The sequence below is a fragment of the Cupressus sempervirens genome, chromosome 7, assembly GCF_028749045.1.
Source record: "Cupressus sempervirens isolate cs-2001-9-10 chromosome 7, ASM2874904v1, whole genome shotgun sequence".
Classification (NCBI taxonomy): Eukaryota; Viridiplantae; Streptophyta; class Pinopsida; order Cupressales; family Cupressaceae; genus Cupressus; species Cupressus sempervirens.
Genome location: NC_143124.1, coordinates 127147816 through 127219904, shown reverse-complemented (window position 1 = coordinate 127219904; position 72089 = coordinate 127147816).

Sequence of the window (72089 nt, the reverse complement as noted above, 5' to 3'; positions counted from 1 at the left end):
ATTGATACCCATTGAAGATAACTGACTAGTAATTGTATTAAACTCATTTAAATGATCTACAATAGATCCACCTTCTGCCATTTTCATATTAAATAAACACTTAATGAGAAATACCTTTTTTGAAGTGGAGGGCTTTTCATATAGTGTCGCTAGGGTTTTCATCAACTCTTCTATCATCTTTGCTTTTATAATATTAAATGCCACTGATGGTTCCAGGCATAACCAAATACTTCCAAGTTCCTTTCTATCCAAAAGATCCTTGATTCTTGGCTTTACCTTTCAACAGCTTCCATAAATCCTTCTAATAAAGATAATCTTCCATTTGCATCTTCCATAACTGAAACTTCTACCCATTAAACTTGTCAACCCTTAGCTTACCCTCATCTACCATCACTCCCACTTAACCATGAGACTCCCACTTAACCATGATTCTTTCTTGGAGAGGATAACTAAAAGATAACCTCGCTCTAATACCACTTGTTAGGATAAAACCATGGACATAAATAAAAACTACATGCAAATATAACTAATAACAAAAAATAATAGATCACATAGAAATGAACACAAGGCACTAAGATTTAATGTGGTTCACCCAATCCCTGGGCTACGTCCACCAAACAACAAGTCTGATCTTATTACAATCTAGTGATTACAACCTGATTACAATTCGTAATCCCTTACAGCTCAATACTGCCACAAGAAGAAATTTTGCATCACACTCTATAACAATCCCTAACCCTAAGCACTTTTATACAAGTATTAAATGGCTTTAGGGTTATAACATGTCGGCCCAAATCTACGAATCCTGAGAAAATAGGACCCAAAATTATTTTTTTGGGCCAATGCCCAAACCCCACTAATTGTGGAGTATGTACAGTACTTTCTTGATTAGTCACCACAATCTAACAAGTCTAAGGCTCAAATTTCTCATGATGGTGATCTTTTTAGCATTGTTTGTCAAAACATAAAGAATGATTTGATGAGTCTTGATACTTATATCAAGGAACTCTGAAGATGTCAACAAGATGGGAAGGTATTATACATTAGATATAGTTTATCTCACATATTGACTGAAGTTTTGGACAATAAGATGGAAGTGAAGCTGAGTGAGCTAGAACCCCTAACAAGCTAGCTATAGCAAACCTCTAGAAAAGTTGATGATGTTGAAGGACAAGCTTCCATCATTCACATTGACATCAAGAAAATGTAACTTGAGAAAGAGTAAATTTTGAGAAGATTATTGTATTTCAGAGAATCTATAGCTATGAAGCTATTAGCCATTGAGAGACAATTCGAGGAATGTGTCAAAGAAAAGGACACATATTCCAATTTCATATACTTTAACCTTAATGCAGTTTAGATTGCATCATATGCCTTATGTGTAATTCTCACTATAGCTAAAGTAATCAAGGAGAGATGGGAAAAAGATATGGACAATCTAAAGGAAAATTTTGATGATCGTATAAAGATGATATAATCTTGAGGCAATGAGACAAAAAAAATTTTTGATAGCTTTTGGAAATTTTGATCTTTTTCATTGATGTATAAGGGGGAGAAGTTGTATAAGGAAATTTTAAGTAAGTTCTTCATTTTGTAGTCATGTCAAAAGGGACAACATTTTTAAGATGAAGCATTTGTAATAGATAGTAAGTGTAGTAACGTTCTAAGTTGTGGTAAAGAAGATTTTGATACTTAGCCAATTTTCCTACTTTTTTTCCATCAATACCAAAGGGGGAGATTGTTGACAAATTTCTATATGTATATATGTAAACGTTGTCATTAATGGAAACACAAGATGTACATTCCTATAGCAAACTTCTAAAATTAAGATACTTAGCATTTTAGTATTGATAAAATTTTCTAAGTATGGAAATGGTTTACATCAGAGTGTTTTTTTATGTATAACCTATTTATATGATGTTCTTCTTGAAAGAGAAGACATATGAGAAGTGTATAACCTTCGACATCAATATAAAAAGTAGGAAAGAACGATATTTAACATGTAGAGAACATCAAAATGAAATGTAAAAGAATTTTTTTATATAAAATAATTACTTGACCAATTAGTGGCAACATCCTAGATGCTTATTCCAAGTTGGAAAAGTTTATTTGGATGTTACTTAACCTAGAAGAAATTTGTGAAAAGGCATATTATTTATGCAGAGACATCTTGTGAGATTATTGTTAAGTAACATGTAAAATTGATGAATATGAAGTTTTGTATCATATGTAGAAGAAAATTTTGATAACCTCATTTTGTGATCTTAGATTGAGCTAAAGTTAGAGATCAGTTGAAAGAAGGTACACCATTAATACTACTATAATTAAAGTAACTTTAATTAATTGTTTTGGAAGTGAGCTCTTCTTTTAAATTAAAGTGCATGTTTGGGTAGTGAGCTCTTCTTGCACTCATTTTACCACAACTCCTAATAGTGTTGGTATTGGATACAATTGTTCAATTGTGTGTTGTCTTTGATGTCACACAAATGTCACATCAGTCATTAGACAGAGACTATCGAGCTCAGTTGGTCAGCAAGGCAAAGGACAAAGTCTATCGAGCTTAGTTGGTCAGCAAGGCAAAGGACAAAATCTACCAATATCAGTTTTTCAGCAAGGTAAACGACAGAGTAAATCGATCTTAGAAGGTTAGTAAAGAAAATTTGTAGTGTTTACCGAGTAGATAGTTGTTATAGAGCTTTCAAGAAATTTAGTTGTTATCGAGATCACTCGATCATCAAAGAGAAATATGGAAGAAATAGTTCTTATTGAGCTCTCACGAAAAATGAAGGAATTTAGTTCCTACCAAGTAAACTTAGTAGCCAAAGGATTTTGTAGATGTTGCAATGTTAATCTAGTCAAGATGGTTAACTCAAGAAATTTCTAGAAGTAATATTTACCAAGCAGGGTTAGCTAGTGAAGGATTTTGTTGATTTAAGATATAATGCTTATTTATCTAAAGTAATATTTGTAGCCAACTGATTCATGGTTTATTGGTAAATGTAAAATGTGAATGAGCCAACTTGATAATTTGAATAGTATAAATAAGAGATCAAGTTTTGAATTCTAAGTGTAGTAGTGTAATTGATGTGATATGAGGACTGATTATTGTGGATGCAAATTTGAAGGATGATCAAAGATCATTAAGGAGTAGGAAAGCCATATTTGATCAAGAAGGATCTAATGATGCAAAACAGAGACCTATAATCAACAAATCTAGTTGCATCTTATTTAGGTCAATTCATTGTTGTTTTCTAAAAATTGTAGCCATGATTTCAAATCTCTTAACAGAGTTAGTTTAATAGCCATTTTGTAAATCCTCTAACAAGGTGATAGTTCAGGTGAATTGTTCTAAAGACCTCTAGAAAGGCCACTCCTAATAGGGTAATTAAATCCTCTAATAGGGTCATGCCTAATAGTGTGTATTGTAACCTTTAATAGGGTTGGCTCCTAATAGGGCTCACTTCAGAAGAGTAAAAAATTGGTATCTAGTTACTTGGTGGTTTTAACCATATTGGGTTTCCATGTTAAATTGGGTGTCTCTTGTGTTTATTTTATTTAACCTTTGCATGCATATTAATAATTATGAATGCTAGATGATCAGTAACTAGTTAATCTACTAAGTTAAAACAATCTTATAGTCTTTACCAAGTATTAGTAGTAAATAGGTATTTAAGACATCTACAGGATCTATGGATTTATTTTTGTGGTAACTAATTCACACCCCCCCCCCCCCCCCCCCTATCAGTTACTCCATCTATAATTCCAACAGTTGGTATCAAAGCTTTTGGTGCTTGCAGGAGAAGATTTCAAGAATCTAAGACAAAGGTTAGGATATCTTATAAGAGAGAAATTCCAAAACTCAACAAGCACAACTTCTCAGCATGGAAAGGGCTGATGAGACTTCATTTGGCTTCTATTGCTAATATAGAGCTAAAGTACCTTGATGAAAAATATGCAGAACCTTCTAGTACATTATCTATCAATGATATTACTGAAAAGAAGACTCACAAAAACATGATGATAGATATAGCATCTACTCTAAGTTATGAAGAATTTGATGACATCAAGGATTGCAAAACCACCTTCAAAATGTGGGACAAGTTGAAAGAAAACTATGGAGAAGATGATAGTGTGAGAAGAGCCAAAGCAGAAAGTTTGAAAGGAAAATTTGATCAAATAAGGATGAGAGATGATGAAAACATTGCAAAGTATGTTGAAAGAGTTAAAGCATGTGTTAGTGTAATCAAAGCATCTGGAGGAGATATCAATGTAGAGACAGTTATAAGTAAAGTTCTTAGAACTCTACTTCCCATTTATCCAATCAGAGTCTCTGTAATTCAAGAAAAAAGATGTGATGCAAATCATAAAATAAATTTAGAGGCCAAAGTTGGAAGCTTGATTGCATTTGAGCTAGACAACTATGATAATTATGTTCTAGCTACCAGGAACATTGAATTAGCATTTGAAGCCAAACTTTCACTCAAAGAAAAAGGCAAAAAGTTAAAGGATCCTCAATCAAATAGTGATGAAGAATGAGAACAAAGTTTAGATAGTGATCTTGAAGTGGTTGAAGCTCTACTAGCAAAAAAATATTCAAGAGGCAAAGGAAAATACAAAGGTGACAAATGCAAAAAAAGGATGGGAAAAAGGGTCACAAATGCAATGGCAAAAAAACTTCAAATCATTCAAGGATAAAGGTAAGAAAACATGTTTCATGGAAAAAGATTCTAATGATTTAGATGATGAAGAAGAAGATGAAATTGTTTACATTGTTGTAAAGGATGAATCTAATAATGATGAAGAAATGGCACTCATTTCTCATGTGAGCAAAAGTGACACATGGATTATAGATAGTGGTTGTTCCCATCACATGACTGGTGATAAAACTAATTTTGAACACTTTGAAGATTATGATGGTGGTAGTGTAAGATTTGGTAACAATGGACCTTGTTGTATAAGAGGAAAAGGAAGAATCTCACTAACCAAGGAACTTGTATGTGATAATGCATATTGGGTAGAAGGACTAAAGCATAATCTACTGAGTGTGGAACAACTACTCAATAATGGATTCAAAGTGAAATTTATGGATGGAAAGGTAAGCTGATTGGATCAGGCACTCAAACAAAAGGTAACTTGTTTTATCTTGAACTTGGTGAATGTTCATGTTTTATTGGTCAATTTGAAGAGAGTTGGTTATGGCATAGGAGGTTATGTCATGTAAACTTTGAAAAATTGATAAAAGTAAGTAAGATGCATTCCCAACATAAATAAACATGAGGTTGGTCTATGCAAGAATTGTCAAATTGGTAAAAAAGGGAAGACTAGCTTTAAAAGCAAGAACTATCAGTCTAAAGAAATTCTAAAAATTGTGCATACTGATATGTGTGGACCTATTGGCATTGAAAGTTATACTGGTGAGAAATTTTTCATTCTTTTTTTTGATGATTATTCAAGAATAATGACTATCATGTACCTAAGAGAGAAATTAGAAGCATTTAAAAAGTTCAAATTGTATTTGGCCAGAGTAGCAAAGGAAACAAGCAAAAGACTAAAATGCTTAAGGTTTTAAAGAGGTGGTGAATTCATTTCACATGAGTTCAATAACTTTTGCATTGAAAGGGGAATCAAAAGATAAGTTTCAGTACTTGGAACTCCTAAACAAAATGGAATAGCAGAAAGAAGGAACAAATCTATCATGGATTGTACAAGAACCTTAATGATTGAGAAAAGCATTGCTATCAAATACTAGAAGGAAGCTATTAGCACTGTAGTCCATACCTTGAACCGAGTACAACTGAAAAAGGATTCATTCAAGACTCCCTATGAGTTATGGTATGGCTACAAACCCAATGTAAGTTACCTTAAAGTATTTGGAAGCAAATGTTACATTTTGAAAGAATCTAGAAAAGGGAAATTTGATGTAAAAGGTGATGAAAGAATATTTTTGGGATACTCTTGCAAAAGAGAAGCATATAGATGTTTGAATTTATCTACTCACAAAGTTATAGAAAGTGCACATGTGAAATTTGATGAGTTTGCAGAAAGAATTGAAGAAGAAAGAAAAAGGGAACCTAAAGATTACAAAAGATTAGTTTACATTGAATCTGATACAATGCCAAATACACTTGTCAATCAAGAATCTTCAACTCCAAAGTCTTCATTAACCAAGTCACAGGAAGTTCAAATCGAGCTAACACCTACTGAGCTACAAGAACCCAAGTTGCAAATAGAAGCTACTGAGTCAGCATCTACCAAGCTTGAGCAACCAAAATCAGAACCAGAAGTTGAAGCACAAAAGGTTAACAATGCAATTCATTCAAAAGGCAAGGAGCTTGTGTTAGCCAAGTATGTTAGGAAACATCATGCACTAGATTAGATCATTGGAGATAAATCAGAAGCAACAATGACAAGAAGTAAGTTGAAAAGCACTTGATTACTTGCTAAATTTGAACCTAGAAATGTCAAAGATGCATTAGAAAATGAAAGTTGGATTGAAGCTATGAATGAGGAGATAGAAAAAATAAAGAAGAACAAAACATTGACTCTTGTACCTAGACCTAAAGAAAAGAATATACTTGGAACTAAGTGGGTATTTAGAAACAAGTTAAATGAAGATGGTAAGGTGTCAAGGAACAAAGCTAGACTGGTATGCAAAGGATACTCTCAAGAAGAAGGTGTAGACTATGGAGAGACTTTTGCTTCTATTGCAAGACTAAAAAGTGTCAGAACCTTACTTGCATATGCTACATATAAAGGATTCAAAGTTTATCAGATGAATGTCAAGTCAACATTTCTCAATGGCATATGGATGAAGAGGTTTACATTGAACAGTTTGAAGGTTTTGTTGATCCAAACAGGAAGGACATGGTTTGTAAACTGTACAAAGCATTATATGGTCTGAAATTTGCCCCTAGAGCATGGTATGAAAGATTGCATAACTATCTTATTCAGATTGGTTTTCAAAGAACTAATGATAATAGTGGTTTGTACATAAAGGAAGCACTAGATAATAAGATTATTTTAGCTAAGATATTTGTAGATGATACTTTGTTCATAGCAAATGATGATCTTTGCAAAGAATTTTTAGAACAAATGAACAAGGAATTTGAAATATCAATGTTTGGTGAAATCAAATTCTTTCAATCTTATTAGATTTCCACAATCCATTGGAGTATAATTTGTGCTTCTGGATTTGATTGTGTCAAATTTTTTTAGCATCAAAAATTTGACACAATCAAATCTAGAAGCACAAATTATAATCAAATTCTTTGTTGGTCTTCAAATTCAACAGAGTAAAAATGGCATCTACATCACTCAATTTAAATACATCAAGGAGATACTAAAAAATTTTGGTATGGAAGACTGCAAACCTGTTGGGACTCCTATGTGTATTGGATTGAAACTTACCAAAGATAATGAATCAAAGGAAGTGGATCAAACACTATATAGATCTATGATTGGCAAGTTGTAGTACGTAGTGCATACAAGACCTGACATTGCCCTTGCAGTAGGAATTGTAGCAAGATTCTTAGCAAAACCAAAAGAAAATCACATGATGGAAATCAAAAGGATCATGAGATACTTAAAAGGAACTGAAAATTATGGATTATGGTACAAACTTGGAGAAAATATGGATTTAAAAGTGTTTACTGATGCATATTGGGCAGGGAATGTTGATGACAGAAAGAGCACAAGTGGAGGATCTTTCTTTCCATTAAAGAGGTTGGTTTCATGGACAAGTAAAAGGTAGAACTATACATCCCAGTCCACAACAAAGGCTAAATATGTTGTAGTAGTAGTAAACTGCTCAAACATTGTGTGGTTCAAATAATTATTGGAAGGTATGAAGAAAGAAATCAAATAACTTGTTGTTATGTTTTGTGACAACACAAGTGCAATAAACATATCCAAGAATCCAATGATGCATTCAGAGAAAAATCATATTGCTATAAAGTATCACTTTGTTAGAGAGTTGGTACAAGAAAAGGAAATCAGATTGGAATATGTCCATACAAAGGAACAAATTGCTAAAATATTCACAAAGCCTTTACCTAAGGATGCATTCTTGTATCTAAGAGGTAAAATAGGGGTCATTCCCCTATCTAAAGCTCACTAAACTATAGTTTTAGTGATGCATCAACAAAAACATAATTGAAGATCTATCAGTTGATGCAGCAAAGTAATGAAGACATTGCATATGAATCAGTATATTAGGTACAACGCTATTTAGTTGATTTATGTTTTCTCTGACATGTGTTGTCAAAGAGGGAGAGTATACTATCATATCTTTCTAAAATTTGTAAAATAATAAGAGTTTGTGAAAGAGGAGAGATTATTATGAAAGAGGGATTTTTTTGTGTTTGAAGAAGAAAGTGAAGTATTTTTTCAGTAAAGACTTGTTTTCAAATTTCATTCTGCTATGACATGTTGTGTTGCCATCAATGCCAAAGAGGGAGATTGTTGGATACATTTTTTCAATTGTGTGTTGTCTTTGATGTCACACAAATGTCATATCAGTCATCATATAGAGTCTACCAAGCTGAGTTGGTTAGCAAGGAAAAGGACAAAGTCTACTGAGCTTAGTTGGTTAGCAATGCAAAGGATAGAGTCTATAGAGCTTAGTTGGTCAGCAAGGTAAAGGATAGAGACGACCGAGCTTAGAAGGTTAGTAAAGAAAATTTGCAATGTCTACTGAGTAGATAGTTGTTACTAAGCTTTCAATAAATTTAGTTGTTCCTGAGCTCACTCCATCATCAAAGGGAAATATGGAAGAAATAGTACTTACCAAGCTCTCATAGATAGTGAAGGAATTTAGTTCTTACTAAGTAAACTTGGTAGCCAAATGATTTTGTAGATGTTGCAATGTTAACTGAGTCAAGACGGTTAACTTAGGAAATTTCTAGAAGTAATATTTACCAAGAAGGGTCGACCAGTGAAGGATTTCATTGATTTAAGAAATAACATTTATTTGTCTAAAGTAATATTTGTAGCTGACTGATGTATGGTTTATTGGTAAATGTAACATGTGAATGAGCTGAATTGATAATTTGAATGGTATAAATAAGAGGTCAAGTTGCGATTCTAAGTGTGGTAGTGTAATTGATGTGATATGAGGACTGATTATTGTGGATGTGAATTTAAAGGATGATCAGAAATCATTAAGGAGAAGTAAAGCCACATTTGATCAAGAAGGATCTAATGATATAGAACAAAGACCCGTAATCAACAAATCTAGTTGCATCTTGTTCAGGTCAATTCATTATTTCTTTCTAACAATTGTAGCAGTGATTTCAAATCTCTTAACAGAGTTGGTTTAACAACCATTTTGTAAATCCTGTAACAAGGTGGCAGTTCAGTTGAATTGTTCTAAAGACCTCTAGCAAGGCCACTCCTAATAAGGTCACACCTAATAGTGTGTATTGTAACCTTTAACAGGGTTGGCTCCTAACAGGGCTCACTTCAGAAAAGTGAAAAATTGGTAGCTAGTTACTTAGTTGTTTTTCCCATATTAGGTTTCCACATTAAATCTGGTGTCTCTTATGTTTATTTTATTTAACCTTTGCATGCATATTAATAATTATGAATGCTAGATGATTAGTAACTAGTTAATCTAATGAGTTATAGCAATCTTATACTACTTATCGAGTATCACTAGTAAATAGGTATTTAAGACATCTAAGGGATTTGCAAATTTTCTTTTGTGTAAACCGATTCACCCCCCCCCCCCCCCCCCCTCTCAGTTACTCCATCTATAATTCCAATAGTTGGAATCTCCTAAAAGGAATTCGAAGTGTCATAATATGGACTCATATGTACTGAATGATTTTATAGACTCCTAATAAGTTCCATCCTTTAATAAGGAACATTTATATTAGTACATCATCTTGTGGGTATCATCCGCACCGGGGTTTTCCGTTGGCTAGGGTTTTCCTAGTTAACAAAATATAGTGTTAAGAGTTATCTTTACGCATGGTTACTTGTATTTTTTATCATTACTTGTTTGCTTTCTTATGCATGGTTCACAGTAATTAATAATATCTTATTAGTGACAAAACCTTTTAGAATACTGATTCACCCACGACCTCGCCCCCACCCCCCCCCCCCCCTCCCCCGGCACCTTCTTAGTATTCCCTATTTCTAACACATATTTGGTAGATAACTTGTTACTTGTTATCATAGGTGTGGCAACAAGTTTACAAATTTCCAAACCAAACCTTTTCAACAAATATTTTAGTTACTTATGTTATGAATTGAATATACCATCATTGTTCTGCACAATCAACAAGCCTAGGAAAAACTTCATTTCTCCTATCATGGTCATCTTAAATTCATTCTTCATCTCCTTAGAAAATTTATCATTAGCTTCATCATTGCATCCAAAAATGATGTCATCAACAAATATTACAATGATCAACAAACCATCTTCAATTTATTTTTTGTCATACATTTAGCAAATCCAAGATTTTACAAGTAATTGTGCAACCTTTCATACTAGGTTCTTGGTGCTTGCTTTAGACCATAAAGATATTTCTTCAATCTACATACCATGTCTTTTTCTTCTCATAAAGTAAAACCTTCAAGTTGGTTAATATCAACCTCTTATTCTAATTCTCCATTCAAAAAGGAAGATTTAACATCCATCTGATAAACTTTGAATTTCTTGTTTGCTGCATAGGCTGAGAATATCCTTACTATTTTCATTCTTTCTACAAGTGTATATGCTTCCTCATAATCAATTCTTTCTTATTGTGAACAACCTTTATAAACAAGTCTAGCCTTGTTTCTCACAACTTCTCCTTTCTCATTCATCTTATTCCTAAAAACCCATTTTGTTCCTATTACATTCTTGTCTATTGGCCTAGGAACTAACTCTCATGTATCATTATGTACTATCTGATCCAATGATTATCTTTGACTTCTTCATCTACACACTTGGGTTAAACTTGAGATATTAGGCATATCTCCCCCTTTACTCTATTTCTTGTCATAACACCTTTGTCCTTACTTCCAATTATTTGCTTAGGAGGGTGATTCTTTTTCATATTTCTATTAGTAGTAGGAGTTGACATCTCAACTCTTATCTCTTCTCTAGGTTCATAACTTAGTCCTCCTCTATGCTCAAAAGTTAGCACATTATTTTCCAAGTCATTGTTAGTCTTAAACAAAACTTTAGCATTATGTCTAACAATTCTAGGTTTACTCTCTTCATAGTCTAAATTATAATGTATCATATTTTCTTTAGTTCCAAGCTTATCATCAATCCCTATATTTGTACATTCAAAAATTGTCTTACTTCTATAGTTGAAATATTTATAAGCGTCACTTTTCAATGACTAACCAAGAAACATATCTTCATCACTTCTTGGATCAAACTTACTAATGTCATCATCTCTCTTAATATAACATTTTCTCCGAAATATCTTAAAATATTTGACTAATGGTGAATGCCCAAACCATAGATCATAAGGAGTCTTGCCCATCCCTTTTCTATTTTATACTCTATTCAGAGTATATATTGCTACATTAACTACTTCTCTCTACAATGTCTTAGAAATATCATTCTCAAATAACATTTCTCTAGTTTCTTCTATTATAGGCTTATATCTTCTCTCAACAATCCCATTTTTCTTAGGTGTTGTAGGTGCAAATAGCTATCTTTTGATTCCATTTTCTTCACAAAATATGTTAAATTCTCTAGAGGTGAATTCTCCTCCTCTATCAGATCTCAAACACTTAACACTAGATTCATTCTCAACTCTATTATTAAATATCTTAAACTTCTCAAAATCTTTAGATTTCTCTTTAAGAAATGCTACCTACATCATTCTAGTTAAATCATCAAAAAAAATCATAAAATACCTCTCACCATAAAATCCTATTGCTCTAGAAGGATCACTTAGATCTATATAAGTGATCTTTAGCGTGTCTATGGTAGTGAATTTATTGCTAGGGAATCATAATCCCTTTTTCTTAGCCAAAATATATTGCTTACATGCAACATTAGTAGGCTTGAAAATCTAAGGCAAGTCTCTAACTATCACAATGTTATAAAATTTCATGTAACAAAATTTTCTATACAAAAACCAACTATTATCCTAGCTACCAAACATATCATCACAGTAGGATTCAACTAAAATACATTGCCCCTAGATCTAGTGCCAGTTCCAATCATCTTAACATCTATGCCTTTGATAGTGTAGGTCTTCTTAGTGAACTGGGATAGATAACCCTTGTCCAACATCAACAACAAGTTGTGCTTCGATCCATCAACAAAAAAAACATCTCAGTGTTAGTTTAACCATCAAGAGTAATGGATCTGATTCATGTTATATGACAAGTTGTATCATTATTAACTCTAACAATACCTCCATCATGATTCTTGAATTTACAAACTTATCTGTATCACCCGTCGTGTGATGTGAACATCCACTGTCAATTATTTAATTAGACTTCTTTTCCATTTGGGTAACCAGAGCTCTTTCTTCTCTAATTTCTCTATCATATTATCTTCCTTGATAGCTACAAATCCTAATTCATCATCACTTTCACTTTGACCTTTTTCATCAAATTCTTAATCTTCATCTGCATACAAAAATTTTCTATATCTATCTCTTCTAGGGTTAAACTTGTTTTTATACTTTTTCTCTCTTTTAGGACATTTAGATGCATAATGATTAAATTCATTACAAGTCCAAAATTTAAAGATTTTCTTACCATTTTTTTTACTAGAAGGGCTACTCCTTCCCCAATCTTCTTGTCTTTATCAGCTCTAGTGCTTCTAGAAAAATCTCCATGAAAGACTAGTTTGACTCTTGCAAGTACAAGGCATCACTTACTGAATCATCTATGCTATTGGCTTGAATGATGGTGTCAAACTTTGTAAAATCTTCTATATGAACTCATCATCTTCTTTGGTTCCATCATGAGACCAAATACTAGCAACCATCTCTAATGTTTAGCCAATATAACTTATTACATATTCATCTTCCATAATTCTAGCATCTTGAAATATACATACCCAATTCTATAATCTCATTCTTTTGGCATGGTCACCACCTTCAAAAGTAGATTCTAAAGCTTTCCAATTTTCATGAGATTTTACAGGTGATTTTACCTAACTATACTCATTCTTTGGAAGTGTTGTCAATATGGCTTCTCTTGTTCTCATATTGCAAATGAATAGATCTCTTTCTTCTTCACTATATCCTTGAAGATTTTCTTCATCAACAATTATCTTCTAAATTTTTGTCAAGATCCAATTTCTTGGACCCATGCACAATAGATAAGTCTTCATCTTCTTCTTCCAACTATCATAGTTAGCCCCATAAAATCTTGGACTATCCTTCCTGAACATATTTGCATTTGATCTCTCAAAGTTTTTTAAAATCTTTTTTTCTTAAAGGACATGAAGCTCTAATACTGATTGTTAGAATATATGGTCCACTAATATAGCTTGGGGGGAGGGGTGTGTAGGGGAGGGCAAGGGGTGAATCAATTATCCAACTAATATAATAATTAAATAATCTTAAACAACCTTAACCATATACGCAATGTAAATTGAAACCACAAGAAGATACTCATACACAATAACACTAGATATGTTAAATAGGAAAACCCTAGTGAGGATGGTACCCACAAGATTGTGTACAAATATAAATATTCATTGTTAGAGGATAAACTCTATTAGGAATATTTTACAACATTTAGTACATATGATTCCTTGTTAGGAGTTATGCCAACCTAGTTATCAGTTGTAGAAGACATCTGGACCCACTACCCAAATAGCTTCAAGGACAAGACCAATGAACCCACTATCCATGTGATATTTGCATCATTCAGTGTAGAATAATACTACTAAAATGTACTTATTTTCTCTATCTCTATCCTATCAACTGGACTTTTGCTTCTTCAAATCTTGTAACTGGATCTTGAATCTCGCATTCAATAAGTATTGTATTCCTTTTCGTACTTTGTACTTAAACAACAATCACAATATATGAAAATTTTTTACAGTCAAAGAAAGCATCTTTCCTTGATACCATATCTTCATAATAATTCCTTGAGTCAACCTTAAGGCTTACCCAATTAATTTTAAAAAGATAATTAATTAAAATATAATTACAGTAGCATTATTAGCTCATAGTCTATATAAACCTTTATATGTGTGATACTAAAGCTTGGCCACATGCTAACATCATCAATTGAGTGTCCTGTATCACTTCATTACATCTAGGATGTAATATACACAACAATCACTAGGAACTACTTTTCCTAAACTCTGCCTCTAAACCACTCTTTGTAAATCAAGTACTACTTCCATATACCATCCACCTTGACTCTACAAACTTAACCACGTCATCAAAATACTGTGATGTACATGTCTATAATTGTGCATGACTAGAAAATCAAACCATTATCTGTACCATCAAAATCTATGTCTGATACTCTCCTAATCTTTACATAAATCATGTTATATTGACATGAATGACAAACACAGTCATGAATGCCACATATCAATACTTTCTAATGCTTAGGATAGTCCTCCAATTTAGTATCATCATCATTCATGCTAACAAGATATTTTAATTAGAGATTGTGAATAATAGATAAAAGAACTAGTCTAAATGTTGATGAGAAATTTAGAATATAGGAAAGGATGCTTGATTACAATTTAGATGATGTAAAAATACTAGTCAAATTTCTAATAATCAAAATATGGAATAGGATCTATTATAGAAAATAGATCATAAGTATTAGTATTACATTGGTTTTGACAACTGAGTGTCAACATAGATAACCAAAAATCTCAAAATGATGCTGAGTATAATATGGAAACCAAGCTACAGTGTATGTTGAGCCAAAGAATTCAATAGTTGTTGAGTGAACTTCAAGTGTCAAGTGAAGTTCAAAGTGTCGAGTCACTATAGATGTCGAGTCACTTTAGGTTCTGAGTAGAGTATAGATGCCAAGTGAAATAGAAATGCTATAGGAGCTGAGAGATAAAATTTCTATATTTTTTGAGCATCAACAACTAGTAAGTTCCGAGTAACATAGAATCAACATATGAGTTTTTATCTTCACAAACTTAGATGCAAACCATTTTTGAAGTTAATATAGGATGAATCTCAAAGGATCTTGAAGAAAGATCAAATCTTTTACATTACCTATGTGATCAACATGTAGCAAATAAGAAAATTGGAGAAGGCATCAACCAATAAGAAAAGTGCAAGAATTGAGCAGGAAATGAAGAGTAAATATTGATCATAGATTCATACCTAACCCCAAGTCTTTGAAATATTTGAAAGGAGTATGAAATCCATTATGCATACACATGAGAGAAGTGTATGGGTGAATTACAGTGAAGTTTAAAAGGGTGAAAAGACTTAGTGAAGAGTAGAGAAGCATTGTAGAATCTAATAGATGAAGAATAGAGTATCAGAACTTTGAAGAGTGACATATCAGATCAAGCAAGGATCAAAGCAGTTAGAGAAAAACAAGGATCTAAAATTAGCAATTAAGGATTGCAAGTCATCAGGTCAAGACTTTCTAATACTCTCTAGCAATTATATTAGGTATGAAAATTCTATGGACTTAGGTTAGCTTAGTAACCATTTGTACATCATTTAACAAGGTGGCATTCCAAGTGAATGTACTAAAGTCCTTTAATCAGGCCTACTTTTAGCAAGGTAGTTAAATCCTTTAACTAGATGACTTTTAACAGGGTGTAAAGTCTTTAACAGGATAGGCCTTTTATAGGGTAGACAATTGGAAGTAGTCAAACTTTGTAACCTTGAATAGTTACATATTGCCATAGTGATACTTTGTGGGTGTCATCCCCACCCCAATTTTACCTTCTCATTTTGGAGGGTTTCTGCGTTACCAAATTTGTGTGTTATCTATCTTCATGCATGTCTTTACTTTCATGTTTATTAGATGAACTAGATGCATGTGAATGATTTCACTTAAAAGGTTCTGAAAAGGCTAAAGTTAGTTACTTTTGATTCACACCCCCCCCCCCCTCAGAAGTAAGTCTTTCCACTTGTAAATTCAAAAAATTGGTATCAGAGCCGAGTTCTCACAAGAAGGAGCCTTATAGCTTGGAGAAAGGATCTAGAAATGAAAATCTACAAACCTGGGAAGATCATAGAGAATTAGGGAATTCATATACAACTTTCTTTACATCCTTTGGAAGAAGCTAGAGTAAAATTGAGAAAATACTTAAAGAGAAGAAGAGAGATTTCCATAGCTGAGAATGATACACAATACAAGAAGATTGACACCTCAAATCTATTTTCAAATGGAGTTTCCAAAGGGTTTGATGCAAAAATAGAAAACCTAATGGAGAAGAATAGAGCTCAAGTAGAAGAAATCTGAACACTCAAGCTTAAAAAAGAATCAAAAGCCATGATGCTTTGTGAAGTAATTGAATAGAAAAAAAAGAGCCATTGAAGATAAGGCTATGCTAGAAGAAGACAAGAAAAACCTTGTGAACAAATAGGAAGAAAAGTCAATTGAGCTTGCAAGAATTTCAAACATATAGCTAGACACCCTGAGTCAAATGATGAATGCACGTCATGAACTAAATATCAAGGATATTTAGATCTCTACATTGAAGATGCAAAATGGAATACTATAAAATGACATGAAAAGAGAAAAGGAGATTGTAGATAGCTTCAACAAACCTAATAAGTCCATCAAGTACTTCGAGCAACTACTAAAATCACCACAGGCTAGGAATGATACTTCAAGACTTGGCTACATCAGCACTGAGCAAGGAAATTCATCCAAGGCTATAGAAGAAAGGAGTAACAAAGGTAAAAAAACTTAACCTACTTGTCATTTTTGTGGTAAAAAAGGACATACCTCTAATGTATGCAGGAGAAAGAATGCCCATCAACATGACAAACCTAAGAATGTGAGTCACTATCATAAATGCAAAAAGTAAGGACATCAAGCACACAACTACAGGACTAGGACCATCAAGATACTAAAATTTGAAGGTCACTAATATAATTGCAATAAGTATGGGCATAGAGCTTTTGAGTGTAGATCAAAACCTATGTGGACACCTAATCAGCCAACAAGGGGAAATAACCATGGTCATCACTACAATTGGGACTATAACACTAGGTATAGCTGTTATTACTATCAGGAATATGGACACATTCCTAAGAATTGTATAAGGACAAATTTTAGAGGAAACTACAGTATATGGTTGAGCCAAACCACATGTTTCAATTGCTTGAAGATTGGTCATATTAGCAAGAATTGCCCAACAAAGTCAAAGGCACTAAACTCAAAGAATGACAAAGGTAAAGAGAAGGTGGATATTGAACACATCAAAGGAGAAATGAATAAGACATGGAAGAAGAAAGATGAGTATAGCACATCAAATGAAGGGATCACTTCACCTAATAGGTCAAGTGGTCACACTGCATCAAACTAAGTAAAAAGGAGGCATGAGAGACTAATTTACAAAGTTTTATCGTACATTAATTCCTAAACATGCAAGTACTAAAAAGAAGAAATCAACATGATTAGAGATGCAAAGTTAAAATTTCAAGAATTTGCAAGTGTTTCTGAGTTGCCCACCGACACTAAGTAAAATACCAGTACATGCCAAGTTAATTATCAAAACTAGTAGAAGCTAAATGATTAGTTAGAGCTGACTTGGTAGAGGAAGCCGAGTGAAAAAAGAAATCTTAGTTGAAGCTGAGTAAGGAATACTTCTATAGAAGTCAAGTGGTGAAAAAGTAGTGGAAGCCAAGTAATGTAGAATCCTTTAGAGGCCAATTGGACAGTTATAAATGCATTAAGCATTAAATACAAGGAATATAGGGTATATTATCATGTTTTCAATAATTTTTTCTTCATCATGAACATAGAGAAAAGACAAGAAAGAGTGTAGAGTGAGCTCAAGGTAGAGAATCTAGTGATTAAAAAAAATTCAACAGCATTTCAGCATAATTTCATCAATCTTGAGGTATGTACATTTGTGTTGAGCTACGCAATTTCATATTTTCTTCATGTTAAAACCCTAGAATTGCAAAAATGGCTTCTAGCTCTAGGAAAACTTAGGAGAAGGAACCTTTTGAAGTTTATCTTATGTCCAGTGAAATCAAACAACCTGATATCTATCCAATCCTAGAGGTAGGATATAAAAATGACCGAGCTAGAGCCCTATCTATCATACCCCCTAAGGTAGTTATGGTTCAAGATGTTAGAAGATGCTATAATTGCAAGATTGGAGCCATAGGTGATATAGAAATGAGGGAATCCTATGAGAAATTGTGTGATAATGGAGTGTTGAAGGAAGAATACTAGATTATGGAGAAGAAGGGTTTAATTCATGCCCTAGAATTCCAAACAATATTCAAGACTAAATGGATTAGACTAGTGATTAGCTGAATATATGATCGAAGCTTATGGCTGGAGAATGGACCTATGAAGATCTCAAAGAGGATTGTACATAGAGTGACAAGGTACCCAACCCTAGATTGGTCAAAGGCTCTTAGGAGTGATTCTAAGGAGGTAATTAAGAAGAATACTAGTGCTAAGTGGAACACGAGAGGGATGACAATTGATACAATTAAAGACCCTCTTATTGATTTTTCTATTAAAGCCATTGTACATAAATTCTACCAATCTAGTAGACTCAATAGTGTGCCTTGCATTGTAGTGGATGTTGGTTATAAATTGGTAAAGAAAGATCATACCTATGATCTTGTAGAACTACAATTGCAAAAATTAATGAGAATCTAGCAGCTATCAGAAGAACCAAGGGAGCCCAATGCAAATTTGGTGCTATTTTGATTTGTATATTCTTTTATGTTCAGAATAATTTCCTTCTTTTGGAAAAGTTGCAAGGAAAAAAACTAGGTCTATAATAGCTCAAGTAAATAATAATATTGAGTAGAAGGGAGCAAATTTTGAGTCCTTAATGACTAGCTATTTCGAAGACTTCAAGAAATCAATGAAGCAAAGGCTAAGAATTCTAGTTTCTTTGGTATAGAAACACGTAAATGATGTATGTTTTCTTGTAGATATTGACTATACATACATTCAAGCTACCATACTGAGAGTGAGATGGTTAATACCTCTTGGTTATAAAATAAATATAGATGAAGCATCAACAACAATAACTACATTACTAGTAGAGGAAATAGACAAGGATGCACCATATTTTGGAACCTATGACATGGTAAGATCAAAAGTAGATATGGAGTTAAAGACTACCTCCACACTAAAAAACAAGGATAAACTTGTTAAGAAGCTAAAGACAAAATTTAGTGAAGGCACTGCAAAAGGAAAAAGAGGAAGAAGCTAAAGAAGCTGAGGATGATAAAAAGGAGCAAGGTCAAGGATCACTTCCCTTAACCCAAGTATGGGGGAGGATATTGATGAGGAGGAAGGTGCCAAAAAAAAAGCACTCAAGGTTGAGCCAAAGAAAAGAAAAGCTCAAAAATAGCCAGTTGCACATCCCAAGGGAAAGAAAGCAACAAAGCCAAGCCCAGCCAAGCCAACTACAAGGGTTGATACTAGGGAAACAACTTGGGTAGCAAAGGAACAAGTGAAGTAGAAGGCTATACAACAAGAAGGGCCTGCAAAGTAGAAGAAAAGAAGAAAGTATGTTGCACCTCCTGATTTAGAAAAAGAAATGACAAATTCTAATGAAGATCAATTCAAATTTGTAAGACGTTCTACCTAATGAAAATTGGAAAATATTTGTAATAACATTAGAGACAATGTTAATTTAAGTTTCTTGAAAACCATTTATTTTAATAATTTTTCAAAGGAACAACAAAACATAGTGGAAGAATCCATCTACACTATGGTGGCTAAGTTCAATATGACCCCACTTGAACTAGGCAATTCAATGCCTAAGGAGCTAAGCTCATTAGTCAAAAATAAATGGTATTACTATCTCAAAATGGAGAAAGAAAAAAGAGAGTTTGCATTGGCTCATGTAATGCTAGACCTAACTAAAGGTCAAATAATAAAGGCTATTAAGAAACATGGGAGAAAATTTGCACCCAAATATAGAGTCCTTAGAATTTTGTAGAAGCAAATAGAAGATGTTGTACAAAAGTCCACACAAATGTAGAAACTAATTTATGTATTGACAATTGTGAAGGAAGGGCAGGAAGACCCATTTGAGGGGAGAAGTTATGAAGAAGAAGAAGAAAATGGGAAAGATGAGGAAGGAGAGAAAGGAAAAGAAGAAGAAACAATGGAGAAGACATAGGGTGAAGAGGGAACAGCTGAAGAGTAGCAACCAAAATAGAGTGTCCAAGACACCCAAGTACCACCACCAAGTCCTCGACATATAGTACCTAAAAAAAAGGATTTTCTTGACACATCAGGGTAGAACATCAATCTACTCCCTGCAGAGGATCTCAAAAAGATCCTTCACCAAACTACAATGCAATCACAATTATGCACAAATCCAATTTTGGTGAGTGTAGATGAATTACAAAGATTGTAGTACAGATAATAAGGGAGAAGGAAAATATTCAAGAATCACCTACACAACCTCGCATAGCTATAGAAAATTAACCTAAAGCGCAAGAAGTAGAAGATCAAACTGCTATGGTTGATAATATAGTCACAACAACAATAGTTGTAGAGGAGCCAACAAAGGAATAAATAGGGCATGATGTTCCTACAACACAAATCCAAGGTACACCTCCTCAAATTATCATTATTGATCAAGGTAGCAGAGAAGAGGAGAAAGAAGAGGAGAGAACCCCTAAAGAAAAGGAGCAAGAGGCAATACAAACATTGGCAAACTTGAATACCTTGGGGACTCCTACTAAGAAGCTGAGCATTGATGTAGTACCTGTCATGCCCAAACTACGAGGGCAAAAACACACAATTTTTTTTTAAAAATTAATAATTAAATAGCTCTAAGTTTTAAACTGATCTCTTGCAAGGGAAGTGAACGTTCACTATGATTCATCTTAAGTTGGATGAATACATCATTTTGAAGCTCTTGTTATTAGATTGATATCGACGTCTATATTGATTCATATTAATCTTAAAATAATAGATTTAAATTTCCTCTATAACAATATATGAAAAATTATTTTAAAAAACATTTTAAATGAGTTCATTTTAAATCAATTTGAGTATATCAAATCAAGAACTAATAAAAGAATTTAAACATCTATCCAAGCATAAATATAGATACTTATTTAGTTTTACTCAAATTCCAATTTTAAACTTAATCCATAATACTCTTTAGAATGACATGTTTATGAAGATATTAACAATGGAAATTACACTTAGATCTGACTAGTTGATAAAGAAATCAGTTTTAACAATTTTCCATTAATCTATCATATACTTACATAATCAAACAGGATAATAGGCCACAAACATTTTACGAAAACTTTTAAATGAATAAAACAAATTTGCTACTAAATATATAATAAAATTAAATTTTAAAAAATTACTTAAAACAATGGACAATATTTCAAACCTCTTTAACAATTAACTAAAAATTATTAATAATTAACAATTAACAAAACATTATCTAACTTAAAACTTTAATAAATTAAACTAACTTAAATACTAACTTGGTAAATCTAAAACAATTTACAATTTAAATTAAATAAAACTAACTACTTAAACAACTTTTAAAACATACTAATTTAATTTTAAAAAAACTAAACTAAACACTATAACTAACAACCTAAACTTAATCTAACTTTCAAAGAAAATAACTAACCCAAACCCTATACCCTAAGCTACCCTACACCCCACCCTACATCTCCCCCCTACCCCTACTCCATGGGCCGTGCTTCCCAAGGAGCACTTCCCAAGCATTTTCCTTGGGACAATGCTCTGCCCAACCACAAAGAGCGCAGACCAAGACTTAAAGATGCGTAGGAAGGTGGCCAATATGCCAAAGTTTTCAAACAAACATTAACCCTTTTTCATGGTCAACATACATAAATGGAGGGGACAGAGGGTGATGTCATCCTAGGTGATGACCGAGGACTTTGCAAGCATAATTTTTTTTTAAATTGATAGCTTCAACTGATGCCCAAGGAGAGAGAGTAAGGCATTTAACATAAAAAGTTTTATAGGTAGCACACAAGATATTTTAGGATATTTTTAAAATGTTAAAGTCTATTTTGGAGTTTTACTCCTATTTATAAATTTATTAAATTATATTTATATTCCTCAAAAAGAATATAAAAGGAATCTTTAAAAGATTCTCTGTTGCCCAAACTAATTAATTTGCTCCTCTCATACAAAAGACAGAGAGTTTTACTCTCTTGCAACACTTTTTTTTTTTGATGAAAATTTTCTAAGTATAGAAATTACAAGTCAAGAATATGTATATATATATATATATATATATTCAAGGTGTATTTTTTTGAATAGATTTAAAACATTGATACCATAATCATTTGATCTCCTATATTACTTAAATTGGAATAACTCGACCTTCTTCATTATTTCATTTTAAGGAAAATCTATAAGGACTTGATACAACCATAACATACCAAGAATTTGAATTATTCATTTTGTTCAACAATGCAATAATTGTTTGATTCTAGTAATCATGAAAACTGAATCTACATACATGATCATAATTTTTGTTTTCAACATATAAGAAAACTTGAAATTTTGCCAAATTAAATCAACATCAATTCCATCCTATTTTTGATATGCATCCATCTGCATTTAAAGCACATGATAACCAAATATACTCAAACACCAATTTTATTAGCAAACCTGATTCGAAGGCTCAGACAGGAAAGAACCAGGAAGAAAACTCGGCTTTGTTTCCATTACAAAAAAGTTTGAAATAAAAATTACATAGGATATCAATCCCAAACTACAACAATTTAATTGAATTTTCTTCATGACCCTCATCAAGGGAATTCATAACACTTTCTGCAACAGATTTCAAGAACCATGGAGCAAACATAATCTGATCAGGTGACCAAAAGCATGACCAAGAACAATTTAAACATGCATATTCATACAAGGTTCTCACAATATGACTCAAAATGAATCAACACTAGGGAAAGGTGGATTTTTCCAATAGGAGAAGTCAAGCACAACACAAAATCAGGTGCCCAATCAGGGCTATTAACAAAGAACTTCAATTCTTCCATTTTAAAATGCCATACTCATACAAGGTTTGTGCTGACCGATAGGGGCCCATAACACCATACCCTCTCTCCCTCTTCTCATCTTGAGAAGAGACTCTACACTGGTTGGAGTCCAACTAAATAGACCTTTCCCAAAATTGGTCACTTCTGCCCTATCCAAGGGTGAGTAATACCAAAACTCCCATGCAAGAAAAATCTCAAAATTGTAAACATAAACATGGAAGGAAATCATCCAAAATAACATGGTTTTCAAATCTTTCCAACATACCCACAATCATACAAACATTCACATAACAACAAGGTAGCATAAGCATGAAACAAATATGAAAATCTGCACAAGAGAGATGAGAAATTCCTACCTTCACAAAGAGGTAATGGCAATGAAAAATTTTGAGTAGAGTTTCCCCTTCCTTTCTTCAATCTTCAAAAACTCCTCTCTAAATGTAGAGATTGGGTAGCAACCTCCATTATTCCAAGAAGGGCCTCTAAATAAGCCTCAAACTCAACCACCAAAGGAATCAATAACTTCACCCACCCATCTACAAATCTAGAAGCTCCTAACTCTACCCACACTATGGTTAGACACTAAAAGGAGGTGGGGTGAGGCAACTCATGGTGGCCATGGTCAATTTTTGCACAAAGGCAAAAAGAGACTTTTTGAGTGACCTCAAAAGTCAATAAAAGGGGCTTTGGGGTTGGAGAGACCCCTAACCCATACCCATGCCCTTTGGGTATAAATATTTCATGTTTTAAAGCCTTAGGAATAGGTTTAGAGCCAAACAAAAGCTACGAATAATTAGGACCAACTATCAACTCTAACAATGCAGATTAAGCACTAATATGGATTAAGGGTGACTAAACTTGATTAAGAACCCAATTAGCAAACTGACACTAACTTAAGCCCACTTAGGTCCATGAGTTACACAGCTAACCCTAACTAGCACGCTAAAGAGCACAAACAATTCACGAGTGTCAAGTGACACTAAAAGAACATAGTTACAAACATTAACATTCACTGAACACAAAACGAAAATACATACATCTCACAATTAAATACTTGAATTAAGAACAACAAGGTTTTCAAAATTAACACATAGGGATCAGTTTTGTTCCTCCATTGGTTTCCTTAGCTAAAATATCTGTACACCCATTGCACACATTAGTAGTCCCAAAGATCACATGTACATATGTATATATACGTATCAGAAATTCACATAAATTAAGATATACATCGATCAGGGTTTCTTTCATCCTACTTATATCCTTAATCATAAAGATTCCAAAATCAATGTGTTAATCCTACATTTTAATTAATTCATCAACATACCTATACCTAAAACTTTAAATAACGAACATCAAATATCTAGAACTAACATCACATAGCATGAAATAATATAATATGTTCAAGTATCTGATAATGTCTCGACATCTTGAGTTGTGAGTATCAAAATGATAAAGTAACAACTAATGCTATGAAGGGTCAAGGCGAGGCCTCACATCCTCCCCCACTAGGCATGAACTTTCTCCTAGATTTCATCAAAAGATAAGGGTATTGAGATCGCATCCATAGCACATCATTCCATGAAGTCATGACCTCATTGTACCATTCCTACTAGACCCTAACTTGGTCTAGCTCTCAACCTCGAGGAGCTAGGGTCTGTGGGGCAATAATATGGATAGGCTCTAGTGCTAACTGGCTAACCAAATCCACCTCTAGCCTCAATATCTATAGCCTGATGCTTAGTCTAGCGATTATCAACCATTGCAAAAACTCTGTGGGACCTGCCCATGTCTCCAATTATCAGCTCTGAATAATCCCCTCTCTGACCACTGGATGACTGTCCCTACGGACACTCTCTAGCTATATGACCCATGCCACCACAAGCATAGCATGGCCCTTAGGTATAAGATCATGTATCCTATGATCCTGACTACTGTGGGCCTCCTGACCTGCTAGACCCACTATATCCACCCCTAGAAGACTGCTGAGTTTGCACTGACTATGACTATGGGGTATGTACTTTTTGATCCTACTGTAACTGCTGCTGCTTGGGCTCGGAGCCCTGGTAACCCTGTGAGAGTTCTTACTACTGCTACTGAGACTACTGGCCCTTAGAGGACCCTAGTATATAGTTCTGATTTCCTTTCCAAGGGGGTTTCTGCCGGGTAGAGTTTTGATTTTGAGATAGATCCCATGATTCCTGTCTACCTCGAGTATCCTCTGCCACTAGTGCTATCTCCACTACTTGTCTGAAGGTGGTAGGGAAGGCCATCTGAACTAGACCCTGAAGTGAGAAATTCAAACCCATGATAAAATGATGTACCATAGTTTCTCATCCTTCATGTATTCCACATAAAGAAGGAGCTCGAGAAACCTACTCTCATACTAAGCCACTATAAGGCCTCTCTGATAAAGAGAATGGAACTCCTCTATCTATTTCTGTCAAAAATGCTCTGACAAGTATCTCTCTCAAAATCTTTCTATGAAAGATTCCCATGTGAGGGTGTCCATCCTCACTCCACCTATGATCTCCTCTTGATGCCACTAGTTAGAGGCATCCCCTCTCAACTGATGAACTGCTAGGTGTGCCTTTAGATTACTCCCATAAGGGTGTAACCCAAAGCATCACTGTAGGCTTTGTAACCATGCCTCTACTACTAACCCCTCAGTGGAACTGGTAAACAATGGTGGTCCGAGTCAAATCAATTCCCTGATATCATCTCCTACATGTCTAGGAGGTTTGTCAAGTGGGGGTCTTCTCTGGTGTATTGACTCACCTTCATGCTCATCCTACCCCTCTAACTGTCTTGGTGGGGGACTCCTAGTCCTCTCTCTACCTCTGGGCCCTCCTCCTCTGGGCCCCTCTACTTCCACTACTGGAATTTGCTAAATTGGCTAAACTACAAGTACTACCCTCTCATGAACTACTCTGATCAAAGTCTAAAGTGCATCTATAATGTCCTGATTTAGGTTCAGTGGTGGAGGTGGAGGTGGTGGTGGTGGAGGTGGAGGTGGTCCATCCTCCTGTCCCACTCTACCACCTCTCGCCCTAAGACCTCTGCCTTGTTGGTTGCTTCGAGTAATAGGAGGCATCCTACACAATTAAATGTTTAGTTTTAAGTTTCAAAAGCATAATGGTTTAAGGTTCCTAGTGTCAAAACATGGGCTCTAATACCAAAATGTCATGCCCAAACTACAAGGGCAAAAACACACAATTTTTTAAAAAAAATTAATAATCAAAAAGCTCTAAGTTTTAAACTGATCTCTTGCAAGGGAAGTGAAGGTTCACTACGATTCATCTTAAGTTAAAAATTATAGTGGATGAATACATCATTTTGAAGCTCTTGTTATTAGATTGATATCGACATCTATACTAATTCATATTAATCTTAAAATAATAGATTTAAATTTCCTCTATAACAATATATGAAAAATTATTTTAAAAAACATTTTAAATGAGTTCATTTTAAATCAATTTGAGTATACCAAATCAAGAAATAATAAATGAATTTAAACATCTATCCAAGCATTAATATAGATACTTATTTAGTTTTACTCAAATTACAATTTTAAACTTAATCCATAATGCTCTTTAGAATGACACGTTTATGAAGATATTAACAATGTAAATTACACTTAGATCTAACTAGTTGATAAAGAAATCAGTTTTAACAAATTTCCATTAATCTATCATATACTTACGTAATCAAATAGGATAATATCCCACAAACATTTTACAAAAACTTTTAAATGAATAAAAAAATTTACTACTAAATATATAATAAATTTTTTTTTAAAATGATAACTTAAAACAATGGACAATAATTCAAACCTCTTTAACAATTAACTAAAAATTATTAATAATTAACAATTAAAAAAACATTATCTAACTTAAAACTTTAAAAAATTAAACTAATTTAAATACTAACTTGCTAAATCTAAAACAATTTATAATTTAAATTAAATAAAACTAACTACTAAAACTACTTTTAAAACATACTAATTTAATTTAAAAAAAACTAAACTGAACACTATAACTAACAACCTGAACTTAGTCTAACTTTCAAAGAAAACAACTAACCCAAACCCTATACCCTAAGCTACCCTACACCCCACCCTACATCTCCCCCCTACCCCTACTCCATTGGCAGTGCTTCCCAAGGAGTGCTTCCCAAGCGCTGTCCTTGGGACAGGGCTCTGCCCAACCACAAAGAGCACAGACCAAGACTTAAAGATGTGCAGACCAAAATTTTAAAAAGGAAGGTGGCCAATATGCCAAAGTTTTCAAATAAACATTAACCCTTTTTCATGGTCAGCATCCATAAATGGAGGGGACAGAGGGTGACATCATCCCAGGTGATGACCAAGGAATTTGAAAGCATAAAAGCATTTTAAATTGATAGCTTCAACTGACGCCCAAGGAGAGAAAGTAAGGCATTTAACATAAAAAGTTTTATAGGTAGCACATAAGATATTTTAGGATATTTTTAAAATGATAAATTCTATTTTGGAGTTTTACTCCTATTTATAAATTTATTAAATTGTATTTATATTCCTCAAATAGAATATAAAAGGAATCTTTAAAAGATTCTCTATTGCCCAAACTAATTAATTTGCTCCTCTCATACAAAAGACAAAGAGTTTTACTCTCTTGCAACACCTTTTTTTTTTAATGAAAATTTTCTAAGTATATAAATTACAAGGCAAGAATATATATATATATTTTTAAATTTTTTTTTTTTTTTTTTTTTCAAGATGTATTTTTTTGAATAGATTTAAAACATTGATACCATAATCATTTGATCTCCTATATGAATTAAATTGGAATAATTTGACCTTAGTCATTATTTCATTTTAAGGCAAATCTATAAGGACTTGATACAACCATAACATACCAAGAATTTGAATTATTCGTTTTGTTCAATAATGCAATAATTGTTTGATTCTAGTAATCATGAAAACTTAATTTACATACATGATCATAATTTTCATTTTCAACATATAAGAAAACTAAATCTTTTTCCAAATTAAATCAACATCAATTCCATCCTATTTTTTATATGCATCCATCTAAATCTAAATCATGATTAAATCACATGATAACCAAATATACTCAAACACCAATTTTATTGGCAAACCTGATTCAAAGGCTCAGTAGGGAAAGAACTAGGAAGAAAACCTAGCTTCATTTCCATTACAACAAAGTTTAAAATACAAATTATATAGGATATCAATCTCAAACTACAACAATTTAATTTAACTTTCTTCACGACCCTCATCAAGGGAATTCATAACACTTTGTGCAACACATTTCAAGAACCATGGAGGAAACAGAATCTAATCAGGTGACCAAAAGCATGACCAAGAACAACTCAAACATGCATATTCATACAAGGTTCTCACAATATGACTCACAATGAATCAACACTAGGGAAAGGTCGATTTTTCCAACAGGAGAAGTCAAGCACAACACCAAATCAAGTGCCCAATCGAGGCTATTAACCAAGAACTTTCGTTCTTCCATTTTAAAATGCCTTACTCATATGAAGTTTGTGCTGACAGGTAGGGGCCCATAACACCCTACCCTCTCTCCCTCTTCTCATCCTAAGAAGAGACTCTACACTACTTGATGTCCAACTAAACAGACCTTTCCCAAAATTGGTCACTTTTGCCTTATCCAAGAGTGAGTAATACCAAAACTCCCATGCAAGAAAAATCTTAAAATTTTAAACATAAACATGGAAGGAAATCATCCAAAATAACATGGTTTTCAAATCTTCCGAACATACCCACAATAATACAAACATTCACATAACAACAAGGTAGCATAAGCATGAAACAAATATGATAATCTGCACAAGAGAGATGACAAATTCCTACCTTCACAAAGAGGTAATGACAATGAACAAGTTTGAGTAGAGTTTCCCCTTCCTTTCTTCAATCTTCAAAAACTCCTCTCTAAATGTAGAGATTGGGTAGCAACCTCCATTATTCCAAGAAGGGCCTGTAAATAAGCCACAAACTCAACCACCAAAGGGATCAATAACTTCACCCACCCACCTACAAATCTAGAAGCTCCTAACTCTACCCAAACTATGGTTAGACACTAAAAGGAGGTGGGGTGAGGCAACTCATGGTGGCCATGGTCAATTTTCGCACAAAGGCAAAAAGAGACTTTTTGAGTGACCTCAAAAGTCAATAAAAGGGGCTTAGGGGTTGGAAAAGACCCCTAACCCATACCCATACCCTTTGGGTATAAATATTTCATGTTTTAAAGCCTTAGGAATAGGTTTAGAGCCAAAAAAAAGCTACAAATAATTAGGACCAACTAACAACTCTAACAATGCAGATTAAGCACTAATTTGAATTAAGGGTGACTAAACTCGATTAAGAACCCGAGTAGCAAACGGACACTAACTTAAACTGACTTAGGTCCATGAGTTACATAGCTAACCCTAACTAGCACGCTAAGGAGCACAAACAATTCACGAGTGTTAAGTGACACTAAAAGAACATAGTTACGAGCATTAACATTCACTGAACATATAATGAAAATACATACATCTCACAATTAAAATACTTGAATTATGAACAACAAGGTTTTCAAAATTAACACATAGGGATCATTTCTGTTCCTCCGTTGGTTTCCTTGGCTAAAATATCTGCACACTCATTGCACACATGAGTAGTCCCAAAGATCACATGTACATATGTATATATACGTATCAAAAATTCACATAAATTGAAACATACATCCATTAGGGTTTCTTTCATCCTACTTATATCCTTAATCATAAAGATTCCAAAATCAATGTGTTAATCCTACATTTTACTTAATTCATCAACATACATATACCTAAAACCTTAAATGACGAACATCAAATATCTAGAAGTAACATCACACAGCATGAAATAATATAATATGTTCAAGTATCTGATAATGTCTCGACATCTCAAGTCGTGAGTATCAAAATGATAAAGTAACAACTAAGGCTACGAAGTGTCGGGGCAAGGCCTCATAGTACCATTGTAAATTTTAGCACTAGGCCCAAGCTCCACCAAGGTTGCAAGGGTACTTCACTATGGAGACCCTTACACTTGAAGAAGAAATAGCCATACCTAGCTATGACTTTAGAACAATGAATTTAGCATAGATAAATTAAGTGCAAGATGCACTTGAGAGAAGGAAGAAACAAGAGATACCTAGAAATGAGTATAGGTAGAAGTGAGCACTTGTGGAAATCAAAGATATATTTCTTGATGCATTTAGCTTGCAAGTACTTGATGAAACCTAGCCCATCATGGAGCAATTTTCAAAGATAGTGGACCAAGTACAGAACGAAGACCTTAACACTAATTTTATATTATTAGAAATGTCAGAAAAGAAGTTTTAGATGAAAGTCAATGAGAAAATATCAAGTGAAAGAGCACTTTCATGAGTAGAATTGGCTAAGAAGGTTGAAAAATTGAAAATAGTACTTGAGAATGTATTCTCATTGTACTCCAAGTTGTGTGATTCATCATATTTCACAGAAGAAACTAGCCAAAGGATATTAGGCTTGGAATGAAATCTCAAGATTTCTATCTCACAACTACCCAAAGATCCAGCTCATAGTGAGAAGCATTTTGCAACTATGCTTCACAAATAGAAAGAGTTAGCTATATTGACAGCAAAAGAGGCCAATATTGAGGCCAAATTAATACACATTCAATCTTCCATTACCCCACATCTAGAAGTACTCCATAAGGAATAGGCCTATGCAAAAAAATTTCTAAAGAAAGATCCTAATCTTTCTACTTTAGAAGGCCTTGTTCATCTTGCAGCAGAGACAGCCATCCAACACAAATCATTGAAAATTGCTTTAGATAATTAGGATGCTTCTCTCAAGATGATTATGGAGGTATCAAAATGATAAAGTAACAACTAAGGCAACAAAGGGTCGGGGCGAGGCCTCATAGTACCATTGTAAATTTTAGCAATAGGCCCAAGCTCCACCAAGGTTGCAAGGGTACTTCACTATGGAGACCCTTACACTTGAAGAAGAAATAGCCATACCTAGCTATGACTTTAGAAAAATGAATTTAGCATAGATAAATGAAGTGCAAGATGAACTTGAGAGAAGGAAGAAACAACAGATACCTAGAAATGAGTATAGGTAGAAGCGAGCACTTGTGGAAATCAAAGATATATTTCTTGATGCATTTAGCTTGCAAGTACTTGATGAAACCTAGCCCATTATGGAGCAATTTTCCAAGATAGTGGACCAAGTACAGAACGAAGAACTTAACACTAATTTTATATTATTAGAAATGTCAGAAAAGAAGTTTTAGATCTAAGTCAATGAGAAAATATCAAGTGAAATAGCACTTTCATGAGTAGAATTGGCTAAGAAGGTTGTAAAAGTGAAAATAGTACTTGAGAATGTATTCTCATTGTACTCCAAGTTGTGTGATTCATCATATTTCACAGAAGAAACTAGCCAAAGGATATTAGGCTTGGAATGAAATCTCAAGATTTCTATCTCACAACTGCCCAAAGATCCAACTCATAGTGAGAAGCATTTTGCAACTATGCTTCACAAACAGAAAGAGTTAGCTATATTGACAGCAGAAGAGGCCAATATTGAGGCCAAATTAATACACATTCAATCTTCCATTACCCCACATCTAGAAGTACTCCATAAGGAATAGGCCTATGCAAAAAAATTTCTAAAGAAAGATCCTAATCTTTCTACTTTAGAAGGCCTTGTTCATCTTGCAGCAGAGATAGTCATCCAACACAAATCATTGAAAATTGCTTTAGATAATTAGGATGCTTCTCTCAAGATGATTATGGAGGTAAATATAACATTTTTGGAAAAATATTCTATTTATTCTTAGGACCCTTTGACATAAGTGTTAAAAAGGGGGAGATATTATATATAAATAAGAATGGTAGATATTATATAATGTTTTGGGGGAGATTTAAATAAGAATGGGAAATAATACATTCTCTGATGGAAGTAATAAAGAATATCCAAAGGGGGAGATATTAAAATTCACATTTTGAAGAAGCAATAAGTGAATATAGCCAAAAGGATGCAAACATTGCAAGAAGATGAAAACGAGGGAATAGATATAGAGTACAAAGTAGAAATAGGGCACACAAGAACAAAGCCAGATAAGGAAAAGAGTATCAGATATATTAGCATGAGCCAAATTTAGCACAAGAGTTTTGGTTACAAAAATAGGCACATCAGCTTAGGGGGAGTTACAATATTTTTGAGTTCAGTGTTTTTGCCACTCATGTCAAAGTGGGAGATTGTTAGTCTTAGATTGGTTTTGACAATTGAGTTTCAACACACTTAACTAATTCTCAAAATGATGTTGAGTATAATACAGAAGCCGAGCTACAGTGTATGTCAAGCCAAAGAATTCAATAAGTGTCGAGTGAACTTTAGGTGCTAAGGGAATTTCAAGTGCCTAGTCACTATAGATGTTGAGTCACTATAGGTGCGAAGTAGATTATAGATTCCACATGAAACATAAATGCTATAGAAGCTGAGTGAGACAGAATTTCTACATGTGTCTAGTATCAGCAACTAGTAAGTGTTAAGTAATATAGAATCAGAATATGAGTTTGTATCTTCACAGACTTAGATGTTAACTATTTTTGAAGCTGACATAGGATTAATCTTGAAGGATTTTGAAGATAAGATCAAATCTTTTGCATTACCTATGTAATCAACATGCAACCAATAAGAAAAATGGAGAAGGCATGCAACCAATAGGAGAAGTGCAATAATTGAGCAGAAAATGAAGAGTAAATATTGATTGTAGATTCATACCTAACCCTAAGTGTTTGAAATTTTTAAAAGGAGGACAAAACCAATTATGCATACATGTGAGAGAAGTGTATGGGTGAATTATAGCAAAGTACAAAAGGGTGAAAAGGCTCAGCAAAGAATAGAGTAGCAGTGCAAAATCTAGTTGATCAAGAATAGAGTATCAGAACTTAGAAGAGTGACATATTGGATCAAGCAAAGATCAGAGTAGTTAGAGTAGAACAAGGATCTAGAATCAGCAATTCAGGATTGCAAGTCATCAGGTCAAGTCTTTCTAATACTCTCTCGCAATTGTATTAGGTAAGAAAATCCTATGTACTTAGGTTGGTTTAGCAAGCATTTGTAAATCCTTTAATAGGGTCACATTTGAAGTGAATGTACTAAAGCCCTTTAACTAGGCCTACCTTAGTAGGGTAGTTAAATCCTTTAACTAGGTCATTTTTAATAGGGTGTAAAGTATTTAATAGGATAGTTCTTTCATAGGGAAAGCCATTGGAAGTGGTCAAACTTTGTAACCAAATTTCTGTGTTATCTATTTTCATACATGTTTTTACTTTCATATTTATTAGATGAACTAGATGCATGGGAGTGATTTTAGTTAAAAGGTTCTAAAAAAGTTAAAGTTAGTTACTTTTGATTCACCCCCCTTCTCAAAAGTAAATCTTCCCACTTGTAAATTTTGACAATAAGAACAAAGAACAAAACCAAGATCAAAATTTAGAATAGGATAAGAAATACTTGAATAGAGAGCATTAAGTTATGTATTTATTTTGGATGTATTTATATAGGGGACCTAACCCCATTGTATAGATGTCTAGAGACCAATCAAAAGTTATCCCCTACTATCTAACCAATCCCCTCTCTAAATAGTGTAAAGATCATAAACATTTTAACATTTAACCCCATAGTATTGTCCTTTAATACACTAACATTAATGCTATGCCAAAAATCAATTCAATAACCAATATTACATATTCTATTTATAACACAATTAATATCCATACTAATTAAAAAAGAAACCAAGGGCACAAAGTTTATAGGTAACCATAACATTAAACAAAATGAAATAAAAGAAAGCACATGGGTTAACTTACCTCTTTCTCCTCTAGTCATCATCCTTTTCATTAGGATCCTCCATGGATAATTTCCCCTCCTCCTCCTTGATAAGCTTCCCTAGAAGAGCCTTAAGTTATTCATCCACTAGCAAACTATAAAGAGAGTGGGTGATCTCACTCTCTTTTCAATCATCCTTTGCGTCCTTGTTCACCTTCAAAAAATAGAGTTGTGGTCGCTAAGTTCATGAATTTAGTAGAGAACTTCATAAGGGTTTTAACCTTATGACATAGGGCCTCCTAATTATTAGAAAATTCATGCATCAAACTCTCCACTCTAGAAAACCTGGTTTTACTCTAGTCCTCCCCTCGGTCGTGACACCCCTACTTCCCCAAAATCTTAGAGGCATATTTCATTAGGGAAGTGATATCTTCTCCTAAGATTTTATCTAGTGCTAGGTTGGCTTTTAGAGTATCTCAAACATGAGATGGACAAGGAACCCCCTTACTCCCTAAACAAGGTTGCATGAACTTCCTATTTCTTTTGGTGGACCTCCTTTCACATTTTGTAGAATTAGAACTCATTTCATTCTTAGGGGGTTATTTTAGAATTTTCCATTTTAATTTTTTATTGGACCTCCTCATTATTTTATTACTCCACCCAGTACCAGTATTAGAATCAATAATGCTTATGTTTTGTATACTACTGAGTGGCTTATTATCCACATTTTTTGAGGCCAAACTAGGGCTAGGGTCTATAGTTTTATGGGGAGTAATAGTAGTGAGCAGATTAACTAGAAGAGGCAGGTTGAGGGAAACTTGGAATTTCTATAGTTTGAACATGAAGGCCTAGTGTAGAATATAAAAGGGTCTTCTTTCCTCCTTTATATTAACACTAAACACACTATCCTCCATCAAATGAAAAATAAGATGCAAGAAGTAAATTAGGTCCTAGTTCCTAGAATTTTTTATAATAAAAAATTCATTATAATCAAGCACCTAGTGTCAAACTTTGAGGGTTAAGTAGCACACAATGGCATAGAAAATAGTATCTCATAGTTTAGGAAGATCCTCCCTTTTAAAACCACCCTTCATGCAAATATACTCTTCCTTGGAGGAAAATAATTTTCTCATACTTGCTTCATCTCAAACCTTGGCCTACTTGTACCAATACCTTCCCTCAAGAGATAACCCACCAACCATTACAACAAGTTCCTCGGCCATTTTGAGAACCAACTCATTAATGTTCACCTTCTTATTATTCCATTTGGTGATGAATTACTAGGATAGATGTTCATCATACCCTTTAATGCCCTCCATGAATGATAATAAACCTCCTTCACTAAGATAAACCCATGCCACCTCAATTTTCCTCATACAATCTTGAATCCTATTATGTTCAATGTAGTCACTAGCACCTATGTCTTCACCAAGATTAATAACCAAATCCTTAGTATGCACCAACATTCCATTATTGCAAGATAAAAATCAAAAGCCAAGGCCATTCAAAGATATACTATAAATAATGAAATTGGGAAAGAAAACAATTTTCATCGTAAAGTCACAAGGCTTCACATTTTCCAATACTTTTTTGGCATGTACACATGTGGATGACACCTTTCCCATGATTTAGTTAACCATGACTAGATGTTCATTGAATTTGGCATAAGGTAATTTCCATTATGATTATCAACATATCTCATCTTTGGGTGATTTATTCCATGAAAAATCACATGGATCCTCCTCTCACCATAGCATTTAATGCTCCTTGTGATGTAGACCAAAATAAACATAAACACATTCTTTCCAAATATTCATGAATTTTTTATTTTTTACTCTTGTGTTCTCCCGAGGTTACTTGGTTCCACATTATTACACCATTTGTTGTATTTCATTAATTACACCACATAGAGCACATTCCCTTTTTACCACCATTTGTGTGTATGGTGGGATTTGGTTGACATCATCTCATTCCTTTATTCCTTCAACATTATGACCCACATTGGCCAAGTCATACACCACCCTATTGTCCTCTTGATATATGGGCTCCACATGGACTTTAACACAACCATTTAGCAAGTTGTATATTTCCTCTATTACCTCCTTAATCTTCTAGATACACCTACTAGTTTCGTCCTTCACTGCATTAAAAATTATTGTCAAATTTCCCTAAATAGCTATTTTATTAATTCTTCTATCTCTCACTATTGTCATTCCCCATAATAGGACCAAAGGTTTTTCTTTATTATTTGTTCCCCACCCATAATTCATAGCATAAGAAACCACCATATCACTAGGATTATCCTAAATATCATGTCTAGCCAACATCCTACCAATAATGGTTGATCCATCAAAGTTGAGTTTTAGGAAATCTTCTAGGGGGTGTGCCACACCATTTTACATCTAGAAATAGCTTTAGAGTTGGCAAATATTGCTACTATTAGACTTAGGTCAAAAGAAGATTATTGATAATGAAAATAAAGAAATTTTAACAAGAAATTAGGTAAGAGATGAATTTATATTGATGTCACAAATTGAACCTAAGATTTTAGATAAATCATGTAAAGATGAGATCTTGATAAAGGCCATGAAAGAGGAACTTGAGTAGATAGAAAAGGACAAGGCATGGGAACTAGTCCCTATACTTAAAGATGGGAACATCATTAACACTAAGTGGGTATCTAGGAACAAGATGAATGAAGAAGGCAAAGTGGTAAGAAATAAATTAGGGTTAATATGTAAAGGTTAATTACAATAGGAATAAATACACTATGAAGAAACTTTACCCTTGTTGCTAGACTTGAAGTAGTAAGATTGTTTTTGGCATATGCATCTAACAATAATTTCAATGTTTATAAAATGGATTTCAAGTTATCATTTTTAATGATGAAATTTACAAAGAGATTTACATTGAGGGACACAATGAATTGCCATTAACATAAGATAAATATATGGTTTGTAGATTACGAATGATAATCTATAGATTAAAGAAAGCATATAGAGCTCGATATGCAATATTAGACAGACACTTGTAAATTTTTTGATTTCAAAATGTTAATGCAAACACTAACATATACTTATAATAAAATTTAAATGGATTATAAATATTAAAGTATTTTTTGATGAAATTATCTTTGCGGGACATGATGAAGCTAGTGAGAATATTTTACATGAAATATAGAATAATTTTGACATCAGTATGATAGGTGAGATGAAATATTTCTTAGGATTGCAAATAAATAAGAATAACGGTGGGATATTTATATCTCAAAAAAATATCATTAATATATATTGGCATTTCTTGGATTAGTGAATTGTAAGTCTATTAGAACATAGGTTCCCTAATCTAGATCAATTATGATGATTGCATCATTTAATACATAGAAGACCATATTTAAAAAATGTAGTTGGATGTGTGGAAAGAGTCCAAGAATATCCTAAAGAGATGCACTTATTAGAAATAAAGAAGATTTTCATATATTTTGAAGAGTACATAGATTATTTATGATGGTATGAAAGATCAGTTGAACTTACCTTATGTACATATGATGATGTAAATTGGGTAGCAAATGTGGATGATAGAAAGAGTACTAGTGCAGGAGCATTCTTCATGGGAGAAAGATTTGTTTCATGCATAAGAAAGAAGTAGGCTTGCATATCACAATCTTCAATAGAAGAAGAGTATGCAGAAGGAACAAATAACTATAATCATTTAGACGAAGAAGATTGTAATACCTACCTTTAGTTTACTTTTCATGTGGGATTACCATGTTTTATTAGGCACATATCATGATTATGTTTTAAGATTAGCAATACTTGTTACTATATTTGATTGGATATTATTTTAGAGTCATTTTATATATGTGATGAGCTACTTGATCATCAGTTATTTCATGTGTTGATTTTTATTTCAATGATGATACACTAATGTTTATATAGTAATTTTAGTTATTTCATGATGATGGTTAGATGTATAATTGTACGTAGTTTCTATGGATACTTACCCCATACTTGCATGTGTATAGTGTACTTGTACGTTTTACTTTATGTTTGATGTTTTTTATGTTGTTGAGGGAGGGAGTCATAGTCACCTGCTAGTTGGGATCTACCTGATGCACCACTCCCCATCAATGCCTATTTAGATTAGATTTATATGTATATGTAGATTCTAGGTCTTTATGTATATTGCAGGTATTGGGCATCAATTTCCCTAGATTTCCAAGATGAGTGTACCTTATCATAGATTCTCAACTGTAAAAGAGGGGAGATAGTTCTTGAGTCCAAATTCTAAATTTAAGTAAATTTTCCTAGAAAATAAGACAAGTATCTAAGTTTTTTACCCTTCCAAATTTGCCAACTGATGTGAATATGTGATTTTAACCATTGAGTTTGATTTAGTACTTTGTCCTTTATAATGGATTGTCTCATTTAGTTTTGTGGGTCTATTATCATTTTCAATTATAAATAAATCAAACTAACAGAATGTTAAATCATTTAATTTAACAAATTTTATATAAGAAAATAATCAATATTTAATTGCATTTAACTAATTTAGAAATTAATTAAATAAAAGAATTAAATTTAAAATATTTAATTAATGTTCTCTTTTGGCATAAGTATATTCATTTAATAGGCAAGAGCCTACAACACATTGGTAAATTGTGAGCCTCTCATCAAAGATGTCTTGGATTTAAATCTACCCAAGATTAACACATAATAATAATTAATCTAACAATGATAATAAAATCAATAATAAATAATCTAGGCTTTGGTCAAATACCTATCAAAAATATATTTATTTAACATAATCGTAATTTATTTAGGAGTTTCATTTTTATAATAAACTCTAAATAATATTATTGGTTGATTTAAAATATATTTTATTAAAGATGTCTTGTGATTTAATAAAAGAGAGAAAGAATAATTTAATTAACCTTTTTTAATAAAAATACTAAAAGTTTGCACATGAAATTAAAACAAAATAAAATAATAAAGAAAAGGTTTGCATAATTGTAAAACTAAAACCCCAATTGGAGAAGGCTCTTTATTAAAAAATCAAACCTTATTTCTCCACACACAGGTTTCGAGGAGCCAATTTTGGATAAAGAGGGTTTTGGAAATGAAGGAGATTTTCTTGAGAGTCCTAAGCATTCAATCGATTAGCATCAAATCAAGGTAGGCTCTAATGTGTAGTATTTTCTCTTCAAAATCTCTCTGTCTTCTCTGTGTTTGAAAGGATTTATTTTTAGAACTTAATTTGGGTTGAACCCCTTGTGTTGAAATTTAACATTCTTGAAAAAATCTGTCAAAGAATTTGAGAATAAAACTCCTTGTTTTATATATTTGGGAATTCGTAATTTGATTGATTCAAAATGGGATGGGGGTTTGAAAAAGAAAATCAAGATTTTATTTAACGAATTTAGTCATTTGTAATTATTCATCCTATCATATCTAAATTATATATATATATATATATATATATATATATATATATATATATATATATATATATATATATATATATATATATATATATATATATATATATATATCAATTACCATGGTATTAAATTATTACTATGGTAAGAATATTAAATAAAAATGTGTTTCTTGGTTGTTTTAAGGAAAAAATTATTATTATTTCTTTTTTTTTTAAATCAAAATGGGGAAGTGAGTGATTACCCCACCACACTACATCTCTTCTTGTCATCGAGGAACAAGATTGCCAAGTAGTGTGTAACTACTGCAAGTAGACCACAACTGCTAAGAAGCCTGCAATAGCTTCTAGCAACACATGACTGATTGAGTAGTCATCTACCTTTGGGAGAACAGTTGCATAAGCACAATGGTTGTGATTGCGGGACCCACCAAAAGGATTTATCTTTCTATAATCGTTTTATTTAGTTTTTTGAATATATTTAATATTAATTTTATTTTTAATTATTAATATTATATTAGTTTTAGTAATTATTACTATTAATAAATTAATTAATATAATTTCATTAAAGTTTTAGTTATTTAGTTATCATTGAATTTTAAATTGAAATTTGAGAAATTTCAATAAAGTTCAGAGTTGTTAAATACTAATTCATTTTTTATATTAAAAATATGAGGTTTTATGTTTAAATGATTTGTAATGGATTGTTGAATCTTTTTAGATTCTTGTGAACTCGAAAACCTTAGTAAATTTAATAGCTAGAAAATTGGGAAAACTAGAACTCTTGAAAACCTATAGTAAAAATTGAGCTTTTATGTTTTCTAAACCTTAGATGAATTATGAAAGCTACTTTTGTTATATACTTGATGTGATGTATGGTTTACTAGGGTCAGTTTTGGGTTTGACTTAGTACATTGACAAGTCAAAATGTTTATGATTCGCTTGGGGGATTTTGGTTCTATGATGATGTTATATAAATTTTGGTCCCAATCTTTTGTACCTAACCAATTGGATGTATTCACATATTTCTATGATGAGTTTTCATTAACTGTTTGTTAATTATTTCTAGTTTCTTGTATAGAATTGATGTGAATGGTGTGTTTTTCATGGTGTAACCTTTGAGTTTTTAATCAATTATCTTTTGATGATTTTGAGTTTCTTGTATAGAATTGAGGTCATTTTTGTGGTTTTCTTGTTATAACCTTTGAGTCATCGATCGATTATCTTTTGGTGGTTTACAGTTACTCTTATAGGAGTAAGGTAACTATTGTGATTGATCATTAGGTGCTTTCCTGTCATGCCCAAATTTTACAAGATAAAACTAAACAAACAATTTTTATTTATTTATTTATTTAAAAAAAAAAAATTTGTGTCAGGTGAACTTAATAGTAAGGTATATAAATCTCTACTTGCTTATGAACGTTCTAATGAATGGTGACCAAATCATTTTAATCTATTTTAAAGAATTTTAGCTTAACCTTAGATCTATCATTTAAAACTAACATGCACCCACGTATTAGACTTAGACACTTCCCTGATATAATTACAAAACTTAAGTCATCATTCATAATTCTAAAAATATATAAAATTCACAATCTAGCAAGGATTTTAAATAAAATTAAAATCCTCTTTAAAAGGAAAAAATCTTAATATTATCTCACATAAATTGATAGTTTAAAACCTTTAAGTTAAAACTTTGAATTTATGACATTATGACATAATAATTTTATTATTATTATATTTAAAATTAGATTAATCTTAGTTGTTTTATCAAGCATTACAATGATTATTATATCATGATTATTAATCAACACACCTCTCTAAAATTCTAACTTCAATATTTAATCTTCTAGCTAATAAAAACATCATTACCTTATAATAAATAAGATTACCTTATAGAAAATCAACCCACTTAATATTACTTGCTAATCTACAACTATTTAACCCACATTTTAAAATTTAATATTTTCATTCAATATCACCCCATCTTACTATATTTTAGAAGTTTCTATATTTTAAGTGACCTTTTTGGAGAAAACTTGTTAGAAACATTCTAAAAGCATTCTCAATGATGTTCAAGAAAACAAAAGTGTGGAGGGAAACTCTATTTCATAAATCTTCATTAGGTTTCTTTTTCAATTTCCTTTTTTTTTGAAAGTTTCTTATTTCTCTTCTCATTTTGTTTTATGTGCTTAATAGCTAACCTGATATATATATTTTTTCTTGTATGTTCTTTCTTATTTGGTTTGCCTTGTGTTGCAGATTTTGTGGAGTGCTAGAAAGTGGAGAAGGAAACCCTTATTTTGTTCTTCTTCTTTTTTTCTTTTAAATAGGATCTTAAATCATTATGGCTTCCCTTATGTTTCTTGATGCAGGTTGAAAGTGGAGCTTTAATGGAAGATTAATGGTATTGAACATCTAAATCAGAGAGCCATGGCATCATGATGCCTATATTTTTGTTGCTGATTTGTATGCATGCTTGTAAGAGGGATTTTAATGGTTAAAATGTAAGATTAAATTTTTTTTTTTAACACAAAACTAACCTTAATGTTAAGACATAACCTATTTATTTTTACACATACCTATTTACTTGAGTATTTCCTATGTTCTCACTTCACTCTATAGCTTTACACATGGTTTCAGCTTTACAAATGGTTTCAGCTCATTCACCTAGGTGTATTCTCTTTTAATCCTAGGGGTAGGTGTACATACATTCACCTTCAACCAAAAATCTATATTTTACCTCCTTTCCCAACACTAGGTTTTTAGGTGGCATAAATCCCAAAGTCTCCATGTGCTTATTTCCCAACTCCAACTCCCCCCAAATCTCTCTTTATTCCTACCCACGACTGCATACCCTCTACTTCCCAAGTGTGGTCCCCACCTAGCTCACGTAAGCCTTGAGGAAAATTAAAATTCATAAAGTGGCCCATCATGGGCTCTTTCTCCCAAATTTATTTGTTCCTCCACCATGATGTGTTTGAGGAGGGACTAAACCTTTATCACTCTATTCAAGTCAGCTAATAGCTAGGGGAAAGGCACTGAAAAATTAATGTTAGATGTTCAGGTTGCAATAATCCAAAAACATTTACGCCTAGAAGGAAAGGAGACATTTCCAAAAGATGGGTTTCTTTTTTCATAATTTAATACGAAGGTGACTTGTGTTATATGAAAATATATGTATTGTCTTATCAAGGGGATGGGAATGTCTTGGTGAGCGGTCCTGACTTTATGTCAATTAGCAGTCCCCTTTTTACGCCTCGCCACATGTACTAAAAAAATGCAAGCGCCAAGACTTGGGAGGTTTTTTTTTTTTAATATATTGTGTTGCTTTTTGACCCTTTTAAACTTTACTTTCTTATAGGAAGATGAGCGCCTAGTAATGAAGTGGGAAAATATATGTTTTGTTTTAAGGCTTGATTCTTAGATTATTATTAGTTTATCACCCTAGGATAAACCCTCTAAATTTATAGGTTCTTTCTAGAAGCATCAAGGATATTCCTCTAATATTTTATTGCTCTGTATTATTGGAAAAATATTATTTCCTCCTTCCATACATTTTCCAGAGAGAAAATGTGCACATTCAGGATTAGAGTTCTAGTGGTGAGTTTCATCATAAAGTTATTAGGTTTATTTTCTTTCTATTTGAATCACAATTTAATGATTGACTTGATATTATTATCTACCTTGCAAATTAGTATATCAAGGTTAATATGTTAAGGTTACTTTAAAACTTTGGAGCATAAGCTTGTATCCTAAAATTTATTCCTACAAGTTAACTGCAAGACTACATCTATCTTACCTATTACAATTTAATCAAATCAATTCAAAACACATCTGTAAGATCAATTCCTTATAATAAAAATTTCAACAAATTTTCTTAACCAACTCATCTACACAATGGAGTTTTATTTTCTTGTAGAGCAATCATAATTGAGTGCATTTTCCACCTTTGACTCAAGAATGAACATTACTCAACAATGCATAACCCTTTTTTTTTTGTTTTTTTGGGGGGGATTATTCATTAAACTACCTATTGAAGTGGATCAACTTGTAGTGCAATTATGTCATCAAATACATTCATCTCTTCATGTCATTACATATGAATTCTCATCTTAACATAATGACCCAAGCTATACCTTCACAAGATTTACATTTCTAATATGAAATAATACTTCAATGAAACAAATAAGATGTAGATTCCTCCATAAAATGGAATACACAATGACTAGTTCTCCTTTAAGTGATGTCATCATAATGAGCAACTCCAAGCTTTTCCCATGAAACCATTGAGCACAAAACCTAAAAATGTATAACAATAAATAACAAAGACCATGGGTGCTTTCCACCCAACCATAGGCCTCCAAAGAGACCACCCCCGCACTAGGGGAACAAGGCTCGAACTAGGTTACACACATACATCACAAAATTTTGCATGAAGAAACAACACAAAACACAATCAACACCCTTCCATGGCTTGCACAATGATTCACCATTGGAATCACAAAACATTGGGTGAAGGTGGGCTATTCAAGGAGGAGAAATTCTAACATCATAATATCATATTCCAAATGCATTTTGCCTCTCAAGGCCACCACAACATAAACAACATATTTCCATTGCATTATCTCTCGAGGCCTTCAAAACAACCATCTTCTCTTCATCCACCACACCTCCTTGTACCTCCCAAACAACAAGATTCATGGCCATGATGGAGCCCATGCTCCATAATAATAACAACCTCATCATGAGGTAAAAACAAAATTTTCTTTTCTCACCTGCAATGTCAAGCCCAACTTGTGCCCTTCACCCAAGGCTTCTCTGCCCTCCCAAGGGTGAGTGAAGCCTTCACAACCATAATCACAATCAACACTCACATTCAACAAGAACAACAACAAAACAAATGAAGAACAACAAAACAAAACCAAGAAAAGATCTTCATGAGCACAAGGCACATTCACTTCTCCACAACACAATGACAAAGATCATAATGCAACAAGAACACTACATTTTCTCACAACAATAAAATATCCATCCAAGATGCAAGACTTCTGCTATAATGCATATTCCATTGACACACTCCTCATACTTGCAAATCTACTCTGCAATACTCAAGAATGAGAATGAAGCATGGTTTGGAACACTAACCTTGGTCCAAGCTAGGGTAAGGATAGTTGTAGTAGAGGTCCCTTCATCTTCCTCCAAAACTTATCTGTCTCTAGAATTAGAGAGTGGGTAGACACCCCACTAGTTTGGCCAAGACCCTCTAATAAAGCCTTCCCACTAACTTATTTTAGCAAAAACACTAAGCCAATACTTCTTACAAACTTGTCTCCTCTAACTTTTCTATTTTTGACTTAATGACAACTCCAAATTCGAATTGATGCAAGCATGCATGGGTAAAGGGGCTCCCTAGGCTATCTAGGCATTCACATGATCAAAATTAGGTCCCTGACATGATGTAATATCATATGGGTAAATTATTTTCACATAAAAGACACTTTGAGACCACCTAATGACCCCTAAAAACCCTAGCCAAGTCCATATTCGAATTTCCATTGATTGAGACTCCTCATGGAATTTTCTATGTGAGGTTAACTTGGGCACTACATTGGGGTTATGTTTAGGTTATGTTACTTCTTGCCAAACCTTGAATGACTTGGCATCTCCACATGGACAACACAAGTGTCAAATGACAGACACAAAACAAAACATTAAATTAAAAGTGACTTGACTCCAATAATACATGAACTAAGCTATTACACACATATGCAATAAAACACATTACAATGAGGTTTGAATCTTTTCCACTGATTCAACCTTGGCTATGTCATATTTGTAGTAGTTTGAGCCTTAATTCCCCCTTTAAACCCATGGTCAAATTCCTGCACACTAAACTCGAGTGTCAGTAGTCCAAGAAAATCATATAAGCATATGTAAAATAAATAATTATCTCATTCAACATTAGGCTTGCATATATTTCATCATCTCAAATTAACTTTCCCTTTATTAATCATTTCAAATATAACCTTCAAAATATTAAAATATCAAAACTTAAATATCACATTCAACATTTGAGTTCCATACTTCATTCTTTTTAATTAAATTTCTTTTTCTAGTAATTTCCATGTAAAATGCTCAAAATACTATAACATCAAACTTTACTTATCAACATAACATGGTCAATTTAATATTCTGAATAACTTCATAGTCTATTTTTATCATTGTAACAAGATGTTGAATCCACAACTATTGAATCCCTAGGAATGCGGGTTAGGTCTCAATGCATAACAAAAATTTATCTTTTCACTCTAATTTCCACTTTAAACATTACATTCTTACATTACAAGCATTTCTACCATTCAATTTCCATTAAAGAGATGTCAATAGCTTAAAACATGAATAGAATCATTAAATGCATCAATTAGGTCATAATATGCATAAGTAATTGTGGATCATCAAAATCTAGATATCAAAATAACATAACCCTATAGTCTCAAAAGTTTATCAATACATAGGATTAAAATCACCATAATACAATTATCTCATTGGTACTATGATAGATTGGGCGAGGCCTCACATTTCCAATTGCTTGCAAAGGACAGAGGGGAATACTCTATTTTATCTATAGGTGGTTTCAAGTTGCTTGTAAAGGACTGAGGTGAAAATTGTGATTCTATGAGTTGTACTTTTTATGAGGTTAGGATAGGTAATCTACATATACATTGGGAATTGGATTTCCATGGAGGTCGAAGCCCTAAATAGGTTTCCTGGGTAACCCATTGCGAGTTTTTTTAATAACTAGTGACATTTCATTAAATAAGTGTAAAATGAATTAATAAGAGTTGGTTTTTTAACTTGCCCATGCATTGAGTGCTAGTACATGCTACAATGGGAGTAGAGAAGATGCTTGATTGCAATCTTACTTTAGTAGTATGCCTTCTCTATGAGAAATGATACTAATGCCACAAAGAGAAACTAGGTGGTTAGAGTCAAAGAGGCTACTAAAGGTAACCTTAAAGTTGGCTCATGTGATGACACTCGCCAACTTGCATAGTACATTTCTAATGTGTCTTTTTTTCCTCTTGGATTATATGGTACTAGTGTCTTGGTACATGTTGAGATAATTTCCATCAAGTATTTCCTTTACCTACATGTTATTTAGGACTTGTGAGTTGATATCTATTTGGGACTTGAGACTATCTCTTCAACAAAAATGGAGTGGGGCATTTAGGTTTCACAAGGTTTGGTGGTATTGTTTCTTATACCATTGCAACAACTGGATGTAATTGCTAGATGTACTTGTGCAGTTGTTCCTTTCATTTTGATCTTGCATTTTTGATTGATGCTTATATTCTATTATAATCTACTATATTATCAGAGTTCTTATGAGATGATATATTTATTTATGATGTATATTATTTGATATTTTCATACCATTTGACTTGTACAGTGAAGTATTATGCAGCTAGATGTACTTGTGAAGTTGTTCCTTTCATTCTTATCTTGTGTTCCTGATTGATGGTTATATTTTGTTATACTCTACTTTATTATCAGAGTTCTTATGAGATGATATATTTATTTATGATGTATATTCTTTGATATTTTCAAACCCTATGACTTTTACAATGGATGATTATGCATTTTACTTATGCCAAGTTGCATCTTATGTAATTGTATATTATTTAATTGGATTTGTACTTGTGATTATTCTATGATGTGGATTTTGGTTATGTGTTAGATATAATATTAATAAACTTATAGATATGATTCAATGTCATGAAACCCTTAAGAGATGTAATATATTTTATGGATTATTTTTATGCATGGGAGTTATTGCTTCCACTATATTATTTTTTAATGTTATTATGTTCTTTTTAAAAAATAATTGGAAAACTTAATAAAAATTTAGGTTAATTTCTTTGGGTTCCCTAGTAGGGTGTTACATCTAGTCTTAGAGCTTGAGTTTCTACATTGGGAGCTCTAGGTATATTGGAATGCCACTAGATGATAGCTAGTAAAACTGAAGTGAAACTTAAACATTTTATGTATCTATTGTAACTTCAACACTATGAACTTTAGGTTCAATTAATTGAAAACATAGAAGGTAACACTTGAATAATTTTTTAGTTATATTCCAAACATGATTTCTTGTGATTGTGTTTTAAGGTGGTATACCTTTGTTGACTTTGTGAGATTTTGATTTTTTTTTTGGTGTTCTTGCTTGGGTGTTGAAGGAGGATGTTGTCTAAGAGTAGATCTATTGTTAGGGTTCATAGTCTAGGAAGTGGTAGTGGTTGTGTGGGAGAGGTACACATGATAGTCCTCCTTTGATCCATAGAGAGAGTTCTATTTGGGAAGAAATTAGGGAGGAAATCCATTTAGAGGATCATGCTAACTAAGAGGGGAATATTTGGAGATGATTATGAGGATGATCTTAGAGTGCGTACCTCCCCTAATGGGTTCCCATTAGGAGGAACCACATCATGTTGGGAATGAGGTGAGGTGGGTGTATAGGAGTCCTCGGTGAGAACTCTATTGTGATAGAAAAAGGTTGGCTAAGGTCTCTCAAATGAAGGGCATATAAAGGTCAAAGATCAAACCCTTCAATTGGGTTAGTACATAATATGTGGTAGAGTAGTGGTTTCTTCCATTAGATAGATTTTTTATGATGCAGGACTTTGACTCTAATGTCAAAGTGAGGTATGCAAAACCCACCTAGAGCTCTTTGTGGCTACATGATTGAACATTGAGAATAAGGAACTAGGGGTGAACGTGAATATTGTTACATGGGACTTACTCATTTTGAACTTCTATGAACACTTCCTACTAGATGAATACTATGACTGTGGTAGAATATGAGCATAAATTCTATGAGCTCATGCGTTATGTAGGAACCATTGGTAGTTCACCACTGATGATTCAACACTATATTAAAGGTTTGAGAAACTATCTCATTAGGGGTGTAAAGGATTTCTAACCTGAAACCCTAAAGGATGTAATACATCAAGCTATCCTTGTGTGATCCTACAATAATGGGTTCCACTTTTTGACCAATTTTGACACTAAAATCAATATTTTTGCAAAAAATGTCACATTCAAGTGACTATATCTCCAAAACTATAAATAATTTCAAGATGACATAAACTAGTGATTTTGAGTACTTTGTTCCTACTTTGTAACCATATTTTTTAATCTAAATTTATTTATTCTTTATTTCAATTTTTTTTATCTCCTCTAAAAAGTGGTACATAATAAAATTCAATATTTTAAAAAGTGATAGCCCATTTCACACACAATTTTTTTTTTCTAGAAATGATAATAAGGTAATTCTTTCGATGTTAGATTTGTAACATCAATATCCAGAGGATGCATTTGGTTTGATTTATTTTGGTTGAATATTGTATAGTTTATGAAGTTTTGAAGTGACATGAACCGTAATTTAGACATACATTCCGTTTGACACAGATAATTTGAAGTCAATTTATCATAAACCATTTTTATTTTTTTTGAATAAAAAGGTATCTCAATTAGCTAGTTCCTCCATATTTTTCAAAAAAAAATTGACCTAATTTATTGATTTTCCTGAGGTGTCAAAGTCGGTTGATGTTCAATCGGTAATGAACCTATAATTAGTTAAACTCATATTTGAAAGTCTTAATGATTAAATTAGGTAGTAAAATTATAATCACTGGAAAGGTTGCTCCGAGCAGCACATTTTGACATGTTTTATTTTACAGTAGCAGATCATTGTCTTGCAATTATGGAAGTCAAAAGAGCAAAAAAATAAATGAAAAAAAGGTTAAATTTTTTGTGATTTTGCATGTTCGTGCAAACATGGCATTTGCACGAACATACGAAATATGTTCGCGCGAACATGATTTAAAAAAAAGTTCATGCAAACATAATAAGTATGTTCACGCGAACATATGTAAACTCAATTTCCCATTTTACAATTTTTTTTATTTTTGTTCATCCCACTAAAGTGGAACCCAATATTGTGGGTTCACCCCCTTGTAGAAAAATGTTACTTTGGGACATGGTGGCTTTGTTGAAGCACCTATAACATGAAGGTCTGAAGATAATCAGGGAGCAAGTAGTAGTAGGAAACCTCCTTCTTCTAGAGGAAATTGGCAACAACAATAATAGGGAGGATCCTATCCTTCAGCACAAATAAGTGCGAGTGGTTCACACTGTAGGGATTCTTAAGACTCTCAATGCAAAAGGCATAACTAGTATGACTAGCCATCATAGAGTACTCATTCTCTTGCTAGTGGGGATAGTTTTCAATAGTCTAGCGCACACAGAGTGTAGAGGAGTTTTGGTAGAGAATATTTTTCATTTAGACAATGTGGACATAATTCATCCCATTATCCCCAATGGAAACCACAGTTCTTGGATCGGAGACCTACAACATCATAACCCTTGGTTGGAGACATGGGTAGATCATAGAGGGTGTTTTCATTGGAGTCTTATCCTCCTACTAGGGGAAAGCATCCAATGGGACCTGCATGGTGAGTGATAGAGTTTTATCATTCTTTTCAGCTTCCAAGAGTAAGCCTAAGTCTAGGGGGTGTATGTAATAGCTACCCCTAGTTTACTTTTCATGTGTAATTTTTAGATTCTTTTAGGCTAGTTTTATGATTATATTTTACAATTAGTGGTACTTTGTTACTAAATATGATTGGATGTTATTCCAGCCTCAGTTTATATATGTGATGAGCTACTTCATCATTAGTTATTTTATGTGTTCATGATTATTTCAATGATGATACATGTATGTTTATATAGTGATTTCAATTATTTCAAGATGATGGTTAGATGGATAATTTTATATAGTATCTATAGATGCTTACCCCATACTTGCATGTGTATGGTGTACTTTTATGTTTCACTTTATGTTTGATGTTTCTGATGTGATCGAGGGAGGGATTCATAGTCACCTACTAGTCAAGATCTACACAATGCACCACTCCCCACATTTTCATGTTTAGTTTAGATTCATATGTATATGTACATGTTAAGATTTTATGCAAATTGGAGGTACCAAGCATCGACTTCCCTAGATTGCTGGGATGAGCATGCCCTATTACACATTCTCAATGTTAAAAGAGGGGAGATAGTTCTTGAGTTCAAATCCTAACCCTAAGCCAACTATCCTATAAGATAGGACAAGTATTTAAGTTACTAACCCTTCTAAATTTGTCAAGTGACATAAATTCATGATTTTGAACCTTGAATTTGATTTAGTACTCTATTATTTATAATGGACTTTCTTATTTAGTTTTGTTGTTCTCTTGTGATTTTTAGTTAAAATTAAATCAAATTAAGAGAAAATTAAATGATTCAATTTAACAAAAAAAATTAAGGAAATAATTAATATTTAATTATATTAAATTAATTGAGAAATTAATTGAATAGAAGAATTAAATATAAAAAATTTAATCAAAGCTCTAATTTGGGCGTCATTATATTTATTTAATTTAATAATCACTTATAAAGGAGTTTCATTTCTATAATATACTCTAAATATTATTCTTAGTTAAATTAATAAATATTCTATTAGAGAAGCCTTGTAATTTAATAAGAGAGAGAGAAAGAATAAATTTATTAAAGTTTATTTTAATTAAAATGTAACATGTTTGCACATAAAATAAAGTAAAAGAAAATAATAAATAAGAGAGTGCTTGTGATTGCAAAACCAAAACCCTAATTGGAGAAGGCTCTTTATTAAGAAATCATAGCTCATTTCTCCACACATAGGTTTGGAGGAGCCAATTTATGAGAAAGGGGGTTTTCAAAAGGAAGGAAATTTTTTTGCGAGTTCTGAGCATTTGATCAGTTAACATCAAATCAAGGTAGCCTCTCATGAGTTTTGTGCAGTATTTTTCTCTTTGAAATCTCTCTATCTTCTCCATGTTAAAGTGGATCTGTTTTCATAACTTAATTTGGGTTGAAACCCTTGTCTTGAAATTTACTATTCTTGAAAACATTTATGAAAGAATTTGAAATTAGAATCCCTTGTCTTATATATTTAGGAATTCTTCATTTGATTGATTAAAATCAGGAAGCTAGTTTAAGAAAAAATTGGACTTTATTTAAAAAATTGAATCATTTGTAATTATTTATCTAATCAAATCTAAATTAGAAATGTTAATAAAAATATATATAATGTTAATTACCACAGCAATAAATTATTACTATGGTAATAATTTTAAATAAAATTAGGTTTCTTGGTTGGTTTAAACAAAAAATATATTTATTATTTAAAAATAATTAATATGGAAAATGGTGAAATTGGTTATTATTCCAATGCCCCCCTCGTCCCCCCCCCCACCGCCCGCCCCACCTAATATCTCTTCTCACCACCAAGAAGCGTGTGGTTGTTGCAAGTAGATTGGAGCTGCTAGGTAACCTGTGACTGCATACAATAGTGCCTAACTTCTTAAGCAATCATCTCCCTTTGTGAGAAGGGCCATGTGAGCCTAAGGGCTTTGATCATGTGCCTCACCAAAAGGATTGGTTTCTCTATTATTGTTATATTTAGTCTTAAATGAATTAAATTATATTAGATTTTTTTTTAATATGTTTATTATTGTTATTAATTATTAGTTTTAATACTTATTTTTATTAACAAATTAATGAATATAATTTTATTAATTATTGAATATATATTTTTATAATTATGTGATAATTATTACTTAATTTTCATAATAATTTATTTAAATTTATTTCATTTTATTTTTATGGGTAAAAGACCAAATCCATTAATTTATATATTAGTTAATAAAAAATTTCTTACAATGTCCTCCATTCAAATGGGCACTAGTAGGAAAGAATAAAGAAGAAAACCTCCAATCTTGCCCAGGACCATAGTCATATATTATTACAAAACTAAAAGGGGCACACCAAAATTTACAAAATCTCATCCTTAAAACTATTTAATATTGTTTAGTTATATTTCACATATTACTACCTTCCTCTTTTGGTATTACAAAGAGGAGAACTTAGAGGAGGGATCAAGAAGCAAATCGAGCAACTTGATCTTGAGAAATCTACAATGAGAGGTAGGGAGAATAGGAGAGACAAAAAATAAACATGTCAGTGTCCTACAAGAAATAAAATCTAGTTTCCTTCAAAGGCAAGTTAGATATAAAATAACATCCCAATCTTCCTTCAATTTAATGTCAAAAATAGATGGATTACAAAAATGTGTATTATTTGAGGAACTTGAGCTGAAAGTGTCAAACGGAATAAATCAAGGGAGTAGCCCAAAGATAAATGAATAGTTTAGATCTGTCAATACCTTGTTGTTAATTAACCACTCATTTGCTACATAAAGAAATTAGATCATACACAACAATGATTTATCTCACTGGTCAAATAGTAATATCCTCTCGTTCCACACCCTTTCCTTCCAAAAGATGTACTTTCTTATCTCCTTCTTTATAAATATGTTAAATTTTAGTGGGTTCTAGTAAATCTCATCATTTTAATACCTCTTCTAGTTTTGAGTTAAGAACCTTATTATGAGTTTCCCTTTTCCTTAAAGCATTAAGAACAATTTGGGAGTTTCCCTCTATAATAAGTTTCTTAGTCCCTAAATTTAAACTTAGTTGAAGCCCTTCTTGGAGGGCTTCTAACTCTACTAAATTTTTAGTAATGATAGCCCTTGGTTTGGCCCTTTTAATGACCCATTTACTAGAGTTTGAACTGATTATGCATCATATTCCATCTTTTCTACGGTTTCCCCTAAAACCTCCATCAAAATTTAATTTATACAATCCTTTTCAAGGAGGCTCCCATTTTCACTCCATTCTTGCTCTAGGGTTCTAATTCTTATAAATTTGTGGTGGATTACTTAGTTTTTCCCAATTTCTCTTCATTTCAAAATTGCAATAAGTAAAGGTTCCTTTCACTATCTCTATTCTTCATAGAAAATTATTCATGACCTAATTAATACTTCATTCAACTTAGTTGAGAAGAGAAGATGAATCAAGTTCTTGATCACAAAGTATCCATTTGTTCCCTTCTTTACAAATCTCCCACACAAGGGTAGAAGGAGAAATTTTTCAAATTTTCCCATATTTCTGAAAAGATATACCTTTAGGCCAACCTAAGAGTAAACTTTCTAGATTCCCAGGAAGCAAAGATGTCCAATTCAATTTTTGTTGGAGCCAATCCTAGCATACTTTTGTATAAGGACACTAGAATAACAAATTATCTATGTTCTCATTATATTTTTTTACATAGATAACACATAGAAGGGCCTTCAATTCCTATTTTTCTAAGTTTATCTACTATTAAAACCCTTTTCTGAATTGCTGCCTAGAGAAAGATTCCTGCTTTTTGTAAGCATGTTGGATCCCACATAGTTTGGTAGGCATATTTATTACTTCCCATCTTTGAGAGTGGATTATTAGGTTATATCTATGTTTAACACTGTATCTACCATCTTTAGAGGCTCCTCAAATGATTTTGTCTCTTCTTTCTTCATATTTTATCTTTCTAAATTTAAGAATCTGGTCTAACATCTCTTTACCTTCGGGATCTAGTCCTAAATACTCCAATGATTTCCATTACCAACTCTTTGTTCCATTTTCTTCCCTACTTTGCTTTTAGTTTCTTACTTTATTACCCCATAAACTTATTAGTGTACTTTTAACATTCACTGGGATGTTTAAGCTATCTATTGATGGAAGACCATACCATGAATCTTCCCAAAATAGTTCTTTCTCTCCTAATCCAATATCCCAAGTAACATATCTACTAATTTGTGATTGACATTTGACTATAAACTTTCAACTTTTAGATCCTTTAGGAATGTTGCACATCCTAAAGATGGATGTGGGATCATCTTCATTAAGATACTACTTATATAATATTTTAACCTACTTTTGCTCTTGCTCCTAATAGATATGCCATACTAGTTTTTCTATTAATGCTTCATTTTTCTTGTTGAGGTTTTTAATCCCTAGTCCCCCTAATTCTTTTGGGATACACATATTTTTCCATTTAATTAGAGTCATTTTCTTTTTTTCATTTGTATCATTCTAGAAGAAGCTTCTCATCTTTCCTTCTAGATTTTTGTTAACTTTTTGAGATAAAGGAAGAGGAGACATTTGATAAGTAGGAATCACTAAAACAATGACTTTAATTTTTGTTGCTTTTATAGCCTTAACATCTTACCTTTCCAACTATAATAATTTGGTATAGCTCTCATAGCAAGTATGAATTTGGTATAGCTCTAATAGCATGTAAGAATTTGCGTTAGAGGAAAATGACACCAAGATCAAGAAACTCAAGAACAAGCACAACATGGACCAAATGATCTATGATCATAATAACAAATATCAGAATGAATAGGGTATGTGCATGATCATGGTCAACCAAACTATGCTCAAGGTTATGTCAACTTGACGTGCAATTTTCTAACTTGTTATTAACTTTATATCAAAAAGTTGAGAGAAATGAATCTTTAGAAAATTGAATCTTGTATCTAAACAATTAGGACTTATCCCAAAAAAAGAAATTGATTGGTCAAAATTTTGAATTTTAATGCAATATTACAAAAAAATCTAGAACAAAAATAAAAAGTAGACATATGTCTAACCACCTCAATCAAAATCAAATGATAATATTTTTTAATAATAATCTAGATATAAGTAGTAGACTCATGCCTGGATGTGACACATATTTTTGGGTATTTATATTCTAAATAAATAATAATTAATTAATTTTTTACTTTAGTATTTTTGTAACTAAAAAACTCTCATGTCTGACCACCTTAACTAATTCAAAACTCTACAAAATTCAACTTTTCATTTATTTTCATTATAGTAGAAAAAACATAGAATCTAATGCATCTTTTGGATTTAAAATTTTTTGTACCATTTGGAAGTTATAGTTGTTTTTCAAGTAGTGTGTCAGTCGGTGCTTTATACATAACTCCATTAGAAAATAAGTAATAATTACTTACTAAACTCATAATTTTACAAATCATAAATTTATGGAAAGATAAGAACATTCTTAAGAAATCCTTTTCATTTCATCAAGTTTTGGTGAAAATAAAGTCGTCAGCTACATGTTTGAAATAAAAATCACATAAAAATAGGCCAAAAGCACATTTTTAGGATGTTTTTAAAGTTGACTATATAGGTTTGGTATCAAAAGATATAGTAGACCTTATAAAGATATTAATTGTTTTCATTTAGTATCAAGGTGGGTGAGAAAAAAGTTGGAATAGAATTTGAAATAGTTTGAGATGTTTTAGAACTACAGATTTTTCAGATTGCCACTTTTTGGCACACCATGATCCTACACATACGAAATAATTAATGTATACACACTAGAAGTGCCTGTATATAAAGGCCTATAGAATGACTAGGAGTTAGCAAAGTGATAAGCCTCAAGACTAAACGCATGTCTACCAAGAGTAGATTATCCTCCATTGAGCACAGAAGTTTATGTAATAATGAGAGGATAAGCTTACATAGGTGTATCTCATAAAAAGATTTCGTAGACACCATGTGCTTAATTAGAATGTGAACAACTATGTTTTCTACATGACAACTCAATAGAATATGCAAAATTTGATGTTGTCAGCAAGACAACTTATATGACTACACATACTCCTACATGTCTACATGGAAACTAATAAAATAATGCATTTAACCTAAGTAAACTTAAGTGAAGTTTAAATAGTAATTAATTATTTATGCTAACACCCTCACTTAAGTTCAACTTGAGGGAATGCACTTAAGCTCACAAAAGATATGATAGGTCCTAGCTACTAGGCCATGTTAGGTACACATGTACAAATGTAATGAGGTACATACAATGCTATGCAATCTCTCTAAAACTGGAGAAAGAGGGAAAACCTCATGGCAAAAACCCTCCCCCAAAAAGAGAGATAAGTACAATAAAGAAGAGAAGAGTCATTGCAACCCCTCCTAGTGAAATATCCTACACCCCAAAGAGATCTCGCAAATGAAGATACTTGATCTCAATGAAGGGCTTGGTGAAAATATCTACAATTTATTGCTATGTAGGACAATTCCACAATACAATGACCTACTCATGATTCAACTATCTAATATAGTGCATATGAACCTCAATATGTCTTTTCTATTGATTTTGAGCTGGATGTTTTGAGATTTCAATAGAACTCTGATTATCATAATGTATGATTGTGGGTCAAGGTATGTCAAAAGAAAACTCCTTTAGAATTTTCTATAACCAAATAGTCTCTGTAGCCGAATTGACAGCTCCTCAATACTTAGCCTTAGTCAATGAAATTGCAATAGTGTTCTACTTTTTACTTTGTCAACAAATGGGGCTAGAACCAAGATGAAACATGTATCTTCAAGTACTTTTACAAAAATCAAGATCCCCTACATAGTTTGAATTGGTATAACCCACTAACTATAGTCTAGTACTAGTTGCATAGCATATTCCATATGTATGTGTACCCTAGATATAGTGCAAGATGCATTTTCTTCCTTCTAGTGAAGTTCATGTGGCTCTTGCATGAAGTGAGAAACTATGCAAACTACAAATGATATATCAGGGTGTGTATGTGTCAAGTAGATGAGACTTCCAACCAACTATCTATACAAAGTAGCATCAACAAGTAGAGTGGAACACTTTACTTCTAACTTAAAACCTAAAAGGAATGGAGTAGATGTAGCCTTATAGTCACTCATGTGAAATCAAGCAAGTAGATTAAGAGCATGCATGGGTTGCAATAATATGATCCCTAATGAAGACTTGTGTATCTTGATATCAAGGAAATAATGACGTAGACCCTACTGAGAGAATGAAATAATCCATCTTGGCATGCCAAGCTCTTGGAGCTTGTTTTAGTCCATAGATAGACTTTTTCAATTTGTAAACCAAGGTAGAATCCTAAATGAACTCTTGTGGATACTCCATATAAATATCCTCATAAAGATCATCATTCAAGAATGCACTCTTCACATCCATCTGATGAACAACCCATCTCTTAGTTGTTGCTATAGCTTGTGTCAAACAAATGGAGTTCATTTTGGCAACTGGTGCAAAGGTCTCAATGTAGTTAATCCCAAGTACTTGAGAGAAACATTTTCCAACAATTCTAGCCTTATTCTTGTCCACACTTCCATCTACTACAAACTTGGTCTGATAGATCCATTTAGTATAAACCAATTTCTTCCCTTTGGAAGAGAGACTAAGTCCCATTTATCATTTCTCATAAGAGAATTATATTCTTTCTCGATTTCTTTATCCCATACTACAATACTTGAAGCTTCTTTGAATGATTGTGGATTGGAAGCAACTTCAATATAAGCATGAGGGAGTGAGCTTTGTTGTGATCATGTCCTCCTAGTATCTAAAAGATTCTCTACCAATGGTCCTACCACATCCAATGTTTGCTACACCCATTTAGGTCTAGTGGAAGAAGATGTAGAAGGGATATCCCCAAATTCATATGGATAATGCCTCTATTTAGGTCAAGGACAAACATCTTCCAAGTCACTGTCATCATTTTCACTCTCTTCAATGAAGGAGGAAGAAGGAGGAGTTGAAGAAGTAAAGTCGGGAAAACTTTCTTCAAAGTGTACACTGCTCTCATAAAAAATTTCATGTGTCTCTAGATCCATCAACTTGTAGGCTTTATGAGAGTTTGCATAACCAACAAAGATGCAAGGTTTACTTTGAGGTTCCAATGCCTTGCATTTCTATGGAGGTATTTGTGCCCATGCTAGACAACCAAAGACTCTAAAGTGCTTTATAGAAGGTTTCCTTCTAGTCCAAGCTTCAAAAGGAGTTACACTATCTAAGGCTTTATAAGGACTCCTATTCTAGATGTACTTATCACAATTCATTGCTTAAGCCCAAAAGACTTGATCTAGAGACTTATGTAGTAGCATGCAAGTGGTCATCTCCGTGAGGGTTTTATTTTTCCTTTTGGAAAAATCACTTTGTTGGTGTGTGTATGGTATTGAATGTTGAAGATTAATTCCCTCTTGAGTAAAAAAGTCTATAACTCTTGAGTTCACATACTTCACTCCATTATTTGTTCAAAAAACCTTGATGGCTTTCTTTGACTGCTTTTCTACTTGAGCCTTGAGGCTAAGAAATCATTCAAACACTTCATTCTTATGATTCATGAAGAATGCCCAAGTATAATGAGGCTAGTCATCAATGAAAGTGTGTGCATAGTGAGACTTAAATGATGGCACTGGAAATGGGCCTGCCACATCACTATGAACTAGTTCAAGAACACATTATGCTCTCCAAGACTTCCGCTTGTCAAATTTTTTTTTTTTATGCTTCCCAAGTATGCAACTTGAACAAGCACCATCTAAAAATTTGACTTGAGGTAGACCATGAACCATGTTCTTACTGCTAAGTTGTTGAAGATGCCTATAGTTGAGATGTCCAAACCTCCCATGCCACAGTTTGCTTTCTATATTTGAATGCATTAACAAGGCTTGTGTATTAGATTTAGGCATAGAGGAAGAGAAAGTGTAAATACTTAAATCATTATTAGCTTTACCTATTGCAACCATAGAGTCATCTTTGATTCTTTTCACTACCACTAAATCTAGAAGAAATTTAACATTATTTACATCTTCATAGTGATTGATTTGGTAGACTGAAAGAAGGTTAGAGGTAAGATTAGGAACATAGAGAACATCCTTGAATGCTTCACTTTTCATCTCCAATTCACCTTTTCTCTCAACTTCCACTTTAGTATCATCTCCTCCAAAGATGTGAGCTACCTCTAAAGTTGTCATGGAAGAATAATCTCTCTTTGAAGCACCCATGTAATGTGTGGCACCTAAGTCAATAATCTATTCTCCCTAACTAACAGTCTTTGTGAGTAAAGCTTTCCCTTCACTCTTAGAATCTAAAGATGAAGACCCTTTTTCCTTATAAGAATTAGGTAATGGAAGATTGTGTTTCTTCATAATGTTTTCCAATTCATCAATTTTTTTGTGATAACACTGATGCTCATCATGACTAGTTCTTTTGCAATAGGCGCACTTCTTATTTTTTTGATTATTGTCCCCCTTTTTGTTGATATTAGGAGAAGACTTGCCTTCTTGATCTGATTTAGGTGTTGTCTTTTTTGTTTCCCCTCATTTTTTATCTCTCCACTTCTTCTTTTTTCCCTTTCCTTTTTTTGAACTTTCACCAGTTGAATTTTTAGAGTTCTCATTGTTAGCCACCAATGCATTAGACTTTGAAAATTGGGGAATCCCCATTGTTATCAAGTTATCTTGTTCATCCTCTAATAACTAAGCAGAGTCATAAAAAGTGATTTTCTTATAAGAAGCCCCTAAGGTAGTCTTTGTGGTGTTGAAAGAAGATTGAAAGAAGAGACAAATGTGGAGTATTCAGATGGTAGCTTATTATGAAGGAAATAAATCAACCTATCATCCTTAATGGGACTACCACAATCATTAAGTTTTGTTCTCAACTCATTTTCTTGAATGATAAAATCATGGATAAAATGAAAGCTCTTAGGATCTAGGGAGATAAACTCATCCTCAATCTTGTAGACATCCTCCTCAGTCACTTTCCCATATAGTTATTTAAGAGCATCCCAAGTTTCCTTGGATGTATTATATTTTATGATTTGATAGAGGATCTTGTCATTAACCCCTAACCTAAGGAGTCTAGAACTTTTCTATCTGTTGTTTTCCAATCATGAATTTCACTTTGATCACTTGTTGGTTTGCGAAAAGATTCATCTGCATATTAAGAAACTTCTTCACTTATCAATTCATGCCATTTTTTAACTGGCTATGTGGCATAGTTATGTGGTGTTAATTTTGGAATCTTAAGGTTTCCCATAATGTAAGGAAAGAAAGATAACAACAAGAACAGAGGAACACAACACCAAGAGATGCCCCAATTTTCACTCAATCAAACCCACCCTTTCCCCACAAAAGAATGATTTTGGCACTTTATCCCTAGTGCATTTACAGAAGGCCACTTGTCAAAATGGACAAAAGTAGACTTCTGATTATGTTGTTTACAACCTCCTCTTGGATTTCAAATCTACTACATAGCATTGTAGCTTAGATATACAACAATTTTGAAGCAATACAATGCAAAGAAGGACCTGTTTCTGAAAGTGGTATTTCTATCCACACAAGCCTATAATCGGATTACAATTCTGGAAAGTAAACAAAAAATTATGTACTTTCAAAAAAAATGAAACATAAAAATGTGTCTAGATGAGCCTGTACAAAGCATTTGAAGTTGTAAAATGTAGTATTGGACATGTACAATCACCAAAAACTAAATTTTCTGACAAATCCATGCACCAAAACTAGAAAATAATAGCACAACTAAAAATTCAAGAAATTCTAACCCAAAAAAAAAAAATTGCACCTTATTTGGAGTCTGGATGACTAAGATATGCCCTCCCAAAGTTGGATTGTCAAATCAAAACTGTATATGGAGAGGGGTCTATGTATGAAATTGCTAGGTTAAATTTGATGTCCAAATAACCATTGCAATAGTGCAATTTTTCCTACTGGTCATGGTCAAATGACCATCAAATTTAAGCTCGCAAAATGGTGATGTCAGTCAAAAATCAGCCCTCTGGCTTATGTGGTAGTATAGATGATGATTTTCTTCTAATGTGGGATGTATGGATGACTATACAAGGTGTGTTGATGTGTCACCATGGGTGACTGACATGTCTGATTGCTGGCATAGCAGGTTACATTTTGCTAATGTGGGGGAATTGATGTTGCTATTGAATTGGTATTGTTGTGTCTTAGGCAAGAGTAGAGGTCGCTAGCAAGTGGATGACTGGCATTGGCAGATCAGCTAGTGATGGGAATAGATAGTATCGATGGTAGGAGGGCTAGCATTAGTTATCAACAAGGAGAAAAGGCTGGCAAGTTATGAAGCAATTGGCAGTGATAGTAATCACTGGCAAGTAGGGGATGATTAATCCCACATTTGTGGTGCTATAAAAAAACAAAGTGTATAAGATGATGGGTTCATAGAAGGTAAGTCAACATTGAGATTGCCAGTTGTTTGTTGTGATATGCTGCTGGGTTATTGTGGAATATCCCACTGAGTATGATACATATGTTAGATTATATGGAAATTTTGGTCGTGGGTGTCAGGAATTGGTCACCTAGTTTTCTTCCAATAAATATTCTCCTACATGCTTAATAGGTCGAAAAATTACAAAAAAGATACAAGAAATCTAGAAAAAATTGCAAAGATGTGAATATAAAAAATTTATATCTAAAAATCAATTGAATTGATCTAAAAGATCATACCAATTCTAGAAATTAGGCCTTTGGGTTCTGGTTTGCAAATAAAATTTTCTTCAAATTTGACTATAGCCTAGGGTAGGCAAATTTATAGTTAAAACTCACTAAATCGATGCTCTAGATACAATGGTGAGGTCTACTTTGGCTCTTGACATTCCTAATTACTACATATACTATGGATCTCAATCATGGCCCTTCGAGAGGTGAAGTAAAAAATGGTCTCCAATGGTTATTAAATGAAACTCCCTTGGCTCTAATACCATGTAAGAATTTTCCTTAGGGTAAAATGACTCCAAGATCAAGAAGCTCAAGAACAAAGCACAATATGGACCAAATGATGTATGATCATAGTAACAATATGAGAATGAATAATTGATGCATACACACTAGAAGTGCATGTATATAAAGGCCTCTATAATGACTAGGAGTTAGCAAAGTGATAAGACTCACAACTAAGCACATGTCCACCAAGAGTGGATTATCCTTCATTGAGCACAAGATTTTGTGTGATGATGAGAGGATAAGCTTACATAGGTGTATCTTGTAGAAAGATGTTGTAGACACCATGTGCTTAATTAGAGTGTGAACAATTATGTTCTTTACATGACAACTTAGTTGAATATACAAATTTTTGTGTTGTCAACAAGAAAACTCATATGACTACACATACTACTAGGTGTCTACATGAAAACTAATAAAATAATGCATTTACCCTAAGTAAACTTAAGTAAAGTGTAAATAGTAATTAATTATTTACACTAACACCAACAACCTATTTTCATATCAATTCTTTCTAAAATTTTGTTCCACCCTTTATTATGACTAGTTCCTTTCTCTAATTCTATTCCTAAATATTTACATGGAAATATTTTATTTTTATATCCCATAATGTTGCATATCTAATATTCTATATCAATTTTAGTGTTTAAAAAGAATATGCCAAACTTTTTTGCACTTCACTTTTTGACTAGTTGCTTCCATATTATGGAGGATAATCTTTTTAAAATTTTGAGCTTCTACCATACAACTCTCTCCAGGTAATATTGTGCTCATCATTAGCAAACTATTGATGAGTGATGTTTTAGATACTCTCTGTAATGCTTATACCTTTAATGTTCCCTTCTAGCAGAGCTTTTTTAGTTAATCTCTTAAATGCTTTTTCCATAATGATAAACAAAAATGGTGATATTGGGTCTCCTTGTCTAATACCCCTAGATGTATTGAAGAAAACTTCTAGGTTTTCATTTATGAGAAGTGCTATTTTTGGAGTTGATATGCAATTAAAAATTCTATTGATCAATAGATAGGAGAAACCAAAGGCTTCTAATGCTTTGCATAAGGACCTCTGGTCTACCACATCATATGCTTTTTGTATGTCCAATTTCATGAACATACTAGCCTCTTTTTTCTTGGTGGCTAAATGAATACTTTCTTGAATGATGATAATTCCATATAGAATAGATCTATCTCGAACAAATCTAGTTTCTTCCTCTCAGATGAGTTTGGGGAGGAAAAATTTGAGGCAATTAGCTAAAACTTTTGAGAAGAATTTATATATGGTGTTAGATAATGCTATAGGTCCATAATCTCCTAGTACTTCAATAAAGGCTCTTTTAGGGATAAGTGTTAAAAATGTATGATCCACTATTTCTTATTTCTTCTATTGCTTTCCATAAGTCTGTTCCTATTATATCCTAGGACTTTTGGTAAAAGAAAGCCTGAAAACTATCAGGTCCTTGCATTTTGTTAGGATTCATTCTAAATAGTTTTTCTTTGATCTCCTCTATAGTTATAGGTCTATTAAATATTTTGTTTTCTTCCATAGTGACTAACTTTGGAATGCTTCCTAACATTTTCCTTTGTGTCATTAAGTTAGAATAGTCAAACTTGTTTAGCATATTTTAAAAATAATCCACCAAAAATTCTACAATATTTTTTGGTTTTTTAGTTATATTTCCTACTCTATCCTTAATTTTTGAAATTTTATTTATTGATCTATTAAGAATGATACCGTTGTGAAAATATTTAGTGTTTCAATCTCCTTTTGCTAACCATGTTTCTCACAATTTCTATCTCCAAAGTATCTCCTTCTTTTGTAGAATTTCCTCTTAGTTTGTGAGAAGTTCTTTATATTTAGATATCTTTCATTTTTGAAGTAGTTGATTGTAGCCAAAAGGATGAGGGGTTGATTGTAGAGTACAAAAAGGCTGAGAATTCAGCTGGAGGTTACCTCTGAGATGTCTAACCTATACCAAATTTAAACATCAAAAACCATTAATTTTAAGGGCTTAATTGTCCTTAACCATAGTCCTTAAACTACAACATATAAGAGACAGAATAATAAGCTAGTAGCATTTAAAGACATCACTACTATTGGTCCACTCAATTGACATAGTCCAAAAGACCCTATGGGGTGTAAAGTTCATAGAAATAGTCATAAAAAAAGAAATAAAACACAATGGAACCCAGACTAGATGCCCTCTTACTTCTCTTGGTTATCATTCTTTTGCTCCTCGGGAGGTTCCCCTACTTCATCCTCCTCCTTTGCTTTCACTAGTTTGTCAATGATGGTCTTTAGTGAATCCTCTACTAGTTATTATGTGGATTGGGTTATCTCAGTAGTCTTTCCTAGCTCCTATTCCTTTTTGTTAGCCTATAGGAAGTAGAGGCTTGTAGCCATAGAGTGCATAACCTTGGTAGAGAACTCAACTAGGGTTTTGAACCTATGATAGATAGTGGTATGACTATCCACCATGTCCTTCATATCCTTCTCAAGTATCTCCATTTGCATCTTGGTGTGGCTATATTTATCTTTCTCCCTAGTAACCTTGGGGTTAACCTTCCTAGGAGAAGTGATGTCTTCCCCCCCGCTACAAGCTAGGGTAGCTTCAAGGGTATTAGAGATATGGGATGGATTGATGGAGTTGGGGCTAGGTTTGATGTCCTAGTGGGCTCTTTTCTTTTTACCAAATTAGCTTTCATTATTCATTCCATTTTTTATAATTTCATTTTTTAGTGTTCTTAAATTTTCATCATTACTTAATTTTTCTATGAAAATTTTATTAAAATGTGCTTTGTTCCATTTTTTGATATTTTCTTTGACCATTTTCATTTTGGACACAAAGAAATACATATTGGATCCTTGAAACTTTCTTTCTATCCACCACTATTTCCATAAGATTAGGACCTAAGAACCACATATTTTAACATTTAAAAGGATTTTTGGATGGTCTAAAGGGCTTAACTAATTCAGTTCTAACTGGGTAATAGTTGGATCCTGCTATGGGTAATATAGTTGACTGGATGGTCATCCCTATGTCTCTTATTACTCCTTTGAAGAAGAATTTATCTCATTTTTTAGCAATTGAGGTGAAGTCTTTCCTCCTATTGTTCCAAGTAAATGTTCCATTATTAGTTTGGATATCTAGGAGCTAATTGTCCTCTACCCATCTTTTGAAGTCCATGGTCGCATGTATCAAATATTGTTGTCCCCCATATTTTTCTTCCAAATTTAATATAACATTGAAATCACCCCCAATGAGGATGTTTTCATCAAGGTTACCTCTCAAAAATGTATTTAATTCTTCCCATAGATGCTTCCTATCTATTGTCTATACAAGTTCATATATATTTATTAGGATGATTTGGAGGTTGTTTCTAATACTTTTAACTTTACATCCCATCCAATTATGATTTAAAATGATCAAGTCTAAAATAATTTTCCTTGGGTTCCATATTATACCTATCCCTCCTAATGCTCGATTACATTCTTGAGTGACAATTTTCCAATTTCCCAATTTCCTCCCTAATTTACATCCCTCTTTATTTAGTTTAGTTTCTTTTAATAGTATAATTTCATATTCAAATAGGGATATATTATGCTTTAATAAGAGTTTTTTGCTAGAGGCATTTAAACTTCTAGCATTTCATTTAATTTTCATACTAACAAGGGAAGGCTCTTCCCCTTCCCTACTTTTAGATTTTTGAAAAGCTTACCTTGTTCTCTTGCTTGACCATCTGCCTCTATCAAATATTCGAGTAATTTTCTCCTCATTTTGATTTTTTCTTACCACATCTTGGTGTTTTGAAGCCCTCCTAGTTCATTGTTATTACCTAATTTTTTGTGTTCTTTTGAGTGTTGATAGTACTTGTTGTAATGCTTTCATCTTACTTTCTTTTACTTCTTCAATTTATTTAATAATTTGGTCTACTAGATCCATTAGTTTCTCAAACTACTTTGATTTTTCCTTACTCTATAATTTCTCTAATTTTGTTTCTTCCTTATCTTCATCTTGTTGTAGATCCATCATTATTCTATGTTCTTCCCAATCTTGCCATGGAAGTGTTGGTTCCTAATTATTTCTAAGGATATGATTATTTGTAGTTCTTAATAATACTTCTTCTCCATCTAAGAGTAATTTTTCTCATATATTTCTATGTTCCTCTATCTTTTGGATGTCCTCAATAGTTATAAATTAAAATGAGTCCATTCCATTTGCTAGTGTTTCCCAAAATTTGTAACTTCATTTTTTGGATCTTTTTCTGATTGTGATATTACTCGATTGAGTTGAGGATGCTAGTGGTATTAGCTCTTCTTTTTTACTTTTTTATATTCTCTACTACTATTCGATCCATATTATTATTTATGACCATATTAAGGACTGATTTTTACTACTCTCCCTCCTTGTTCCTGAATGAAGACTTTATACCTTCTTTTGGATAATTCCTTGTTGTAAATAGCCATTCATTTTCAATCTCCTCAATATCTAGATTTCTCATGTCTATCTAAGTTTAGGTCTCTATTTTCTTTCTTTAAAATGTCAATTTATCCAACTCATGTTGCTATGAATTTTTTGGCTTCTAAAGCTTATTTTGTTCCTTTATCAGTTGTAAGATCTCTATTTGATCAGCTATGTAACTAATCCTAAGTTTTAATTCTTCATTAAGTTATTTTATTCTCCCCATATTCTACTAAATTTCCTTCATTTCTATTCTTGATTCCCTTTAGGCTTTCTTTAGACTTGTAAATTTAATATTTAGTATATTTAGAAGATTGACTCCTTCAATATATCTCTTTTGTATAATCTGGTTGATGTCCTCTTTCTTTGGTTTTCTAGCTTTCTTTACAATACTTTTAAGTATACTCTGTATCACCACTTGTTCAGTAATTTCTCCTTCTTCAACCTCACTATTTATGATTCTAATAAGATTCTCTATATAATTTTTTTGTTCGATATCCCCCTTTTTAAAATAGTTGTCATGTTCTCTTTTACCCAATTCTGGATGCTACTACTCTATATTGATATCCAAGCTGACTTCCTCAAAATCTAAATTGCTTTCTATTTCTCTTTTCTCATGTTTAAGAAATTTCATATATTTGATTTTCCCTTCATATTTAGACCAGCATATTTTATACAATTATCTATTTGTGATAGTCTTTATAGATTCTCGTTATTCAAGTTCAGGTTTTAGTGTAACTAATATTTTAATTGATGAGAATCTGGTATGATGAGGCTCATAACCCTTGATTCCTCCTAACAACTGACCAATTTATACAAAGATTTTGATATCACATAATTCTATAGGGAAATTTTTTTAAGTAATCCTTATTGGGACCTTAGAAATATTCTCTCAATTATCATTGAGATTAGGTTTCCATTTTATAAAATTTAGATTATAACCACTAAAAAATAGAGAGGTTTTTTAAGTTTAAATAAAACCTTAAACTTTAATCTTTACAATGTAGAAAAAAAAGCTTATCTAAAATAAAAGTTATACTTAACTATTTGGAGTCCATGGAGTTGAACCAATTTACCAAATTTGTTCGTTTTTATTTTGGTCTAGTCCAAGTTGTATACAAGCCCCTTTCTTCATAGTCTAACCATCTATATTACCTATTCTTATTAAAAATTATAATAATATGAACTGTGTTGTTTTCTAGCTTTTGATTCAAGGGTCACTTGATTTGATCTTTGATAGATTAATGTTGGGGAAATTTCCCAAATTGGAACTATGGATGCAGGAATGAGAACAATTTTGATGAAAAGGGATTTGAAAGGTTCCTAGGGTTAGGGTTAACAAGTACACTGCTATCTTTCGATAAATAAGAAGGGTTAGGTATAACCCATGTTATAGGATTATTAGCTTTATTTAGGGCTTCCCTATTCTTGACATCACTATTCTAGTTTGTATTGTTTCTACTTTCCTTGGGAGCTTTTTTGCCTCACATATGTTTTTCTCAAAAGAACTATCTTTCTTCTTTTCTTAGTTTTCGTCTCTTTGACTTTGAATTGGACTACCCCATGCTTCTTTGGTGTTTTTGCATTTAAGCTATTTTATGTTGCAGACCTCCTTCCTAGAATGAACTTTTTCCCATCCCACCTCCTCCTCATGCTTATGATATCTTATAGTTATCTCCATTTGAGGTTTTGATAATAATGACCTTGTATATCTACAAGTTTTCTCGATAATTTTTTTGTTTCATTCCTCACATTGTTCTATGAGTACATTAAACTAGTTATTTAGAGGAATTTGAACAATTTCCTGTTGTGGGAGATTTTTTGTTCTAGCCTGAGATCCAGATTTATTATGTTTTTTTTACCATTGAGAGCTAGGGTTTTCCTTGTCAAGGACTACAAATTTTTTCAAATATTTGGTGCATTTCACCTTCTTATTCACAAAATTTTCTTGTTTTTCCATTTCTCTAGTTCCATTATCATAGAGCAACATGATATTAGTGGCCATTGTTGTCACTACCTTCTCGCTTCTATAAAATGAATCAATTTCTCACTACATTCTCACTTCTATAAAACGAAGCAATTTCTCTCTACATACAAATAAAATAATTTATTTAAATTTTTAGTTATATAGTTATCATTGAATTTTAATTTGAAGTTTGAGAAATTTTAATAAAGTTTAGAGTTGTTAAATGGTAATTCATTTTTATATAAAAATATGGGGTTTTATATTTAAATGACTTTTAACGAATTGTTGAATCTTTTGAGATTCTTTTGAACTTGGAAACCTTAGTAAATCTAACAACTAGAAAAATGGGAAAACTAAAACCCTATTTATAATTGGAAACCTTCTCAACTATAATGCTTGAGAAATGAAAATGAAAACTTGAAAACCAATAATGAAATTTTTATTTTTTTTATTTTCTAAACCTAATGAATTATGAAAACTACATTTGTTATATACTTGATGTGATGTATGATTTACTAGGTTTGGTTTTGGGTTTGACTAAGTGTGTTGATGAGTCAAGATGTTTAATAGAGGCTTGGGGGATTCATTTTCTATGATAATGTTATGTATATTTTGGTCACTGTTATTTACACCCAACCAATGTGATGTATTCACTTATTTCTATGATGAGTTTTGATTAGATGTTTGTTAGTGCTTTCCAATTACCTATATAGAATTGAGGTGAATTCTGTGTTTTTTGCCTACTGTAACCTTTGAGTTTTTTATCAGCTGTCATTTGAAGCTTTCTAGTTTCTTGTATTGAATTGAGGTGATTTTTGTTCTTTTCATGTTGTAAACTTTGAGTCTTTCATTGGTTATCTTTTGGTGCTTTCCAGTTGCTTGTATAAAATTGAGGTGATTATTGTGATTGATCTTTAGGTGCTTTCATGTTGCTTGTAAAGGACTAAGGTGAATACTATATTTTATGTATAGGTTCTTGTGAGTTTCTTGTAAAGGAAAGTGGTGAATATTGTCTTTTATCTATAGGTACTTTCTATTTGCTTGTAAAGGACTAATGTGAAAATTTTGATTTTATGAGTTGTACTTTTGATGAGCTTAGGGTAGGTAATCTATGTGTACATTGGGAAGTGACTTGCAATGTAGGCTTGAGCCCTAAAGAGGGTGCTAGGCTAACCCATTGTAAGTTGTTTTAATAAGTGATAACATTTCATTGAATGAGAGTAAAATAAATTACTAATAGTCAGTTTTTTTCCTCGCCCACGCCTTTAGTGCTAGTATAGGCTAGGATGGGAGTAGTGAGAATGCTTTTTTGCAACTTTTCTTTGTTAGTATGTCTTTTCTATATGAAAGGATATTGATGGCACATAAAGATGCTAGGTCGCCTATGTCTAGAGATGATGCTAGGGTAACCTTAGAGTTGGCTCATGCGATGACACTTGCCCACTTGTATAGTAGATTTCCTATGTATCTTTGTTGCCTCTGGAATTAGATGATACTAGTGTATTGGTACCCTTCAAGATAGCTTGCCATCAGATATTTACTTAACATAGATGTTGGTTATGACTTGTGTATTCATATATGTTTGGGTTCCACGAAGTCGGGTGGTATTGTTTCTTATACCATTAAGATCTGATAAATAGATGTCGTTGCTAAATGCACTTTTGTAGTTGTTTCTTTCATTCTAATCTTGTGTTTTTGATGGATGGTTATATTCTATCATACAATACTTTATTATTAGAGTTCTTATGAGATGATGTATTTATTTATGAATCTTTTAGCTTTTCATACCCCACAACCTGTACAATGGATGGCTATGTATTTTAGTTACGACAAGTGGCATCTAATGTAACTATATATTATTTAATTGGATTTGTACTTGTGATTATTCCATGATGTGAATTTTAACTGTGTTAGATTTAATATTAATAAACTTATACATGTTAATCAACATTATGGAACCACTAAAAGATGTAATATGTTTTATGAATTGTGTTTACATATGTGAATTATTACTTCTTCTATATTATTTGTTAATTCTATTATTTTTATAAAAAGGACATTTTTGGAAAACTTAGTGAAACTTTAAATTAATTTCACTTAGGTTCACTAGTGGGGTGTTAGAAAAATATTGAAGAATATACATATTCAAATTTTAGAGCCTATTATCATTCATTCTGATAACAAAAGTAAAATCTGTATGCCAAAGAATCCAATATTGCATTTAAAGACTAAACACATTGCTATACATTATCACCATTTGAGAGAGACTATAGTAGAGAAAGAAATTAGATTAGAGAATGTTAGTACAAAGGAATATATATAGAAAACATATTTACTAAATTATTATCGAATGATACATTGGGTATATTAGACACATGCTTGATATTTTTTTCACTATCTTCTTCAAAATAGTTGATGCAAGATTTCATTTGTCCATTATATTTGGAGTATTTTATTACATGTGGACTACATATCTTGTGATTCTTCCTTTGGGGGAGTAATTACTTTCAAAAGAGTTATTGAAAAGTCTTGGGTAAGGATTTATGTAATACTATATGTTGGCACTTGACATTTACATTTTTGCAAATTACCTTGGAGATGATTGGAATAATGATAGAAAATCAAATTATTATATTGGCATAGTCACTTTTATGATTGATGTCAATTGGGTTGAATTGTACATTTAAAAAACCTTATGTATATGCATGGTGTCGAGTAGTTGTGTATAAGATAGTAATACCAATGGAGGGAGAGTATTCAATAGAAAATAGATATCTATGAGTCAGTATTTTAGATTGATATTTTGGAATTAATAGTTTTTCATCATATGTTAGCATCAATGCCAAAGGGGGACATTATTAGCATGAATGTTGAAGGTATATCAAAGGAAGAGATTGTGGGTATGTTGGAGGAGATGATGGAGCAGTTGGCACCTATATTTAGTGCTTATGTCTTGAATTCATTACCTTATTTGTCTTTACTGGTGACACATGTGTCTTTTGGCTATGTCAGTTAGAGTAGTAGAGGCAAATTTTTTTGGTAATATTCCTATATTCTATGTCTATATAGTTTAAGTATTGTGTGAGCTTTAGTAGAGTATGAGAACACTAGTCACTATGTAGTTTGCCAAAAACTAGTTACTAGTAAATCAACTTTATTTGTTAAGAGAGAAGGAATTTGGCTTAGAGGGATTAGATTATGGTTGAAGATATGTATTTTGATAATTCATTTGAGATAGCATAATGTATAGTTTATTTAGTGAAGGTTGTTGAAGGTTAACATGTGATTTATTCATTGTTGATTAACATTTTGGTTATGTTATTTTTGGAAGTTATAAATTTAATGTAATATGTATTGTAATATATTAATGAGGCCCTACATTATTCATTGTACATGGGGAAACTTCAAGGAAAGCTCAAGTAGTTTTTAGGACAAGGTATAAAGAGAATATGTTTTCTTTTGTTATAAGTATCATTCAACAAGTGTCATTGTAATTGACAAATGGATGTTGAGCTTGAAAAATTGATGAGACTAGAGTAGAGGGTAAAGATGGAAATGTATTGACAACTTCAAAGGAACTATATTGAAAAATGAGTTATTGTATTGGTTAGTTCACCCTTGAATATGTTATCCTGGATATCTATGATATCCT